Source organism: Bos taurus, chromosome 8 (assembly GCF_002263795.3).
Source record: "Bos taurus isolate L1 Dominette 01449 registration number 42190680 breed Hereford chromosome 8, ARS-UCD2.0, whole genome shotgun sequence".
In the NCBI taxonomy this organism is placed as follows: Eukaryota; Metazoa; Chordata; class Mammalia; order Artiodactyla; family Bovidae; genus Bos; species Bos taurus.
In genome coordinates, this window is record NC_037335.1 from 109,117,958 (window position 1) to 109,190,046 (window position 72,089).

Consider the following 72,089-nt stretch of genomic DNA (forward strand, 5'->3'; position numbering starts at 1 on the left):
TCACCTGAAGAGTGAAAGCAGCTTTCTTAAACACCCCACCGATGAACAAATCCACGCTCTGCCCTAAAACCTGGGAGGGGACCAAGATGCTCGCTGGTCTGAAGACCCAGGTACGAAAAAAAGATGAATGCGGTGGCCAGGAACTGAGCGGGCTCCAACATGCAGGCTCTCGTCTAGCTTAAAATCATCACCAGCAATGCATAAAGAGCCCGCATTTGGAAACGACTGAATTTCTCAGCGGCAGCCGCTGCCTGCCTGCCGCCCCTGCCCGTGCACATGCTCAGTACCCGCCTCTGCATATGCCCAGGGATAGGTACAGCACGTGTGCATTCTTTTCAGTTCTGCAGAAGCAGCAGATGGGTAATTGCAGCCCCTAAGTGCCTAATCTGCTCTCCGGGACACGGGCAGATTTCTGAGCCAACAAACTTAATTGAACTTTCTATTCCAGCTGGAAAAGGTTACGGAGCTGCTGCGCACACAGCACAGGCAGAATGAAAAGGTCAGCAGCTCGGTCCTCTCTGTAACGGATTGACCAAAGGCACACTGTTTTGTTTTCCTTTCCTCACTCTTTCTCTACCTCCCTCCTTTCTTCTTTTCCTCCCTTCCTCTCTCTCTGTCTCTCTTATTCCCCCTAAATCTTCGCCTACAACCACTGGATTGTAAAGTTTAATTAGCCTAGTTGAGGTTCCCTCCCCAAGCATTTAAAGACAAGCAATTATGCTGACACAGTTCATGGTCTTCAGAAAGGTTGCGTAAGCCCCCATGTGAGAGAGGGAGAAGAATTTTGTTTCAAGATAAGTGCCTGGGTTTTCTTTTAAAGCTCCTTAGATGCATAGTCAAAGACCCTCTACAAAAGTGCATCTCAAAATTTAGCATGTGTAAGACTCACTTTGAAAACTTGCGAATACTGATTCCCAGGCCCACGCTCTGGAGATTCTCAGTCGGATTAAAGTGTGCTAGGTGAGCTTAGTCGCTTAGTCATGTCTGACTCTTTGCGACCCCACGGACTGTAGCTCGCAGGGCTCCTCTGTCCATGGGGATTCTCTGGCAAGAATACTGGAGTGGGTTGGCACGCCCTCCTCCAGGGGATCTTTCTGACCCAGGGATCGAAGCCAGGTCTCCTGCACTGCGGGCGATTCTTTACCATCTGAGCCACCAGGGCCTGAGAGTCTGCATTTTATAAGTTCTCAGATTATGTTGGTCCTGGTCTCAGGACAAGACTTGGAGTGTTCCTGCTTTCCAATCCTGTCCTTCTGACCTTTTCTCATAGGGAAGTGCATCCGGAATGTCACTGCATCCCCAAATGCAAAAGACAAAGAGAAGGAAACCTTGCTCAAATCCGTGTCAGTCAGCTTGCTCTGAAGTCTGAAATTCTGAGTGTTATATTTTAAGAAATCCACTGGAATTGGAGTCTGTCCACAGACACACAGCCTGAGGCATGGTGGTGGCACTGAAGCTGGATCTTTAACCGTGGGTGAACTTGAACGTGCTATGTGCTGGAGCCAGGTGGAGAATGCCGACTCTTGCAGAGAACTGAGGGATATTCTTTTTAGCTGAAAATAGATTTTTGAGAAACACGATTCCTGTCATCACATACCTGAAATGCTGTTGTGCAGAATAGGGATTAAGCTTTGTCACTGTGGCTCCAGAGGACAGAACCAGAAGCTGTAGGAGGACAATTTGGACTCAATCTAAGGAAACAATATAAGGAAGTGGTTTCTAATAATTAAAGTGGGAATTGGATCATTTGGTAGTGACCAATCAGAGACTGGAGGACCGTTTACTGGAGAGGCAGTAAAACAGGCTGAAACATTACAAAGAAAGTTGGACTAGATAGCTAATTTCTCCCATCGCATTCTGCACACTATTAGTGCTCAATAAATGTCAAAATAACATATCTCTCGATTTCCTGGTCTTACATCCTACAGGATTTCTCAAATGAATCCCCCATGACTTCTTACTTGGAATCTCGAAGTAGCTTCTAATACGGTTTCCCTGCTTCAAGGTTTGCCTGCCATTAAATCCATCCTTTCTATGACTGCCAGATAATCTAGTTAAAATGTACATATTACCAATCAGCCTGTGGTGAAATTCTTTGCTGCTTAATACACTTAACCATTTCCTCACTGTCCATAAAATTTTTGACACTCTCTCTCGCATGGCATACAGAGCCTCTAGGACACAGACACCACTTATGTCAGAGGCCTTAATTCTTGCTCCTTTTTTCCTCCTGCAAAAGTAGCTGGTTTGAATTTCCTCTTATATGACAGCCTTGTAAGCACTGCTTAGTACAGATGGTCTACCTGGAATTTTTTTACCTTTTTTTCCTCAACCCACCTAACTCTTACCTACTTCTCAAGACCCAATTCAAGGGTTAACTTCTAGAGGTAGCCCTCCTTGATACCTCAGTTAGGATCAAAATGAAAAAAAACAACAACACATAACCCATTATTTACAGATGAGTGAATTTCCCCGACAGCTTCATATTACAATGAAAGATTCACAACTACAGAATGAGGTAGTATATTCTCACGAAGATACAGTGAAAACTCAGGATGTGATTGTGCTTTTCAAGTCATTTGTACAAGAAGCTGTAAAGTAAAAGTCTGTGGGAGGCAGACGGGCACCTCACGGGTACACCTGGCCAGGGGGAGGCTGCAGAGCATGGGTCACGGATGGCCGTCCCAGGGGCTGCCTCTTTGGCATCTGACATGCTGTTACCATGTACACAGGACTGTGAGCCCAGGGTTTATAGATCTTATAAGAAAACACAGGTTTCTGTAGGGAGCCTCCTAATTTTAAAATATTTTTAAAATTATATGGCATAAATACAGTATCTTCAGGGAAGATGTGACTCATAGATTGCTATTTTGCAACCACTGTTCAAAACCTTTTTTATGCTGGCACTTCAGCCTGCTATTTACCAGGCTGCCTCCATACAAGAACAAACGAGAATGGGTCACTCATCCATTAGGGGATGTGGGGCAGAAAGGAAACCACCAATTAGGGCGTAAGATCACAAGTTTCCTTGGTTCAGATCATCTTTAATGGTCCCAGGTGAAGTGTACCCTTTCATTTGCCCACGCCTCAGTTTCCTTAGCTGTCATGCAAGAATCTTCATTTCTAATTCTGTGTATCTCAAGAGTGTTTGTGAGGTTTAAATGACATAATGAAAGTGAAACTGCCTTGAGAAGAACGCTTGCAGACGGAGGTGCTGAAACCTAGCTTCCTATGGCAGAGGCATCTGGCGCTTCCTGATGGCCTGGTTCCACAGAAGTAAAAATGAGGTCGTTTTCCAGCAACAGTTTCTTGTGTTTCCCGTAAACACTCTAGTTCAAGGCAGACCAGTTCAGCAGGTGACGTTTAAGACTGATGATTGGTTTCTCAATCCAGAGAGGAACGAAAGGACACGCGCACCTCCTCTTCCCACACGGAGGCCTGAACCTTGATTTTATGTATCAGACATCCTCCCACACAGAGCTCCGCTGGAAAACAGGGGTTCTGGTCTATTGTTTTGTTTCTGTTTTTTTCTTACTTTGGAGAAATAAAGACATAGAGGAGAATCTGTCAGTGCAAGCAGGTGGCTTATACTGGAATAGCTGGAGCTGACAGTTAACCCTCTCTGTGCTATGCTTTAAGCAAAAGCCTAAGATCAAGCCTTTCCAGAAGGAAAGACACTTGCCAGGAATTCAAGTACTAACTGCAAATGGGTTAAATCTACACAGCAGAATGGTTAAAAGCACAGGCTTTGACATGACTCTTAGTTTGGGATGAACTCTTATTTTCTTTATAAGGCCTTATAGTTGATAGATTAAAAAAAAAAAGGCTGCAATATTTTGCTTCCCCCCATATCCAAGCCCTCTGCCATATCCAAGCCCTCTGCCATGTGACTCTGTAGCCTAACCCAACAATAGAAAGAGTTTGTTCACCCACTCCCTGAATCTGGGCTCTCCTTGTGACTGGACTCACCAATAGAATGTTGAGGGAGTTGCATTGCCAGTTCCAAGCAGAGACCTCAAAAGACCTTGAAGCTGATTCCTCTCCCTCCACCTCCTCCTCCTCCTCTTCTTCCTCTTCTCCCCCTCCCCCTCCCTCCTTCTCTCCTCATTTAATTCACAGAAAATTCTAGGATGAGAAAACTGACGCTCAGAGGGATTAAGAAATGTGCCCAGGTCACAGAGCTAGAAGAGGGAGGAGTAGAGATTGTGATCTGGTTCTGGCTGACTCCAAACCTCCTGGGTTTAACCACCATGCAACTCTGGATGACAAGGTTATGGCTGTCACTGAAATCATGCTATTGCTTCTGATTGAGAGGAAACCAGAGATTTGTTTATAAATTCTTCCATCACTGCTGGTACCCTAGGAAGTCTGAGGTTTCACCCCAGTGAACTTCCCAGAAAGGAAGAGAATGCAGTTCAAAACCTTGAAGAAGGTAATGTCATGGGGAGGAAACATTTGGAGAGATGTATCAATTGCAGGCCTCAAAAATAACTGCTTGAGATAGGGCAGGAGAATTTCCAGGCAATCCAGAAATCTGGAAGTAGATTCTTAAATGAAATAAAACCCTGAATGCCTTTTCAATCCACAGGCAGAAATCAATAGGCAGAAGTGTTCCTGGAAAATTAAAGTGTCAACTCTTTGAGGTCAAGAGTCTTATTTTTAATGTCTGTTTTCTGCCCTCCTATCAGACTACAGGAACACTGTAGGTGCTTACTAGAATTACTTTGATTTATTTCAGAAATCAAAGGACTGCAATAATATGTAAGCCAATACCCTCAATCTATAGATATAAAAATGAGGCTTAGAAAGATGACCTGACTTTCCAAATAAAATTCTCCTAATTCTAAGCCCTGCTCACACTGCATATAATATACAACCAATTGAACTGAAGATGAAATAAAAGAGGAAACAGTAATTATTTCCAATCATAATCCTTGGGTCTGAGTGTGGTATAGAGTACTGGAGTGGGGTGCCATTGCCTTCTCCGATAAGGAGAATAGGAGGTCACCTAATCCAGCTCTCCAATGGGTACTTAATCCTTTGTCATAATTTCAGCTAAAGCTACCCAAACTCAAGCAAGCACTATGAATGGGGGATTCCAGGTAATTTCAGGTGAAGGTAAACGGTCAGTAGCAATACCTCCCAAAAGCATTATTTTTTTCTTTTAACTATGGCTTTCTATTCCACTTTTAGAATCAATTAAAATACACACCTTACAACATTAGTCTGAGGTGTAAAAAGCTTTAGTTTCTGGTAAGAAGCCTAGTTTTAAAGTTCATGTCCTTATACATAGATGGTTCAGTATCTCCCAACTAATGCGCTTTCCCTAGTCAAAGGCCACTATTCTTGGTGTCTGGAAGGAAAGCTTAAACGGAGAAGTTCATTCCAGATCCCATAGACCATCAAGCCCTTGGCTTCTGCCACAAGCCTGCTAGTTTGGGAGCTAAGAATCGCTCAGGAGGCAGTGAGCCGTGGCCAGCTAGCTTCTTCAGACTCACAGGACCATACCCAGTTAGCACTGGGAGAGACCTTGGTGATAATTTCGTTCTGGCCTCTCAGTTTGCAGATGGAGAGACAGAGGGTTAAGTGCCTTGGCCAAGGTCACACAGCTGGTTAACGGCAGCTGTGTTAGAGCCCAGTGCACCGAACTCCTGGTCCCACTGTCCGTCCACACCCCTGCTTCTGCTCAGGCTGCTCCCCTGCCGCCAAAGCAGCACAGTGTCCAACCCCTCGGGAGGCAGAGAGTAAAGCCTCTCCTGTCCTTCCCAGCCCTCCTCTGCCATTCCCTTCCATCTAACGAATGGGGTGTTTCTGGTCCGACCGTACAGACTAAATAAATAAAGCGTGGTTCTGACTTTCCCCTGAAACGCTTGTGCCTGATGAAGTCTACTGCATGAGGCAGTGGGCAGTTCTCTCCTATTTATGAACAATTTTGCCAAAGATAAAATCATGATTCTCATACAAATATGAAACAGATGCATGCCAAATATTTTATTTAACTCATGAATTAATGAGAGAACCAGTAAGATGCTACAACCCATTCAAAGGAGAGTCTGAAGAGCACACTTAGGGAACCAGGAACGCTGACAGAGATGACACATAGAGGCAAAGCTGGTCAGTATCCACACGGCAATTGTCAACTCCTCTCCACTGAACACAATCTGCATTGCTACGGATACTAAGCATTTGTATTAGTACCAGTTTTCTTTTTACCAAGTAGTAAAATAGTTGACTCATTGGAAAAGACTGATGCTCGGAGGGATTGAAGGCAGGAGGAGAAGGGGACGACAGAGGATGAGATGGCTGGATGGCATCACTGACTCGATGGACGTGAGTCTGAGTGAACTCCAGGAGTTGGTGTTGGATAGGGAGGCCTGGCGTGCTGCGATTCATGGGGTCGCAAAGAGTCGGACACGACTGAGCGACTGAACTGAACTGAACTGAACTGAAAATAGTTCAAAGACAGTAAGAGGCAGATCATACCCCAGAAGGGTGGGCTAGACAGAATCCTCAATAATTTGTTTTGCCTATTCTGAAGTCTTTCACGATTTTTCTGACAGCGCCAAGTGGCAATAACTGTCTCCTTGAGGATGGCATCTCTGAATGTCAGTGGGCAGGAGGTGAAGCGTGCCCCTGTCCTCCTCACACTCATTTCCTCACCTGCCCCTGCCTCGGGACACACACCCCATGGCCAGACATCCCGGTCTCCCAGGTTTCTCTTGGCAAGATGTCAAGACTATAAAAGGTCGGCACAGTCTGATCATGTCTTCCTTTTCATTCTTTCCTGCTGTGCACCCTTTGAAAAGTCCCTTGACCTCTCGGAGCCTTAGAGTCGTGGGTAAAACAGGGTTCATGGTTTCTGACTCACAGAGCTTTTGTCTGTAAGATTCACATGGAGTTACGGCTTGTTGGACCACGTTTTCTTGCTTGGGTTTGTCAGGGACATGGGCTAGAGGTACACTTAGATTATTTATTAGAAGGAGTATAAGGGCATATGTAAATACTGAATAAAAAGAGGAAATATCCTATCAGCAGCACAGTCACCTTGATCCTAGTCATCTCAATAATCAACATTGTGAAGTATTGATATTTATTACTATGTGCCAAGCACTGTGCCAAGTATTTTATTTGTATTGTTCTTTCATCTTTACCATTATCTTTTGAAGTAGGTATTCAATTATCTCCGCTTCATGTATGAGGACACTGGACTGCAGACAGAATAACTCTCCCCAAATCCTACAGCTAATGAATGGTCATTCCAATATTCAAAAACAGCATTCTTTTGTCCAAATAATGCATACCCTTAACCATAAGCAACACGGCCTTACTGGAATGTGGTTGAAAATCACTTGGAATAGTAACTTACTTGCACATTCTTTCTCTCTGTAGTAAACTTTGTATTTATACTTCCTCTAGAAAATTTCACTAGATTATTTCTCAGAATTAAATATAAAGCTTTCTTATTGGACTGTTTGGACCAGTCACTTCCAACTGAAATCTCACTTGTTACTAACATTTTTTCCCCCCAAATAAAGGATATCAGGCCATTCTACATAGTCAAAGCATTCAATAGGTAGAGACATTAAAAACACCAACCCTGGGGTCTGGCCGAATTTGTCTCAGCACCCCACTCCCAGACCACACGTTAAATGTGAGCTTTTAGGCAATTCATTTAACCAGTCTCAGTCTCAGCCTGCTAATCTGCAAACTGGAAAAATAATAGTGCTGCCTCACTGGGTGATTCTGAGGGATAAATAAACTAATTCATATAAGTACTTGGCCACTCACTGAAAAACAGCAAATATTCAGTAAATAACAGACATCGTTATTAACACAGAATTTTCTATTACTATTAACAGAGAACATCGCACAAGGCATAACCACTAAAGTAAAAACAAGTCGGTTGCAGCTACATGGCCCAAATGATAATTGTGTAAAAATAAGGCACCGGATCCTATTAAATCTATTTCTCTGTGAGTCATGAAATGTCATGCATATTAATGGTGCCTCATTTCTGGCCTCAGATGACTTGTATTTTGAGGATCTGTAACATTTCAAGAGACAAAAACCAGTATCTCAAACTGGCACACAAACAATGAAAAGAGTTGGAAAGCTTTGGAAGATGCCTGTCTTCACCAGAAACAAGAACCGCCTCTTCTTGCTCCGCAGAGAGGAGGACGTGTGCTTTGTCTGTCTTCCTCTTCAAGGCCACATGGCTTCGCGTGCCTTTTCCCTCCTGCCTGTTCACTCCGTTCCCTTCTCTTCGAGTCCATCTTCCTTGGCCAGCTCTTCCAACTTGTGCCAGCATCCTCATGACCTCAGCACACGACGACAGCCTCAGCCTTTCCTGAAGACAACCCTTCTGTGAACAGAACTCTTAGCTCACTGACTCAGTCTGGACCCAGATCCTGAATTTCCAGGAGGAAGAATCAGAGTGACTCAGGCCTCCCTCTGGGATATGGTTCCGCAGTGATATTCCTAAGCGGTCCAGTCATCTCCGGCCACAGGGAGCCAGACTATACAAAAGTATCCAGGCAGAGGAGCCCACTTCTGTGTGAAAGAAGAAGGTTTCAGAACCCCCAAAAGGTAAAGAACTCTATACATCAACTCAGACCCACTTGATTAAATTTTTCAAATCATCATAAAGGAAGTGGCGTTTCAGGCAGGGAACAAAGGGTGCAATCCTGACGAGGTGGATAGATTCTCACTTTAATTGATTAATGCTCTGATTATTTACAGTGTGTCCACTTTAGAGCCCAGGGAAATTTTTCCAGACGAATGATTACGTTTCTTCATCCAGGAAACAGAACTTACACGTGCTGCTGCCGACAGTTCTGTCGCTGAGACGCTCTCCTCAGCCGCTGCCCTGGGTGCTTTTGGTGATGTTTCAGAGCTCAGGACTTGACTATGTCTTGACCATATCCTCTGACAGCACTGTGAACCAGTGGGGAAACTTGGCTTAACAGCATCTGACCGGAGGGTGAACACAGGGAGATTTGTGATATAAATATCTAGGGGCATTACTATTAATGCCATCCATTCAGTGGTGCAGAAAGAAATGTGCTATAACTCTCTTTCCAGAGCATACATATTGAAGAGAAGCATTCTGTACGAACTCATTTAGAGGGCCTTTATTTTGCTTATGCAAAGATAACTTGAAGAGATGGTGCTATATGCTGATTTTAAAAGGGTCAGTGAGGGTTTAGAAAATAATTTGAGATAATTTAAGACTCAGAGATTTGAAAAAACTAGTTGAATGGGCTAGGTTAATCATGGCAAACACTTGGGTCTGGGAATAGCTTCCGTCTGGAGTGGTGCAGGAAGCACTGAGCTAGCCGGCAGAAGACCCGTGCTCACCTGGCCCTGATATTTCCTGGCTGCAGGGGGCTAGAAAAAGACACTTCTCTAAGCCTGAATTCTGTCGTGTGTGAAATGGGGCAATGTCCTTGTCATGGATACTTGTTAGGGTCAAAGCTAATAAATTATGAAAGAACAGACAGCTAAGTTGTCTATAAATATGAAAAGTTTTAGATCCATCATCTCATTTTACTAACGAAGAGAGTGAGGACCTGGGGCAGCCAAGTGACTTGGAACTTGGTGTCACCTGCTCGTACAGCTCACGTCTCAGCGTCAACAAAATGCTACCTCCAAGGCCCTAACAACCTGTCTCTTACTTGACTCCATTCATGGGCAGGCAGAAGAGCACTTGAGGAGTCTGAAAACAGACCTTGCCTCAAGGGTTTACTGCTACTAGCTGACTTAGTGGTAGACTAGATATTTAGTCATTATAAACATAAATTTTCTCATCCGAAAAATGGGTACAATAAGAGTAGGAAGTTCATAGACTTGCTATGAGTTAAAGTATGTAAATAGTTAAGTACAGCGTTTGAAATACAGTAAATGCTAAATAAGCAGTTATTAAGATGGAGAAAAAGAAAGTATATTTCATCATTTTAAAATTTAGCTTCAATCTTTTTCTTGGGAGAATGGGGAAAGGGAGGCTGCCCCAGCTTCCAGAGTTGAGGCTGCTGATGTGGAGACAGCATTAGAGAATGATAACATCTATAGTCTTGAACAGAAGTCAACCAGAAGCACACACGTTAGTTATAGTCACATCACGGGCTGGTCCTCCAAAACACTCAGCTTCCTACAAAGTGATGTTAAAGCTTCTTCACCTGCCTTCATGAATGAAAATGATTTGACTTTGACCTTTGCACAATTTTCCATGTTACAGTCCCTCCCTAGACAGGAAACAGTATACTATGCTACAATCACAATAGATTTCTCCCATTCTCCCTTCATTCTCTGTACTTTGCTAAATCTGAACTTGGTCCAGATGATCTTTTTGGAGTCCCTTCCCAACATTCTCTGCATATAAAATTCTTATTTGTCCCCAAGGTTCGGTTCAAATGTCACTCCGTCATTAAAATGCTCCCTAATCGAGGTAAACAACTTCTTACCTTGCATTACTACTTCCTGTGTTCCTTTTTTCAGACTGTCTTACTCTGCACGCCTGCCTTTACAGACTGAGAGGCAAGATCCTTGAAGACAGATCCAACATATGCTTCATGTTGGTATTACTTGAAATGCTTAGTGAAAGATCTTTTACAAAATAGGTGTTAAATATTGGTTAAAATGAATCAAAATTTGCTTTTGAATTTTTCAAATAAGTGCAAGTTTAGGGGAGATACATGTGTAATAACTTGGTTTTGGCCAATCTTCAGATGATGCCATTTGGGAAAAACAGAGCTCCAAACTAGCTGGTCAAGGGCTAGTTATCTGTCCAGTAACTGAGTCATCTAGTACCTGTGGAGCACGTACCATATACCAGCCACTCTTCCAAGTTTCGTGTATAACATTTCACTCACAAAAATTCACTGAAGCAGTTTCTACTATCACCCCATGTTACAGATCAATAAACTGAGACCGACTTAGAGAAGCTGAATGACTTGTCTGTGGTCCCTCAGCTGAGATATAATGGATTCTGGATTTGTCCCCAGAATTCACACTTTTAACCACTGTTACTCCTCTTTCCGAGTCAGAGCAGCTCTCACCACACCGGAAATGTCAAGAGGGATTCAGAACCAAGAACAACACCACCTCCTGGGCTTGCTTTCCTTCTTCTTGAAATGCAGCCATCCCCGCTGGCTCTCTAAACTTTGTTCTGACCATCACACAACCTCAAATGAGAATCAGCCAGGAACTGCGTAGGCCAGCCTGAGGGCTTAGTCAGGAGGGCTAGGGCAAGAACAATAAAAATGGTGATGCTCTGATGAAACTTCCCCACTATTTTGTCCCCTCAGTAAAACATTAAGATGGGCTGCAGGGACAGTAAAACAGTTGCCATTGCCCAGTTTCTCTATCTCTCTGTAATGTAGCCAGAGACTTAAATACGATTGAGTTAATCTTTGAGGAAAACAGAAAATACTGTAACAATAAAGGCCGTAACATGGTTACAAATGAGAGCTACTGCTCCCTTCTGCATTCTAAATTCCAAGGATAATTCTGCAGAGCTTCATTACCAGAGTATAATTGTGTTATAGAACTCTAAATCACCCTGCTACACTTAACTGGCAATAACATTAAGATAGCGCAGATATTCATTTTAATTAAAACATAGCCTCAAACTATTTCCTTGCTATAAGAGGCAAAACTTTCTCCCCCCCTCCACCACACACACAGAAACTTTCATTTGTTAGCACATCTATGGCCAGCAGTAGATAGGAGATTTAAACACAATTAGGAAATCCCACCTTATAAGCCAGCAGCAGTTAAAGCTTTGCTGAGGAAGATGAATACCAGGGAAGCTGGTTCAGGTTTTAATCTTTTTCTCATATGGGAGGCCCTGAAAGCAGTTGTTTCAGAAAGGATGGGGTTTCCAGATAATCAGTTCAAGAGTTATGCAAATAGGAATTGAGATATAGTCGTCCAGACATTAACAAAAGCCTTGGTAGCCCAGCAGTCTTCAAGAGCTTCTCACTGCCTCCAGCACAGACATTCATTCAATTAACAAGTATTAGCTGAACATCTATTTCATGCTGCACACTAGGGATACACACATAAATAGAACTTGGCTCCTTCCCTCAAACATATGGCAACCTAGTGAAGGAAACTGACATGGAAATAAGAAATGGCATTACAAAATGCTCTCTAGGAGACGTGGCCCAATATCTCTGTCTTTCCCCAGGTTTAAAACATCTGGGATGAATTTTGGGGTGTATGACATCATTTTCCAGACACACAAGTGAATAACAAGAGCAGAGGAATGGTAGCTCCAAAACAGAACGGCATTGACCAGTATAAACTATTCGGGAGATTCCACATGATTCAGTGTGGCTAGATTGTAATGTGTCAAGAGTTAGGGGAAAATTATGTTGTCGGGGCCTTGGTGCACTGACAGGGAGCATGGGCTTCCGAGCACAGGTGAGGAAGAGTTTCTGAAGGGTTTGCTCAGGGGAGCAATGAGGACAGGTAAGCATTGGCAGCAGCATGGTCATGGAGCCTACGGTACGGTGTGTTGGTCTGGGATTCAAGGCTGCAGGCCCCTCTCCATCTAACGCAGAGACAATGAACAAAATGCGACAATGGCAGTTAGATCACCCACACTGAGCAAGACTTCTGAAAGACACTTCATGTCTGAGGATTTGCATGTAGTATCTTCTTTAATCCTTAAATGTGTAAGGATGAACATCCTCCATCTCACGGATGAGGAAACTCAGGCACAGAACAACTGAATAAGCTGCCCACCAACATTGCCCAGACAGAACTGGGATTCAAATCGAGTCTGTCTGGTCACCAAAACCCCGTTCAGAATCACAGTAGCTCAGCAGACTTTTCAGTGTTGATTATCAGTAGTCACTTTATTCATCATTCTGCCTGTACATCTCCTCACAGAAAGATGATTCTGAGAATTGTTCTCTGTATAAAAATCAAGGCATTTGTTATTAATCGTGCCCATGACCCTTGAACTCCCAGATCTGTCTTCACTCCTCTCTGTGCAGGTCTAAATCCAACTCACGCTTCAAAATCAGACTCAAAGCTTACCTCTTCCACCATGCTGTCCATGAATATTTGCCATAATCAATATCCTCTATCACATGCCATACTCTGCCATAGGTGCTGATTACAGAGATTATAGAGAGAATAATGACCCTTTTCTAACAATTTTTAATTTCTAGGTTAAACAGCTAAGGATGGAACCCAGGCAGATTTACCCTATGGCTGGATTCATGTGAATGCCATGGGTACATTTGGTTATGGAGAACTTGACATGTGGCTAGTTCAAACTGCTATGTGCTATAAGTATAAAACCAAAACAAAAAAAAAAAAAATTGAAGACAGTACAAATAATGTAAACCATCTTCTTGCTTATGTGTGTATCTTCATTATACATTGAAATGATCATAATTTATATAAAACAGGTTATATAAAATGTATTATTAAAAATTAATTTTACCTGTTTTTTTGCCTTTTTTAGATGTGGGTACAGTGATGCCAGTGGTAAAGAGCCCGCCTGCCAGTGCAGGAGACACAAGAGATGTGGTTTCGATCCCTGGGTCGAGGAGATCCCCTGGAGTAGGAAATGGCAATGTGCTTCAGTATTCTTGCCTGGAAAATTTCCATGGGGGTCACAAAAAGCCAGACAGGACTGACTGACTGAGCACCAGCACCGATCGGAAGTTTAAAATTGTATGTGACTTGGATTATCTGTCTATTGGAGAGCACGGGTCTACACTACATACTTCTAACCATAATGCTATACTATCCTCCTAATCAATCAATAAAGAAAGAAAACTGACGAGAAAGGTGAGCATTATGGTATTAATACCATGGTGGGGCTTCCCTGGTGGCTCAGTGGTAAAGAATCCAATCTCCTGCCAATGCAGGAGACACAAGAGATGCAGGTTCGATCCCTGGGTTGGGAAGTCCCTTCGAAAGGGAAATGGCAGCCCACTCCATTATCCTTGCCTGGGAAATCCCAAGGACAGAAGAGCCTGGCAGGCCACAGTCAATGGGGTCGCAAAAGAGTCAGTCATGACTTAGTGACGGAGAACAAAGATAGAACAGAACATAGATGGGATGGGTGAGAGTGACCCGTCATTAGATGAGGTGGGCAGGAAAGTCTGTCTGAAAATGTGCTATTTGAGCAGAAACCTAGACAACAGCCATGCAAGAGACTGGGGAGGTGCAGGAGATTCAGGAAGCTTGCTGTTTATACAACTAACTTTACAGTCAGTATCTATTTAACAATATTTTTGTTTATGACTCAAACTTAACAGAAGGGGACTGAATACAATGGAAAGTACATGACTTAAAAAAAAATTTTTTTTTTAGTTTTTCAATCTGAACTTCCAAACCCTAACCTCAGACACCCATTTAGCATCTGTCAACCTTTTCAGCACCAATAAAGTGGAAAAAAAAAAATCTCCCTAATTTACTACAACACATATGTGAAAAGCATCTCCTGCAATAGGAGCATTTAAAATTTGCTTTCCCTTCCCGTCTCTTCCAATCTGGTTTGGAACTCACAGAGGATGGTTCATCAACATCCCGTGTCTCACTATCCCTGTGGACCCACTCAGGGAGCCTTGCACATGAGGAGATGTGCAATAACAGAGTTGAGTCAACATCCTTTTTTAAGTAGCCGAAAGAAACAGAACAAGTACATTTATAAAACTAGAGACTTTGGGGATATTTTTGAGCCAATTTTCATAAATTGGACATTGTCCTCAGACATTCTGCTACCAGATTACTTCTACTTGTTTAATTATGGTTATGAAGTGCTTTTCCAATCATCCCCCTTCGTTACGTTTGCAAAGCCTGTAATAGTTGAAAAAGTGCTCCCACATTCATTTGATCTTCACAATTGCACCACGAGGTCAGGAGAGCAGAAATCACTAGAAAACGGAAGCAAGAGATCAAGGGGCCTGCCCAGTGCAGACCTGCTCATAAACAGCGGGAGCTGATCCTCCAAGTTTGGGGCCCAGGCATTTTTTTTTTTAACCACATGATGTTAATCCCTCTAAGTAAGAGTTCTTTACTAATATTTTGAAAACTTTTTTATAATTCCCCTGTGGCCTCAATTACCCTTATATTAGTTTCCCTAAATCTAAATGTTTTCTTGTGGGCAAGAGTTTGTAATAAAGCACTCAAAATGTGTTCAGTGACTGGGTACATTTATCCTGGTTGGCAGCTCAGGGTTTGGTTTTGTGTGTGTGTGTGCTTTTCTTTATTTCTTCTTGATTGCTTTGCAAAATCCAAGTTCAGAAGTGCTGATAGGGTGTGAAACTCTTCAACTTGCAAGCAAGGTACTCACCATCTACCTAAAGTTAACTACAAATACACTGAGATGAAAATAGACGAGGTTGCAATGCCTCCAGGCTTCCAACTAGAGATTTCAAATATTTCTAATTTCTTCAATTTAGCTTCATTTAAATTTTACTGAGAGGTAATTGCACTGAATTAATATAGTTACAATTATGCTGAAATCAATCCATTAAGATCTTGAAAATTCTTATTAATCTGGCAGCAATGTTATGGATAAAAACAGAAATACATCCTTTATTTGGAGTGTAGATTAATATAATAAGAATGCTGCAGTTAATTTCTCCAGGATATGAGTCCCTTGAGACAAGAGACCATGACTTATATTCCTGTTTTCTGGTTTTCAGGTGCCGCTTTGAGCACATAAAGATAACATTTGCATGTAAAAGTACCTGGAACCGCTTGTCTTCATTCCTCTGTCGTCAAAGGGAACTTGACGCAAAGTCCTAATCACAGAGCCTTTTCTGAATTTACTGTCCCCCTTTTAATGTCTCTTTCTTTCCCATAAACAACGTATCGTCTCTTTTTTTAACTTTGTGCCTAGCACAATTCTCGGAATTCAATAAATATGCTTAATAAACTGCTAATGATCGTGACGGCAATCCCGACACGACAGTGGTGACGATTGCATCAAACCACCAACATGTTTAATATGGTACACGTCGCAGAGACCTCAGAATTCACTTGAGATGTAGTTTAAGGTACAATCTAAATACTGATTCATTAAACCATATATGGCATTTATCTACAATAGATCTATACCTTGTAATTACTGCCCATCAACACTCATTCATTCAGTGGTTACGCATAAGGTATACACTGTCCGCCTGCTGGTATGTGCTAGTGACCCATCAACACTCATTCATTCAGTGGTTACGCATAAGGTATACACTGTCCACCTGCTGGTATGTGCTAGTGACTAAAGCAGACACAGACGCTGGTCACGGAGCTCACACTTGAGCGAAAGAAGGGCGTGATAAGGACGCAAACACACGTCCGACTTAAAATCACGACATAAATACTAATGAGAGCGGACGAGGTTTAAGAAGAGGAGTAACAGGATTCGCACCGGGGCCCGACTCTTCCTTTGCGGTCCTTAAGCAAGAGAAGGGCAGAGAATAACGCTGGCTACGTCAACAGGGGCCAGATTATAGCACCTGCAGGCTCGGAAGGCGCTGAGTTTTAAGTGTAAAGGGAAACCACGGGCGCATTAAAGGCGAAAGACTGACTTCGCGTGATTTACGTGTCTAAAGCATCCACTGGCTCTTCTGTGAGGAAGAGATTTGCTGAAAGCATGAGATTCAGTGAAGGCCACATCTTCAGTGGCCATTGCAGTAGTCCAGGAGAGAGGTGATGAAGCCTTTGGGAGGGTGTGGAACAGAGAAAGATCAGTAGAAGCCTATGGATCTGAAACACTTCTCACAAATAGGAATGACAAAACTTTTGATAAGCATTTGCACGTTAAAGAGAGAACAAAGACTCAAGCTTAATTTTAAGGGTGTTGCTTTGAGCAACTGAATAATGGCAGTGTCATTTAACGAGATGGAAGGGCAGAGAAAGAACACAATTCTTTGCGATTTGGGGCATGTTAAAAAAGAGACGGCAGGTAGGTAAGCAGGTACACAAATCTGGAGATCTAAGAGCAATCTGTGCTAGAGACTGACATTTAGAGGTTATCAGCACATACACAGCATTTAAAGCAATGAAAACAGAAAGGGTCTTCTAATAGAAGTTTACAGACAAAGGAGAATGGGCCTGGGGTGTACCTATACCTAGAGATCAGGTAAAGGAAGGAAAATACAAAGAAGGCTGAGAAAAAGCAGCTGGAGAGAAGAAGAATTACTAAAAGTGACTTGGGAAGAAAGAAAAATAACTTTGATTAAAGCTAGGAGATTTAATAAGATGTGGGTAGAAAAACTGCCATTGGACTTAATATTGAAATGATTGAGGTGGTTACAATTGACCTTGACAAGAGCATTTTCTTTGGATTGTTGGGGAAAATCCTGATGGGAGTAAACTGAGGCGTGCTCAGGGATTGAAGTACAGTCAGTGTTGAGCAGGCAGCAGTGTTTGAAGTTGGCTGTGCGAATATAGCAAGAAGTGTGGTGGTAACTTACAGGAGATGCGGAATCCAGGAGAAAGTTACCCGAGGAAAGGGGATGGCAGAGTGCATTTGTGAGGGGCGGAGATGGAGCCCGAGGGGACAGGCTGATGAGACAGGAAGTAGGTGGATGAATTGCAGCAGAAAAAGGAAATGCATGAAGACTGCGAGAGGGCTTTGTGAAAGAACTGACCTCTAATGTGAAAAGAAGCCCTTCTCAGATGTAACAGGAGGGAAGGAGAAGACAAGCACAGGGAGCGATGGGTTTACAGATGTGGTGCTTTTTCTGCTTCATTGGTGAAGTATCAGTGAAGACTAGATGGGCTGGAAGGTGACTCAGTCACAAGGAGCGGGCAGTCTGAATGCAGTTATCCCCTTATCTGAAGAAGCAAGCTGTCTGGAAAATCACAGCAAAGACTGGGGCACAGGGTTAGAAGTACATTTGAAGTCTGAGGTTCTGCTTTTCCTTAGATGTGTTCTGATGCCTGTGTCCAGGCACTGAGGAGAAATTCTGGATCAGTTTCATCTAGATAGCAGATAATGTGAGGTGGTGAGCAACAAAGATACTGAGAGCTTTTGTGATGTGGTGATTAGAATGATGGCCCACCGAATCCAAGCTGTATAAAAAAAGAAGCAAACTTAAGGAAGCGTTACAGAGGTGGGCTCCATGGACTGAAAGATACGAAGACTCGAGAATGGATGTTTGCATCAGCTATTCTGAAAATGATGTGGTTTCAAGTAATGTGGATCTAGGATGTGGTCACAGGAATAAGTGGCTGAACTGGAGTGGAAATAAAATTCATTGGAGGTAATTAACATCAAGAAATTGAAAGGTTAGAATGCTGGATGAGTTGGCCATCAGGATTTTTTCATTTCCAGGAATGAGAATACATCACAATATAGAGAGAAACTATGACCCAGGAACCTAATTGGACAGTGATGAGTGCTGGTAGGCAACCGCAGTGAAAAAACAGGAAGCAATTAGTGTATGTCAAAGAACATAAACTTCTGCATACAAAGAGCTGACTGGTTGGAAAAGACCCCGATGCTGGGAAAAACTGAAGGCAGGAGAAGAAGGGGAAAACAGAGAATGAGATGGTTGGATGGCATCATCGACTCAATGGACATGAGTCTGAGCAAACTCTGGGAGAAAGTGAAGGACAGGGAAGCCTGGAACCCTGCAATCCATGGGATCACAAAGAGTCCGACATGACTAAGAGACTGAACAACAACAAACTTTTGAAAACTGTTGCAAAACTGTTGCAAACTTTTGCAACAACAAACTTTTCCAGGAGAACTCCCGGAGTTGGTGATGGACAGGGAGGCCTGGCCTGCTGCGATTCATGGGGTCGCAAAGAGTCGGACACGACTGAGCGACTGATCTGATCTGATCTGAGCAATGGAGAGAAGAAATCTAGTTATTTCAACAGCTGGTCTGGAAGAATGTGACATATGACAAGAGCCCTATCAGTAAGGCTGTTCTTTTTGGAACTGCAAAGAGCTCAAGCCAGTCAATCCTGAAGGAAATCAACCCTGAATATTCATTGGAAGGACTGATGCTGAAGCTGAAGCTCCAATATTTTGGCCACCTGATGAAAAGAGTCAACTCATTGGAAAAGACCCTCGTGCTGGGGAAGATTGAGGGCAGGAGAAGGGGATGTCAGAGGACAGGATGGTTGGAGGCGATCACTGACTCAAAGGACACAAGTTTCAGCAGACTCCGGGAGACGGTGAAGGGCAGGGAAACCTGGGGTACTGCAGTCCATGGCGTCGCAAAGAGTCGGACACAACTGAGTGGATGAACAACAGCTCAGTGAGGCTGTGGAGGATACAACACCCTCAGGCAACAGACGTATTTTAGGTAAAACAGGAGAGTGAAAGGAACATTCCAACAAGAAACTGGCTATCAAGGAGATGGTAGTAAGGAATACTGAATGACCCAGGGGAGGAGTTTGAGAACGTGGTTTTAGGGGTGAGATGATTAGACACAGAACTAAGAGTGTACATCACATAGAGAAGATCCTGTCTGTGTCAGCTCTTATTGTTTCCACTAATGCACATGAAATTGAAGGTAATGTATTACCAGGTAGCTTGGAATTTTGGCAGCTGTGTCCAGACCATGCATAATGTGACTTCATAAAGCATCTACTTTTAATCTATTAACTCCATTTCCCTAGGCAAAAGCAGATCAGAAATAGAGATTATAACATTAAAAAATGATTATCTTCACAAATTAAGCATGGACAAAACGTTCTGTGCTACTAGTTCTCACAAACCAATGCATCTAAAACTGAAATAGCGATGTCACCACACGTTTGTATGACTATTGGCGTCATCCACCAATTTTTTGAGTTTTGAAGCTTCTTAGGATAGCATTTATTATTCTCAACATTTTCATGACTTGAATAATCTCTGAACCTTGGTTTCTTCATGTGGAAAACAAAAATGCCACCTGTCTATATCACAAAGTTATCATGAGAGACAGGAAGTGATTTAAAAAAAAAACACTTAAAATACTACTATAAAGAATAACTGATGAATATCAGTATCAATCTCCCCTGTATTCAGAGTATGGCCTGAGGAGGGAGGTCTGTCTTTTTATTGTTATTTGTAGATAAATTATCCGTATCTGTATTTCTAGCAGCAGCTGGCAGTAAGCTAAATGTCAGCTGTCTTCCATTTCTGCTCTCATATGAGGGGGACAGTCACCACGAGACATCCCCAGTCCAAAGTCCCTTGTCAGAGAAATGGCCCCTTCCCTAATCCACTGTAGAGGGCTCTGGCTGCCAATTTTGTCCCAAGAAACCCTACTGTTTAGAATTGGGAATGTTTCAGATGAGTTGGTAAACCTTTTTAGAAAAAAGAGGAAGCAACAGAAGCTACAAAGAGACATTCAACTAGGTCTTGCAAACAAGTGAACCCACAGAGGGAAAAGCCGTCAGAAGTCAGGCGCTGTGCTCCGTGGGTCCTGGCTTGGAGCTAAGCCGTCAGAAGTCAGGCGCTGCGCTCCGTGGGTCCTGGCTTGGGGCTAAGCCGTCAGAAGTCAGGCGCTGTGCTCCGTGGGTCCTGGCTTGGGGCTAAGCCGTCAGAAGTCAGGCGCTGCGCTCCGTGGGTCCTGGCTTGGGGCTAAGCCGTCAGAAGTCAGGCGCTGCGCTCCGTGGGTCCTGGCTTGGGGCTAAGCCGTCAGAAGTCAGGCGCTGCGCTCCGTGGGTCCTGGCTTGGGGCTAGCTTCACCGCGTCTTTCACTGCACACTGTCTTCACCTTCTTGGCTTGTATATGACATGGGCACAGCCACCCCAACCCCAGCTTAGTAAAATCTCCCATTTATGACTGTGGGCTCACAGACGTCAAGAAAACTATTCCAATGATGGAAACACTGGGAATAATAGACACTACCCTAATGAGCCTCAAAAGTCAACAAACTGACAAATGTTAATAAAAACGTATGATCAGATGACAGCGGCACTTCAGTTTTTAATGTTTTCTTCAATCCGAATGCTCTGCATCATAACAGTTAGGAGCACAACTGTGCGGTGGTTAAGGCTCCATCGTCCAAACATCTAGCTTCAAAGCCTAGCACCATCACTTAGTCACGATTTGACATGGGTCAGCTGATAACGCCTCAGTTTCCATATCTATAAAGTAAGTAAGTAATATTACTAGTACCTACATCGTAGGGTTGTTGTAAAAATTATATATGTTAATAAAAGCTAAAAGCACCTAAGTCAGTGACTGGAACATTTAGTGCCCCACTAAATGTTAATGATAATTGTTATTCTTCAACAGTGTTTCCCATACTTCCCCAGAAGGGCTCCATCACCCATTTAAAATTCCTCCATCACAAGAAAATAGAGCACAGCTTGCAAGCTGAGTATTTTGAGCAGAAAAGTGGAAACAAAGTACAGTGGAAGAGAACTGCCCAGAGGAATTCAGCCAGAATTACTCCTTGGTCCGAGATAACTGGGGAGGGGGTGGACAGCTGTCCCAGGTGAGACCTAGCGTGTAGGGCACTGTCGTTCCCAGGAATCGTGGCTGAAGAAAGACTCAAGTGAGTCTTTCCTGGGCTGAAAATAGTTGCATTTGCCTGGACCAATCATTTTACCCACCTGAGCTCCAACCATAAAACGAAGAGATTGAACTAGATTGTTCCCAGAGATCACCTCCAGCTCCGACGCTCTGTAATCCCACACTGAGTGCTCTGTTGTGCAGTGATACAGTATGGAAATTGCCAGTGCGAGTACGTGAGACCTCAACATGAACTGCGCAGAGAGCTGGCGATTACACAATGGGAAACGCCAAAAAAATAGCCTCATGGAGTGGAAAGTATCGGACTGTCTGATTATGACTTACTCTCCAATATGAAGATAGAACCATGCTTGGCCGCTCAAGGGTGAAAATGTGGTAATGTGTTAAAATGCTAATGAAATTGGAATCCTATAATAGATGTTTAGAACAGTTTAGGTTACCAAGACATGGGAAGTTAGAGAGCAGAGCTCGTAAATCCTGATGATAAGGCCAAACTCCTCAGAACAGTCAAGGCCTTTTACAATCTGATTCCAACTCGCCTGTTCGAGCTCCTCTCTCCTCGCACACATGCATGCACCCTGTGTTCAGTCTATAATGAGCCGCTTGACATTCTCCGCACACAGCAGGCTCTTCTGTTTCATATGCACACAAATTCTGTTCCTCCCACCTCCATATTTCACGTCTCTCCATCCCACTGTTAGCAACTATTCCAGATCATCATCAGTCACCTCCCAGGATTACTCAGAGGCTTGGTTAACTGGCCAACTAGTCCCCAGTCTAATCCATTGTCCTTTACAGCTACCTGAGTATTTTTCTTAATCGAGTAAGCAATCATGTCTCTCTCGCCTAAAATTCTTCAGTGATATGCCACTGTCTTAAGACAAAAATCTCAATGATTTGATATGACTTGCATGACCTTTCATGCTCCATCATTCAGCTACGGCTCCCAGCTCATCCTGCATCATCTGCTTCCTTCCATGGCATACTCCAGACTTGCCAACAGAAATTCACTCTCCCTAGCAAGATAAATTCTCTCTCACCCCTGGATCTCCACTTCCTGGTCCTTCTGGCTGCAGTCACACTTGCTCACCACCACTTGCCTAATTTAATTCTTCACAGGGAGACCTTCCTTCATAACCAAGGCTAGATTAAGTCCCTTGGCTGTGTGCGCTCACGGCTCTTGTATTTTTTCTAATGTAAGGCTTTCACATTATTGCAACTATCTGTTCAATGGATTAATTCTATTTCTGTTACTTAACTTCCCCTTAGTCTTCCTTCCCAGGCATTTTTTTTCCACTTCCTGTCAAAGCCCAGATCAAATGTTAAGCCTTAGGAAAAGCCTGTCTGGTCCCACAAGGCTATTTCTTACTCTTTTTTGAACGCTTTCATGGAAATCCACGCAGAAACCTGTTTGTCACAACAAATCCTGCGAATTAGAAACTTGACCAAAGAACTTTTCATAGTGTACCTCAGAAAGACACGCTTTTTGGTGGCGGTGCAGAGAATGATAGAAACACTCCAGTTCTCAAAGAACCTAGGGACTAAACTCAACGCCAAGACCTAGCTCAGCTCCAGGGCAGAATGCGACTGGGTGTTTCACACGTGTCTGCACACGAGCACACACCCTTCTGAGATTCTAGATGACCACTCTTGGAGGTGATCATTTAGTCCTCTAAAACTCACATGAGTATTTGAACTAGCATTTTTCTTGCCAAGCGGCAATAATTCCACACCTTCCATGTTTAAAGCTCTCAGTAAAATGGGCCCAGAGCATAAACGTTATCTCCCTTTCTTTTGCAACATAATGATTTTCCTGTTGCAATATTAGTCCGTAACTAATTTCATAGCTGGACAGCTGTTTTTATTTTTCTATAATTATATTTATTTTGTGTTTGCTTTTGGGTGCTGCACGAGCTTCTCCTCAGCTACAGTGAGTGGAGGTCATTCTCCAGCTGCAGTGTTTGGGCTCCTCGCTGCAGTGGCTTCTCCTGTTGAAGCGCTTGGGCTTCAGCAGTTGTGGCTTGTGGGCTCTAGGGCACAGCTCAGCAGCTGTGGCACATACGGGACCTTCTGGGACCAGAAACCAAACCTGTGTCTCCTGCACTGGCCGGTGGATTCTTTACCACTGAGCCACCAGGGAAGCCGCTGGACAACTGTTTGTAATGACCTAGCATGTTAGAGGCATTGTTACACAAGTCTTCAGATCATTCCCTGAAGCAACCAGTCACCAAAATGGCAAATTCATTTACTTGTCATAAAGCAGGAGCCAAAAGTCTCATTACAGTAATTGAGGAAAGACGCATTTGGGTCTTCGTTGGTTAAAAGCTAAAAGGTCTCACATCTGGACCTGAAAGAAGAAGAAAATGCAGTCTTTCAGTCAAAGACAGTTTGAAATAAAGCTAAAAGGGCCCTAGACAAGTTAATTATAAATCCATGGGCTCCTAAGCAGGGCTCCTGCTTAGGTTTGGTTATATCTAAATATATATAACCATATCTATAAAGACTACTCAGTCTTGTTGAAATAGGCAGAACCAAGGGGTTTTCCATCCTACGTTTCCCAGGAGTTTACTTACATCCAGGAGCCCTATCTTCCTTTAGGCAGGCTCCTCATAGAGTATCTTCTTACATCCAGGAGCCCTGTCTTCCTTTAGGCAGGCTTCTCATAGAGAATCTTGAGTCTCTGAAGAACTGAACTCAATGCCCACTTTGTCTTCAGTTAGTTTGCCAAGAATGGATGGAATGAATTGGATGGTAAATAATTGTTGTGTAACTCTTACTAATGCTGAAATTTCTGATCTATAAGATTTAAGCATCTGATGTTTAGACTAGGATAAAGAAAAAAACATATTAATTATCTATTATGTTCTGGGTGTCATTCTCTAATATATGCCAAAATTCTCAAAATAATCCTGAAAAAATTTTAATCTTTATCTACTAATGAAGAAAACAAACCTTACGAAGTTAAAGCGAGCTGAGATTTAAAGATGAATCTGCTAAAAATCACTCTTTTTGCTACACTGCAGCAGCCTGCCCCCTTTCTCAGTATCCCACAGCCCTGTGTTGTGATGTAATACCTCTCCTTCTTGGATGGATAGATAGGTAGAAAGATAGACAGACAGACAAAGATAGACAGATATATAAACCTTGACTCTACTCATGGAAACCCTCCTACACTGATGTTGGGAATATACATTTGTGAAGCCACTATGAAAAAACAGTTCCTCAAAAGGAACTCCAAGGTTCCTCAAAAACTATTAATAAAAATAAGAGTTACCATATGATGCAACAATCCCACTCTTGGGCATATAAGCAGGGAAAAACTATCATTTAAAAAGATACATGCACCCCAGTATTCACAACAGCACTATTCACAACAGTCAAGATGTGGAATTATATATCTGTATTGAATGAATGGATATAAGGAAGACATATACAATGGAATATTACTCAGCCATAAAAAATGAAATAATGCTATTTGCAGCAACACAGATGGGCCTAGAGATTATCATCCTAACTGAAGAAAGAAAGAAAGGACAAACACTATATATCACATGTGGAGGCTAAAATACAGCACAAATAAACTTATCCATGAAACAGAGACAGACTCCAGATACACAGAGCAGTCTTGTGGTTGCCCAGCGGGAGAGGGTAGGGAATGGGTGAGTCGGGAATCTGTGGTTAGCAGAGGCAGTTATATATATATGATGGATAAACAATAAGGTCCTTCTGGGAACTCTAGTCAGTATCCTACAGTAAACCATAATAAAAAGAGATAGATAGATGGAACATATGAATACTGAATCACCTGATAATTACAAGTCATAACCTTGGATTCATTTTGGTTTCCAGAGTCACAACTTGGGTAGACTTAAGATACCGACTAAGACGTAGTTCTCACCTGTTCACTCCACTGAGGGTAAGCCATTCAGAATAGCTGCTCATTCAACATGTATTGTATGCACAAAGCAAAGTCATCATTATGAATGTTTTCACATTTTATACTTTCCAAACTTCATGCATCAGTTCATTCTCCACTTAGAATGCTCTTTTCACCAACTGTCAATCAGTGGAATTCCTTTTATTCTTCTAAGTCCAATTAAAATGCATTTACCCTTAATCTCACGTTCCACCCTTCAGAAATGTGAGATCCTACCTCTCCTTCTCTGGATCACCTTTGTACATTATTTGGATTTACATTATGAACTGTAACTCTTCTTACCTTGAATTATGTGTATGCCTGGCTACTTTCCCTACTAAACATGAAACTTTAAATACAAATCCAGCTTCCAACTTTCCCGTCTATGCACTGTCAGATACCTGGATTCTTTCTCCTTTATCTCCATTATTAATGACTCAAAAAGTGATTCCTGCCCATTGGAAACTCCAGGGAAGTGTGGCATTCCCATGCCCCATAGCCAACCCTGCAAAGCAAACAGATTAGCCAGTCTCCACAGGACTGGGTGTGCTTCTCAATCTCCATTCAGTAGCCCCACTTTCAGGTCTGCATGGGAGGGGACGCACTGCCAACGTGAAAATGAGATATCTGGATCAGTCAATGTTAGGCAAGGGCTATGATGTTGAAAATATTATTTGTGAAAGAAACATTGCCTTGAAACAGAACTAAAAGCACCAAGATTCTGAGAGGAATACCAAAGTTCTGGCTCTGAGTGTATACACACACACACACACACACATATGTATGTATGTATGTATATATATATATATGTATGTGTATATATATTTCCCCTACTGCAGATTTCAGTGTTTTCCAAAATCAGACCTAGCTTGGTATCTGTTAGAAGACCGCACTCCCCCCCCACCATTATTCCAGCCTGTTCATTAGCTCACTGATGACGGACAGAGAGCCGCCTTCTTCTGCCGGTCATCCTTCCTTCCTTTCAGCTGTCCTTTCTTCCTTCTTTTCTTTCTTTAATAATCTGTGTTAGAAACTGGCATGAGATTTGGGTGCTATTAAGCCAGTATTAAACTGGAATGTTGATTGGGGAGCTTGGGACTCTTCAAATAGTGCCCCAAATCTCTCATCATTAAAGTGAAAGTGAAAGTCGCTCAGTCATGTCCAACTCTTTGCCACCCCATAGTCTATACAGTCCATGGAATTCTCCAGGCCAGAGTACTGGAGTGGGTAGCCGTCCCCTTCTCCAAGGGACCTTCCCAACCCAGGGATCGAATCCAGGTCTCCCACACTGCAGGCAGATTCTTTACCAGCTGGGCCACCAGGGAAGCCCAAGAATACTGGAATGGGTAAGCTATCCCTTTTCCAGCTGATCTTCCCAACCCAGGAATTGAACCAGGGTCTTGTGTATTACAGGCAGAGATGGTGAAGAATGTGCCTGCAATGCAGGAGACCCGGGTTTGGTCCCTGGGTTGGGAAGATCCCCTGGTGAAGGGAATGGCAGCCCACTCCATACTGCGGCCTGAAGAATTCCCTGGACAGAGGAGCCTGGCAGGCTATGGTCCACGGGGTCTCATCACTAAGTTCCTGACAAAACATGAAACAAAGTGACACTGTTATTAGCTCTGCCTTTAGCCCCAAACCCCAACATTGAAAAGTCTAGTAATGTGGGCCCAGTCATTTCTTCTTCCTCATCTTGTTTGTTCTAAATAGTTTTAGATTAAAGCCAACTATGGGGTCTGCTGTGTCTATATCAATACCTATAAGAACCAAAGGTAACCTCTGAATCTTACCACTAAGAGCTGAAGAAAAGTTGATCTGGCTCACCCCTCCCATGACTAGGGGAGTAGCCTGCAGTATATTCTACAAAGAAAGAAATGAAACAGTGAGCTACAACCAAAGTCATTTTTTTTTTTAAAAGCACAGTAGGAAAAAAATGCCCACTCAAAGCAAAATGAAGGAAAACAAAAATCTGAAACAGCTCAATAGGTAAATTTACATATGACCAATCCAATCCAGGGCTCCACCTTGGAGATGGAGGGAAATGCTTTCATCTTGATTCATTAGGGACAGCCTGTAAGTTCCTCCCAGAATCAATAGGCCTGCTCCACACCAGGTGCCATGCTAGGTTCTGGAGACAGAAAGATAAACAAGACCCAAGGTCTCTGTCCTGGAAGGATTTTCAGGCTAATGGGCAAGTCAGACAAGGAAATAACTCCACATCTATGTGATGAGAAACAATGCCATCGAGCTGGTGGGCACTGGGATGACCACGCGGGTTGATAAAAGATTAAAAAGGGCCTGAGCCCTGTTGTAAATATCTGCTTTCCTGAGCCCATGAGGAAGCACTAACCTCCTCCTTAAGGCCCTTGTCAACCTTGGACTCTCTAAACCGCCTCAGACTTCACAGACCCATGGGCTCTTCAAGACCCTAACCCAGATGAAGGGTTGGTGACCATTCTGTTGGTCAGTGCTTGAGATGATGTCAGAATAAAGATAAATGTGAAGAGCTTTTGTAGGACGGATGAGCAAAAAAAAAAAAAAAAAAATCCCTCTGGCTGAAAAGGTCACATATAGTGTCACAGAGCAGAGGACACTTGGGCCAAGTCTTGAAGACTGAAGAGAAGTTCACCAGAAGGGTTTTCCAGGCAAAGCGTACACCATGTCAAGGCAAAGACGGAACTGTTTCAATGGGTCTTGAATGCAAAATAAGAAAAGACAGCTGCAAAAAGAAGAGGATGGTATCAAGACACGATTCCGGGAATTAAGTCAAGGGTCTTATATGCCTTCCATTTGTGGGTAATAGGAAGTTCTAATGAGGGTGTGCCATGATAATTGCTTCTATTGTAAGATGAATAATGAGAGCAGCATCAGCCTTGTTCCATGTTTTCTTCATTCTGGGAATCTTGATGGGCCACAAAGAAGAGGTAATGTGTAAGTTCTCTCTGAAATAATTCAAAGAACTGAGAAACCTTTCCCCAAATCCCCTTCATTATCTACTATGAAGTTTTCAGAGCAAATCTCCTTTCTTCCCACTCTAATTATTGAGAATATAATGTCAATATCTATATTAAAAATTATGGCAGCTCTGATTAGTTTTTTTACATCGAAGCTTTGGTTGCAAGCAAATTCATGCAGGTAACATGATAACAAGATTTGGAGCGTGGGCATCTGTTCACCTTGGCAATCTTAGAGACACGAGGCAGCATGCAGGATGCAGAACCGAGGAACTCAATCATTCATCGAGATTTCCCTCCCAGTGCCTCGACAGACCAGGTGCTCAGTGTCCCCCAAATTTATTGATCTCTATTCTGTATCAATTTTCATCTTTCTGAAACCAAGTTTTTTCTCTCCAGAAGATGTAATTAAAGCCCTCCTTCCCTTTGGCCATTTCAAACCTGTTCTCTAAAATAAAATAAATCCATCTTACCATCATTTCAAGGAGCAAAGCCAGAATTCCAGAGACACACCAGGCCCCAGAGCAGAGAGAAACACCGGGGGATAGACCTGTATCATGACCAACACTTACCAAATGCACATCAAGCTGGACTGAGGATCCACTGTGAATCAAGCACTGTGGGATCCCTGCTGAAATTCCCAACATAAAGCTCATACAGGCCCAGCCCTGACTCTCCGAGGTGTCTGCACATGAAGTATACAGATGAATCAGCAAGACTGCAGCTTTTCCAGCACAAGTGGTCTTTTACCAAGGATATTAACTTAGATCTGTGTCTCAAGGATGTAGTTTGTTTCCCCAAGTCTATTTGGTGGACCAGTTCTGCAGCATGTTAACAGGTTGATATAGAAGCAAAAGGTTTCACTGATACAAATTACACTTGAAAATCACTTGGTAAACAAGACTCTATACTGTGGGACTTTTTAAGAGCCTTTATTAAGCATATGCACATATTAAGCTTATGTGCATCCCAACGAGGGAAGAGATTCCCAAATTTAATCAACCAGAAAGCCTTTTGCTGCAGATCGTCTCAAGGAGGTTAAGGTGCTCCCAAGAATACTCTGAAACTATGCTCATCAGCTCTGTTCTAGGTCAGGACTGAGCCCATCATCTCAAGAGCATCCCTTGAAGCACTTCTAATCTCATTTTCTTCCATTTACTCACCCAGGAGCCCATCTGAATTCATGCCCTCACCCCTCCCATCCCATGAGGACTTCCTTCAGTGGGTCTCAAAAATCTTGGCATTTCACTAGCTAGAAAGGCTTGATGGCATCACAGCTGGCGATGCCACTGTGAATGTGTATGATTTCTAGAATGTTCAACAATACCATTCCCGCCAACCATCTCTTCTTTAGAAAAGGGTTTTGTGTGTGTGTGCTTGTGTGTGGGTGGGTGGATGTGTGTACGTGTGGTGGCGGATGCCTTCTTTACCTCTCAAGCTAGGAACGTTCCTATTTATTCCAACCACTTGCTTCCTATTTCTAAAGTATGACAGATTATACTTGCTAAATTATTTTGCTCTTAGAGAACCTAAGGAAACATGTTTTTATGATAATGGAATCTGCAATTCCTTGCTAAATTCTTAGTTATGATAAAATTCCACCTTATCAGAATACAGGTACAATAAGTTATATAAATCAACGTTCGGCAAATGATATTCTATGCTGACATTTCTGTTCAGGAGTTGGTATTTTATTTGGGTGATAGGCATCTACTGAATTTATTAAAAGTGGTTGACTTATCTTAAGAGGTCAGCTACTAGGGATAAAGCCCTTTCTTCTCAAAACAATTTAGCTGCTTCTTGATATTCTACTAGTCGTTTCTCAAAACTCACAGTTAAAAAAAATATATATATAGTGTAGTTCATTTATTCACAGGTATTCCCTGAGTACCTACTATGTGTCTGAAATCACGGTAGAAGCTTGGGGCCTAATGGTAATCAAGAAAGACAATGCTTGACTGTCTTTGTGGGATGAGGCAGATACTTCCAGTAAGACGTAGCTGAAGAACGTGGAGAAGCTTGAGCAGCAACACAAAATTTGGCTGAATAGCAAAACGGTGCCATCACACCTGCTCCTCGCCGTCAACCACCACCCCAAGCCAAGCATGCAGTATTAGAACCATAACTCGTATTTTTGTGAAGCCAGGAGAGCTAATGAAAACACGTGGGGTCGTCATCTGAACGATGAATGTCTTCTTGACAGACTGAAGGACAGAAAGAACAAAGGGTTGAGTGGTGACTCAGAGCTCCATGAATATCTCCCTTCAATGTGATTATGGAGAAGCAAGCTTCATGACCCAGAAACCTTCTGTTATCTTTTGGAAGGCACATGAATGCGACTGCCAAAAAAAAAAAAAAAACTCTTAATTTTTAAAGGATCAAAGTAGTTGAGAGATGGGAGGGAATGAGAAGATCTCTTTTAGGAACGGATGGGCTTCTTCTTAATACAAGTCTGAGTTTGTTTAACTCGAACCTGCATCAGAACCACCTGGAAGGCTTGTGAGAGCAGAGGACTTCCTCTCCGGGCTAGTGGTTGAGAACCCACCGGCCAGTGCCGGCGACACTGTTCAGCCCCTGGCCTGGGGAGACTGCTGAGCGACTGCTAAGCCCCGTGCCGAACGACTGAAACCCCCGCGCCCTGGAGCCCCGTGCTCCGCAAGAAGAGTCGCCACTGCATCGAGAAGCCCATGCCCTGCAACAGACGGCAGCCCCGGTCACTGCAACCAGAGACAGCACACAGGCAGCAGGCAGGACCCAGTGCAGCCAAATAAAACCTGGTTACATAATTACAGTTGTTTAAAACCCCCAACACAGAGCAGAGTTCTTGATTTAGTAGATCTAGGGTAGAACCCCAGCATCTACATTTTAAATAAGATCCCAGATGCTGCTGGTCCAAGGACCACTATTCTCCACTGATGCGGACATTCTCAGTTCCGTAAGTTGTTCCAACCGAAGAGCAACTAGTAAGTGAAAACAGTTAGGGCACCAATTTCAGGGTAGGAGCGTGGAGGAGTTGGCTAGATTGAATGGAACTGATATTTTTAAGAACTTAGTAGTAGAGCCAGGATCTTTCCAGGAGCTTGAGATCTTATTAATAATGTTACTGTCACATTTAAGCCCATCACACACCTGGTAGATTGGCACATGTCAAAGTGAAAATCAACTTATTAACCAAGGAACCAAAAAGATCTGTTTTCCTCACTGAAGACTTAAATACCATATGCTCACAATTCATCTGCATCAGAATTTTGTTTTTAATACAAATATGTATTACATGCTTCCCGAGATTCAATTTTAAGTAATTAGAGGAGGCTGGGTCACCCCTCTTGTAAGATAAGAATAATAATGTTACCACTTACAACTTGGCCAAATAAGAATGATAGTTAATACACTTGAACTGTAGAGGAGGGGTAATTTTTCCCTTTCTCTCTTGAGTTCCTGTGGCCGGACTAATAATAAAATTGACACAAGACAGATTAACAGGTGAAAAGAAACAAATTTAATTCATGTGAGTGGCGGTATCAAAAATGGAACCTAAGAAGTGGTCAAAGCAGGCAGCTTTTATACTTTTTAGACAACAAAACAAATCTGTGAGGAATTAACAGGACAAAGAAATTTAGGTTTTAGATGATTAATTAGTGGAGAATCTAAACAGAGTTTGAACTCAGACAATAAATTAGTGGGAGAAGGGGGCGACAGAGGATGAAATGGTTGGATGGCATTACCGAATCAATGGACATGAGCTTGAGCAAACTCCAGGAGATAGTGAAGGACGGGGAAGCCTGGTGTGCTGCAGTCCATGGGGTCACAAAGTCGGACACAAGTTAGCGACTTAACAGCAATACATGAGTGAAGAAGTAACAAGGCTTGTTTTCCTGAATTTCCTGTCTCTGGTGATAATGATATCTAACTTCCAGTACAAGGAAGACACCTTTCACTTAGGAGGTTTATTTCCCACTTTTTAGGGAGACAGAAAGAAGGGTTAAAGTGCCTCTCTTGCACAGGCTGTTTCTTACGCAACTTTAATTCAAATTAATCAATATGTCACTGAGGCATGTGTTAGGGCAGCCTACCCTCAGCCCCTCTAGTTTCTCTGAAGTTCTACTTACAGTGAGTGGCATGATTATTACCACGTAAGAGTCCATAACTGTTTGAGTATTTTCTTTCCCCTTAAGACTTCATGAAGGTTAGGCTCAGTCTTCACTTCTCACTACTGTTAGCTCAGTACTTAGCACAGTAGCTTCTTGCACATAGTAGGTGCTCAATAAACTGTTAAATTGACTTGTCAAACAGAGCAAATAGCCACATGTGATTAAGGCAGCCTAAAGGCGTCCTTTCCCAATGAGTTCCTTTATGCTTGAGGATGCCTGTCAAAAACCCAATATAGTACTTGGAAGGGACTGGGTTACTTTATTAACATCTTTGCATCAGTTACTCAAAAGTCAATTGGGCTTCAGGGTTCAGACTCCACCTCTGTCCAAGAGGGCTCCTCCTTCTTAGGTATGGGGCCAGAGAGATAGATCCCTGGAAGAATGCTGGGGGGTGGGTGTGGGTGGGCAGGGGATTGAGCTGGTTGGGGAAGGGAGAAGAGAGTCATGGGTCAAAAAAAAGGGCAACTTAAATGCTTGAGTAGCTGGGTGGGAGAAGAAGAACGGACAAGGCTCTCATACCAAACTGCCTCCCTGGAGGACCATTTCTGCTGGAGGCCATCCAAGATAAAATAGCTTAAACTATTTTACTTTTTGAGTGTTTCATTCTTAGAAGCACAGGACTATAGAGGCCTGGGGGAACTTAAATTTCTTCTGATTAACACTTTAATGTCTTTAACCAAACTCTAAACAACTACTGTGATCATTTGCTGTATGGCTCAGGAAACTCAAACAGGGGCTCTGTATCAACCTAGAGGGGTGGGATGGGGAGGGAGAAGGGAAAGAGGTTCAAAAGAGAGGGGATAGATGTATATCTATGGCTGATTCATGTTGAGGGTTGACAGAAAACAGCAAAATTCCATAAAGCAATTATCCTTCAATAAAAAATAAATAAATAAATTTTTTTAAAAAAGTAAAGACCCTCTTGGAACAAATCCAAAGTTCAGGAATCCATTTCATCAAGGGACAACTCATTCAGCACTGGGACGACCCAGAGGGATGGTATGGGGAGGGAGGAGGGAGGAGGGTTCAGGATGGGGAACACATGTATACATGTGGTGGATTCATTTTGATATTTGGCAAAACTAATACAATTACGTAAAGTTTAAAAATTAAATAAAATTAAAAAAAAATCCCATCATTCATGCCCCCAAATCCATGCCCTGAATACCCACATTATCCTCTTTCCCAACACACATCGTGCAGTGCACACCCCACTCTTACACACTCAACAGAGGACTTTGAGCAGATCTTCTTTCCCCATGTAATCCATGAAGGTTTGATAAAGGAAGGGACAGCTGGAAAAGGAGGTGATATAAAGATTGAGTCCTCAAATTGGAATGGTGACTTCTGGCCCATCCTAGTCCTTGCAGGGACCCACCCAGAGGGCTTCCTTCAAGAGAAACCCTGTTTTCCCTGTAAAGCCCATCATCAGATGAGTCCATATTTTATTCTGACATGGGCCCACTCCCCCTCACAGAAACAGCCCTGTGGATTCTTGCTTTGAGTTCTGTCCTTAAATCCCATAGAAAACAGTGTGTATTTAGACCATAAACATCATTTAAACAGAAACTTCTCTTCCAGACTTCCCCACAAAACACCAGAGATGGCAAATCACAGTCTGCCTGTTCCCAAACCCCACTGTGGAGGAGAAAATCATCTGCGCTTGGTAACAGGACCTACAGATGGCCAGAACAACCAGGCAGAAAGGACCGCTAGGGCAGGGAGTAAAACGGCTTCGTGAAGGACAGTCTTATGGGGATAGGACAGAGAAGGAAAAATAGAAGCTGCCTAGGAGAAACTCATGGATTGCAGGCTTAATTACCAGCCTGTTCCTGGAGAAGCAAATTCACATTGTCTGATACAGGCTCACAAGCTGATAAATATTTAATGGCCAAATAATGAATCTTGGCATAAATATTTAATGGAGCAGCATCAAGGTATACAAGGGTAGGGAGTGTGCTGAGGGAAGGATGCTCCGGTAAGACAACTGAGTTGGAACAGGAGTAGAGACAGGTCCAAACAGAACCAGGCTCTCTGAGGGGATGCTGGGTCTCCTTTGAAACTAGGTTGGTTCTTTTAAATAAAAAAATAGATGAGCTGCTTTGCAAAATGTAAGCTGCTGTGGAAATAAGACATAGTGTTTTTATTATCACTTTTAAATTTTATTTTAAAGACATCCTTAGACTACATACCAAGAAGATGGTAATCATTGACGGAGTTAGCACAGCAAAAAAAAAAAAAATCCAGGTGGGATGAGATGAGCATTCCCTTGAGAGGTTACAATTGTTTTCACAAGCAGATGGTGCAGCTCTCGGGAGAGTTCTAAGAACAGCTTCTGTTTATCTTGAACCCATCATATGGTCAAGATTATATGAGTGCTAGGATCACAAAGAGAATAAAGATAGATCTGTCCCTATGATTATATACCTTACCACTGGCCAGTGAGGTTGCAAGTTAGAAATTGCCACATAGTATAATGAGTAACAGAACAAGGAAATAGCTACAGGAGCACCAGGCTAACCAAGGACTAAATCAGGGAAGACTTCCTGGAGGGAGCAGCTCCCAGGTCCCATCCTGATGGGTGATCTGCTCACTTTGTAAACACTCGTTTACTGAGCTGGCTTTTCCCATGCAATAAGAAAAAGAGAGAGACCTGGGGCCGTGAAAGGGGAATCCACAATGTGGCAGTTAAAAGGGTCTTGAATGCCAAGATAAGGAATTTTAATTTGAATTAGTAAATGATAATTAAAGCCAATATACACTTGCTGATGAAAAGTGTCTGTGTGCATCTGTGTTTGCACACTTATTTCCAATCCTTGGAAAAGTATATCCTCACAGCTGTGTGAAGTATGGAGCATGTAGAAAGCAGAGGGGAGAATGACTCTTCCTGAAGTTCCTTGGAGAACTTTAAAACAGGAACCAAAAATAGACTGAAGCCCCCCTTACTCCCTGCTTCGTTCCACCATCTGTCAGCCCGCTCCCCTGGGGAGACGCTGAGGCTGACAGTAGCAGAGTGAGGGAACAGGGGTGTGGGTGGGGAAGTTTTCTTATTTTTTCTGCCAGGCTGAGTTATTAATTAGCTTCTCGGATGGTAGAGGAACAGTGAGCTTTAGTCTTCTCACTTGACAAATATTGCACCAGAGAGGCCACCCAAGCCACCCAACACCTTCTTCATGGGGCAGAGCCAGAGTCCTCGGGCCATCTGGGGTTCTCTGCCGCTGCTGCTGCTCAGTCACTTCAGTCGTGTCCGACTCTTCATGACCACATGGACTGCAGCCTACCACACTCCTCCGTCCATGGGATTTTCTAGGCAAGAGTACTGGAGTGGGCTGCAATTGCCTTCTCCGGGGATTCTCTGCACCAAGTTCTAACTGTACCACTCTACATGACCCATGCCTCCTATTTTAAGGGGATAGGATGGGGTATGTTTGGGAAAGATGAACCAGGGAGATCTTTGTGGTAGGTTTACCCAGCTTTTTGGTAAGCCAAGAAGCTGAGTTACCTAACCTCCTTCCCAGGAATGAGCCACAGTCCTCACATGAACTTGGCAACAGATGATGTTTACTTCAAGCAACACAATCCTTCCAAATCCTGATACAGGATAGGCAATTGAGTCTTTCACCTCATAGACCAAAGACCCCTAGGGAGGTAGGCGGATGGATGGATGCTCTGTCTCTTTCTCTGCAGGCCTGTTCTCATCTTTCTAATTTCTTCCACCCAGCCTTGAGTTGGACCTAGAATATGGTAAGAGGAGGTGGAGATCAGCTTTTGGAGCACCCAGAACTTAGTCCTCCCTGAGCCAGTACTCTGACCTCTCTCACTCCACCCCCCAGAGAACTAACAGCATCACCACAGGGGCTGCCTCTGGGTTCCATCCTCTTCCTTTGCCTGGTGAGAACCGAATAGGGGCCCCAGCTTCTCCCTCAGTGTTGTTTAGGCTTCTCCCCAACCTCACCGTCACCAAATACTCATCCCAAGACTTATCCATACTCAGTAGAGCCCAAACCTTCTCCAGGAGGATGAGATTCTGAGAAGGACCACCTGCATCATGACACAACCCTTCCTTTGACATGAGTACCCAACAAATACCTATGTGTTACCTAAGTATGAGTGCTGCACTGAGTTCCAGGACAGCCAGAGAGACTTTCCTCATGGGACTTCAGAGTTTAGGCAGGGAGAGATGCATTCAATGAAATTACTGTAAATAATAATTAAGTATAATGCAACTGAAACCCAGAGAGACAACATGATGACCTTAGAGTTCTAGAGTAAATCTGTAATAGCGTCAAGATTCAGACCTGTTGGCTGTAACTATCCCACGCAGACTCAGAGAAAGCACATCGGTGATCATTTAGACAAATGCCTGGAGGAAGACTCCCACCCCCACCCCAGGAATCCCCTGAGTCTGGTCCTCCTCTGCCTGCAGTGGCATACCAGGAAAAAGTTCAGAATCCACTCTTCTATTTGCCTGCCACTTATTTAATGGTGAAACCACAGACAGTTGCCCATCCTTCCCTGCTGCTTCTCAGGATGGGACAAGGACCCAGGAGTCTGTTCTAACGGACAGGTCTAAGAAATGACTGTAGACTCAGTGGTCAGGAGCATGAAGGGACCTTCATCTTCTGCGGTATCCACGCTTGTCCCTCTTTTATTTGTTTCAAATATAAGTCATAAACAAAACCCCAAACGTAAAATTGACCAAAACTGAGCTTCCCTGACTTAATTCAGGGGGGAAACCTTCAAGGATCATATGTACCCAGCCCCCTTTTCCTGGGCAATGCTCTCTAGGGAACTTCAGGAACTGGGGATCAGAGTTTGAAAATTGTTGATCTGACTTCACCCCTCATTTTGCAGAAGCAGCTATGCCTCGTGCTTTGTGTCTGTGCCAGTTGTCTAGTCGTGTTCCACTGTGATCCCATGGACGGTAGCCCACCAGGCACCTCTGCCCATGGGACTTCCCAGACAAGGATACTGGAGTGAGTTGTCATTTCCTTCTCCAGGGGATCTTTCCTGGATCTTCCAGACCCAGGGATCGAACCTGTGTCTCCTGCGTCTCCTGCTTTCCAGGCAGACTCTTTACCGCTTGAGCCACTAGTGAGGCCTAGTGTGTGTGTATCATCTCTTGTGAATGTTTTAACCTCCTGGCTTGTAGTTCCATCTGTGAAATGAGGATGGATACACTTCTATCCAGGGCTTCCTAGGTGATGCTAGTGGTAAAGAACCTGCCTGCCAATGTAGGAGACATGAGAAACCTGGGTTCAATTCCTGCGTCAGGAAGATCCCTTGGAGGAGGGCGTGGCAACCCACTCCAGTATTCTTGCCTGGAGAATCCCATGGACAGAGGAGCCTGGCGGGCTACAGTCCATAGGGTCACAAATAGTCAGACATGACTGAAGTGACTTAGCATGCATGCATACTTATATCGACTCTACAGGATTCTTGTCGAGGCTCTGACGGGGTCCCAAAGATCACTAAGATCTATCTATAAGCTGCTATGCATAACCGCAAGGGTGGTGTTCGAACACCATCACTTTGTAGCTGTGAATGAATCTCCATAGACTAGTTTCTCCATCTGCAAAATAGGAATAATAATGGTACCTGTCTCACAGTCTCATTGTAAGGTTTAAGTAAGATTATGCTTATATGGTTCACCTAATTTCCTGAACTGTAGCAAGCGCTCAGAAAATGTTTCCAGTCTCAGCTTCCCAGCATCAGCACCAGCGTCACCATCCTTATTTCAATTGTTATTCACTTTGACAAAACTGATCCGGCTCCTCCAGGACATGCACTGGAATGATGTAACCCTAGAATGTGATAGAAGCCATATGTGACTCTAAGGCGACATTGAATCTATATGTGAGGTCAGCACAGAGTAAGCCTAGTTGAGAGATGAAGAGAGAGATTCTGATGACATTCTCTGGGTGCCTTTAATAAGCCACGTGAGTAAATGTTTATCTTCTGAACTTTTCAATTAGTGACCTCTCCATCTTTAACACACACACACACACACACACACAAACACACGTGCACAGGTAAGAGGTCCAGAGAGGGAAGGCATCTTGCCTGCAGCCCTATGGCCTCTGGAAGGAGAACTCGGGTAGCCTGCCTCTCATGCTTTTTCTTCTTTGTCTCACAGACTGCATTTTCCAAACAGTCTTTGCCTTCCTTAGTCTCTCTGAGAAGTCAGGGATCGCTTATACGCCCATTTGTTCTTCTTCCAAACCCAAAGCTTGCAAACAATTCCACGGGAATGTGCCTTGGCGGGGGAAACAGCCCAATTACTGATCTAATGAGCCAGTTTCCCTCTCATTCCCCCGTAAAGGCGTGTGCGGCCACAGTGCTCCCCAGGCCCTGCTCAGAGGACTACAGAGAAATGGAGAAAGAACCCTGTTTGGCAGTTCAAACTCACTTACTGCACAGGCTGGAAAATGAAATGACTGATACCATGTAATTAGACCTTAATTATTTATCATTTTTGGTTAATTACTGCCACTTACAAGTTAACAGGTTGTAAAACTCTTGGGCTGTGTTTATTAAATGTTAGGCGATCATTAGCAAAAAGTGCCATCTTCCAGTGTTAATGAAATATCCGTAAAAATCTGCGACCACGAGCAGTGTAGGACTTGAGGCCACTAGGGAGACAGTTACATGGATTTATGGCTAATTATATATATTTTTTGGAATCTGTATTTCCAGGTTAGAGAAGAAGGCTTGAATTAAAGGCTGCAATGTCTTCTGGGCTCTCCTATTATTCCACAGGAGCACAGGGAATACAAAACGGAGGTGGGATGGGGTGAAAGGGAGAATAAGTCGGAGAAAGCGTGGTAAAGGACAACTCTCGTCTCAAAATGTTCACCTCTCCTAAGGGGTCTATGTCTAAACATCTGCTATAGAAAGCCGTTCCTTGGAGTGTGATGGTATACAAACTATGCAGATGTCCCTCAAAAAGTAAATATCCCTGGGAGAATTCCTTTATAATTAAGTGGAAAATGTGTCTCTGCAGTAGCCCTTATGAAAAAGAACTGGTAGCTTTCACAAATAATTAGCACAACATGAGCCCAAGACAAACAAGCTCAGTGAGCATTCAGTTCAGTTCAGTCTCTCAGTCGTGTCCAACTATGTGCGAACCCATGAACCGCAGCACACCAGGCCTCCCTGTCCATCATCAACTCCCAGGGCCTATCCAAACTTACGTCCATGGAGTCAGTGATGCCATCCAACCATCTCATCCTCTGTCATCCTCCTCTCCTCCTGCCCTCAACCTTTCCCAGCATCAGGGTCTTTTCCAATGAGTCAGCTCTTTGCATGAGGTGGCCAAAGTATTGGAGTTTCAGCTTCAACATCAGTCCTTCCAATGAACACCCAGGACTGATCTCCTTTAGGATGGACTGGTTGGATCTCCTTGCAGTCCAAGGGACTCTCAAGAGTCTTCTCCAACACCACAGTTCAAAAGTCTCAATTCTTTGGCGCTCAGCTTTTTTATAGTCCAACTCTCACATCCATTCATGACTACTGGAAAAACCATACCCTTGACTAGACAGAACTTTGTTAACAAAGTATTGTCTCTGCCTTTTAATATGCTATCTAGGTTGGTCATAACTTTCCTTCCAAGGAGTAAGCATCTTTTAATTTCGTGGCTGCAATCACCATCTGCAGTGATTTTGGAGCCCCTAAAAAAATAAAGTCAGCCACTGTTTCCCCATCTATCTGCCATGAAGTGATGGGACCAGATGCCATGATCTTAGTTTTCTGAATGTTGAGCTTTAACCCAACTTTTTCACTCTCCTCCTTCACTTTCATCAAGAGGCTCTTTAATTCTTCTTCACTTTCTGCCATAAGGGTGGTGTCATCTGCATATCTGAGATGATTGATATTTCTCCTTCCAATTTTGATTCCAGCCTGTGCTTCCTCCAGCCCAGCATTTCTCATGATGTACTCTGCATATAAGTTAAATAAGCAGGGTGACAGTATACAGACTTGATGTACTCCTTTTCCTATTTGGAACCAGTCTGTTGTTTCATGTCCAGTTCTAACTGTTGCTTCCTGATCTGCATACAGGTTTCTCAAGAGACAAGTCAGGTGGTCTGGTATTTCCATCTCTTTCAGAATTTTCCACAGTTTATTGTGATCCACACAGTCAAAGGCTTTGGCATAGTCAATGAAGCAGAAATAGATGCTTTTCTGGAACTCTCTTGCTTTTTTGATGATCCAGCAGATGTTGGCAATTTGATCTCTGGTTCCTCTGCCTCTTCCAAAACCAGCTTGAACATCTGGAAGTTCACGGTTCACATATTGCTGAAGCCTAGCTTGGAAATTTTGAGCATTACTTTACTAGCGTGTGAGATGAGTGCAATTGTGCGGTAGTTTGAGCATTCTTTGGCATTGCCTTTCTTTGGGATTGGAATGAAAACTGACCTTTTCCAGTCCTGTGGCCACTGCTGAGTTTTCCCATTTGCCGATACATCGAGTGCAGCACTTTCACAGCATCATCTTTCAGGATTTGAAATAGTTCAACTGGGATTCCATCACCTCCACTAGCTTTGTTCTTAGTGATGCTTCCTTAGGCCCACTTGACTTCACATTGCAGGATGTCTGGCTCTAGGTGAGTGATCATACCATCATGATTGTCTGGGTTGTGAAGATCATTTTTGTATAGTTTTTCTGTGTATTCTTGCCACCTCTTCTTAATATCTTCTGCTTCTGTTAGGTCCCTACCATTTCTGTCCTTTATTTAGCCCATCTTTGCATAAAATGTTCCCTTGGTATCTCTAATTTTTTTGAAGAGATCTCTAGTTTTTCCCATTTTATTGTTTTCCTCTATTTCTTTGCACTGATCGCTGAGGAATATCGCTGAAGAATAGCTCCTTGCTATTCTTTGGAACTCTGCATTCACATGGGTCTATCTTTACTTTTCTCCTTTGCTTTGCGATTCTCTTCTTTTCACAGCTATTTGTAAGGCCTTCGCAGACAGCCATTTTGCCTTTTTGCATTTCTTTTTCTTGGGGATGGTCTTGATCCCTGTCTCCTATACAATGCCATGAACCTCTGTCCATAGTTCATCAGGCATTCTGTCTATCAGATCTAGTCCCTTAAATCTATTTCTCACTTCTACTGTATAATCATAAGGGATTTGATTAGCCACAGTGATATGGGCACAGGACTGGACAAAAGAGATAAAACCACAGGCACACCTAGGCAGGAGTCACAGATTCAGCCCTGGAGCCCACATTGCAAAAGGCCAGAATGATTTCTTGGCAATGAACTAGATAACGAGAGGACAGAACCCATTTCCCAGAAGACTCTCTTAAAATAACTGAGAATGTTTAGCCTGGAAAAGCAAAGGCTGGTTGTTGTTCAGTTGCTAAGTCACGTCCAACTCTTTGTGAGCCCATGGACTGCAGAACGCCAGGCTCCCCAGTCCTTCACTAACTCCCGGAAGTGAAGAGAAGTGAAGTGAAAATCACTCAGTGGTGTCCGATTCTTTGCGACCCCATGGACTGTAGCCTGCTAGGTTCCTCTGTCCATGGAATTCTCCAGGCAAGAATACTGGAGCGGGTAACCATTCCTTTCTCCAGGGGATCTTCCCTACCCAGGGACTGAAGCTGTGTCTTCTGCATTGTCGGCAGTTTCCTTACCATCTGAGCCAGCAGGGAAGCCCCAGGACAGCACAGTGATGCACTAACATGGCTTAACTGACCTGTGTGTTTCTTCCTCTCTGTCTACCTGAGGTGACACCTGGACAGTGCATTAAACACTATAATTTTACAAAGATACCCAGATTTTGCTCAAATTCATGTTCATTGAATTGCTGATATCATCCAACCATTTCATCCTCTGTCATTCCCTTCTCCTCCTGCCTTCAATCTTTCCCAGCATTGGTATCTTTTCCAATGAGTCTACTCTTTGTATCACACAGCCAGAGTACTGGAGCTTCAGCGTCATCATCAGTCCTTCCAATGAACAGTCAGGGTTGATTTCCTTTAGGATTAACTGGTTTGATTTCAAGAAACCCATGAACAGTATGAACCAGGCAAAAAGTTTGGTTAGCTTGAAAATTGTCTTCAAATACCTTAAAAGCTTCAAAGAAGATTGGAATCAAACATATTCTTATGTGTTCTGAGAAAGCAGGTTCAATGGATAAAAGCTGTTAAGGGGCAAGCTTCATCTTGGAAATGTTTCAGAAAGTAAGAGTCATCCACCAATGGAATGAGTTCATACAAATGCAGTGTATTCATCTTCTTAGAGGAAAGTAAGCAGGACCCTGATGATCACCTAAGGTAATAATCGCGTAAAAATATTGGAGGAATTCTCTCACTAGATGGATGGATGAAAAAAAGCGTTTTAAATGTTTAAAGTTTTATGACTTGAACTCATTAATACTTTAATATCAATTATTTGATTTCATGTCTTTCTCTGACACTGGGAACTGGGAGCAGTAAGTGATCCCCAGGGAGCTGAGAGTGGGCATTGAAAGATAAAAACATATGGAACACAGCAGTTCACACTAAGGCCAGTGCAATTTTGGGCTTTGCTGGTGGCTCAGACGGTAAAGAGTCTGCCTGCAGTGCAGGAGACCCCGGTTCAATCCCTGGGTCAGGAAGATCCCCTGGAGAAGGGAACGGCAACCCACTCCAGTATCCTTGCCTGGAGAATTCCGTGGAGAGAGGAGCCGGGTGGGGTCCGTCCGTGGGGTCTCAAAGAGTTAGACACGACTGAGTGACTAACACTACAGTGCAATTTTGGACAACTTGCATTCTTTGTGAGGAAATGAAGCTATTTCCTTGGAGTACAGAACAAAGCAGAGCAAAAGCTAATACAGTTTTGCAAGAGAACGCACTGGTCATAGCAAACACCCTCTTCAAACAACACAAGAGAAGACTCTACACATGGACATCACCACATGGTCAACACTGAAATCAGATTGATTATATTCTTTGCAGCCAAAGATGGAGAAGCTCTATACAGTCAAAAAAAACAAGACCAGGAGCTGACTGTGGCTCAGATCATGAACTCCTTATTGCCAAATTCAGACTGAAATTGAAGAAAGTGGAGAAAACCACTAGACCATTCAGGTATGACCTAAATCAAATCCCTTATGATTATACAGTGGAAGTGATAAATAGATTTAAGGGACTAGATCTGATAGACAGAGTGCCTGATGAACTATGGATGGAGGTTCGTGACATTGTACAGGGACAGGAATCAAGACCACCCCCATGGAAAAGAAATGCAAAAAAGCAAAATGGCTGACTGAGGAGGCCTTACAAATAGCTGTGAAAAGAAGAGAATCACAAAGCAAAGGAGAAAAGGAAATATATACCCATTTGAATGCACAGTTCCAAAGAATAGCAAGGAGAGATAAGAAAGCCTTCCTCAGTGATCAATGCAATGAAATAGAGGAAAACAATAGAACGGGAAAGACTAGAGATCTCTTCAAGAAAATTAGAGATACCAGGGGAACATTTCATGCAAAGATGGGCTCAATAAAGGACAGAAATGGTGTGGACCTAACAGAAGCAGAAGATACTAAGAAGAGGTGGCAAGAATACACAGAAAAACTGTCAAAAAAGTTCTTCAAGACCCTGATAATCACGATGGTGTGATCACTCACCCAGAGCCAGACATCCTGGAATGTGAAGTCAAGTGGGCCTTGAGAAGCATCACTACAAACAAAGCTAGTGGAGGAGATGGAATTCCAGTTAAGCCATTTCAAATCGTGAAAGATTATGCTGTGAAAGTGCTGCATTCAATATGATGGCAAATTTGGAAAACTCAGCAGTGGCCACAGGACTGGAAAAGGTCAGTTTTCATTCCAATCCCTAAGAATCAATGCCAAAGAATGCTCAAACTACCACAAAACTGCACTCATCTCACACGCTAGTAAAGTGATGCTGAAAATTCTCCAAGCCAGGCTTCAGCAATATGTGAACCATGAACGTCCGGATTCAAGCTGGATTTAGAAAAGGCAGAGGAACCAGAGATCAAATTGCCAACATCTGCTGGATCATTGAAAAAGCAAGAGAGTTCCATAAAAATATCGATTTCTGCTTTATTGACTATGCCAAAGCCTTTGACTCTGTGGATCACAATAAACTGTGGAAAATTCTGAAAGAGATGGGAATACCAGACCACCTGACCTGCCTCTTGAGAAACCTGTATGCAGGTCAGGAAGCAACAGTTAGAACTGGACATGGAACAACAGACTGGTTCCAAATAGGAAAAGGAGTACATCAAGGCTGTATATTGTCACCCTGCTTATTTAACTTATATGCAGAGTACATCATGAGAAATGCTGGGCTGGAGGAAGCACAAGCTGGAATCAAGATTGCCAGGAGAAATATCAATCACCTCAGATATGCAGATGACACCATCCTTATGGCAGAAAGTGAAGAGGAACTAAAGAGCCTCTTGATGAAAGTGAAAGAGGAGAGTGAAAAATTTGGCTTAAAGGTCAACATTCAGAAAACTAAGATCATGGCATCTGGTCCCACCACTTCATGTCAGATAGACGGGGAAACAGTGGAAACAGTGGCTGACTTTATTTTGGGGGGCTCTAAAATCACTGCAGATTGTGACTTCAGCAATGAAATTAAAAGATGCTTACTCCTTGGAAGGAAAAGTTATGACCAACCTAGACAGCATATTAAAAAGCAAAGACATTACTTTGCCAACAAAGGTCTGTCTAGTCAAGGCTATGGTTTTTCCAGTGGTCATGTATGGATGTGAGAGTTGGACTATGAAGAAAGCTGAGCACCAAAGAATTGAGACTTTTGAACTGTGGTGTTGGAGAAGACTCTTGAGAGTCCCTTGGACCGCAAGGAGATCCAACCAGTCCATCCTAAAGGAGATCAGTCCTGGGTGTTCATTGGAAGGACTGATGTTGAAGCTGAAACTCCAATACTTTGGCCACCTCATGTAAAGAGCTGACTCATTGGAAAAGACCCTGATGCTGGGAAAGATTGCAGGCAGGAGGAGAAGGGGACGACAGAGGATGAGATGGTTGGATGGCATCATCGACTCGATGGACATGGGTTTGGTTGGACTCCGGGAGTTGGTGATGGACAGGGAGGCCTGGTGTGCTGTAGTTCATGGGGTCGCAAAGAGTCGGACACGACTGAGCGACTGAAGTGAACTGAAGTTATTATTTTCTGACTGTTGAAAGGCGAGAGTGTGCAGTGAGATTTTATCATTGCTAATGAAAGAGAATAGCTTCTGTCCCAAGGTATCTGATAACTCACTCTGGAGGCTGGGTTATGCCCTTGTCTGGGCCTTAGTTTCTCCATCGGTAAACAGGGTGTGAAGGCTGATGTCCTTCAGGACCTTCCTATGTCTGCCATGAAATAGTTCTGGGTTCTAATGTGGAAATAGCTCTGTATGCCCAGCCCCTCCACCAGACCCACCTGGGCCCCTGTTTCTTCACTTAGAAAGCATAGAAAAGGATGCCTGTCTCTCAGCTGCCTCTCCAAGATGCTGTAAGGAATAATGAGGCCATTTGCCACTCCTCCAAGTTCAGTGTTGAATGTTCAGTCACCATTGAGAGATACTCGTATGCAGACATTTCAGGTATATAATATTAAAGGCACAGAAAAGCATAAAAAGATTTGTAATTAAGATAAAAAATCAAGGAACCTACCCTTCTGTTTTAAAAGTTCAGCCCAAGCAAGGGACAAGGGGCTGCATTCAAGGTCACAGAGTGTATATTTGTAGATTTATAGGTTTAATGTGAAATAAAGCACTTGAAGGAAACAAAAAAGAGTTGCTACCAGTCATGGGTTTGGCCAACATATAAGAAGCTGCCACTGTGTGCCCGGGGCATCGTGAGGCACAGAGGGTAGGGCTGGGTTGGTCTCTCTCCCCAGAGATCTTCTAGTCTAGTGGGTGAAGTTGAAATTGCAAAAGATGAGCTGCTAGCCACCAACGAGACTGGCCGCTTGACTCTTGAGCCCCACCGCCTAGTAAGGTGTCTGGCATGTGAGGGGCATTCACTGATGGTTTAATGAATAAATCCTTCAACCAAAGCGTCCTGCCCCTATGAAGACTGGTACACTGAAGGACAAGAGGAGTTCAGAGGAGGAAGAAGTTCCTTCCAGATGAGAAACAGAGACTCTTTCATGGAGAAGCCTGACTCATGGAGTCTCAGCAAAAGAAGAGAACACAGGGATAGAACTTTCCAGATGGTCAGCAATACTGGTGTCACGAGGCAGGAAAGCGTAGGTCACGCTCACAGAACTCACTCTGATAGCTCTATCCTTCCTTATCTTACCCGTTTACCTGGGCTCCGCTGACTCCTAATTGATGTCTTTGCCTTCAGTTTCCCCAGAGCTGATCTATCCTACCCAGGTCTGCTGGCCTTATCTTTCCAAAGCACAGTTACAATCATGGCACTGCCCTTGTCAGAAGCATAAGCTGACTCCCCACTCTCAGTTCAGTGAAGTTCAAGCCCCCAAGCCAGCACCTGAGCCTTTGTGATCTGGCCATAGTGTTTCCGAATGAACTTAGTTACCACAGCTCTGTCTCACTCAGGGCTGAGATGGACTTCCCTGCCCTCCATTATGGATAATCCTTTGTTGCTTCCAAGTCTCAGCTTGTGCTCTTCTTTATAAATGAAAACCTTTCCCTTAATATCATCAGGCCCAGATTTTATCCACACCTCAAGGTCTAAATCTAGTACCTCTCTTTGTGAAACTTTGACCTGAACTCCTAAGGAAGTCGTCTGTGAACTCCTGTCCCTATGCCCACATCACTAACAGCTCATACCTCCCTTTTTAGCTAAATGGGCACACACTTTGTCTTTCCCCCAGACAAAGTAAAATTGTCTTGAATACAATTTCTTGACAATAATTTAAATTTCACCAGAACTTAGCCCAAGACAGGGACCAGAGGAGTCCTCAGTGTAAATGCAGTAATAGAGCTCTACATTTTTTGTCAGATTCTCTGAGATTCTCCCCTGGCTATGTGTGTGCCACTCCATACTCTGTTGACCAGGGCTAACTGATAGAAAGGCAGAGACCCCTGATAAAGGTGGGCCAGTTAGATTGCTGCTGTGGGAATCAGAATGAAGAGAGTGATGGAAGACAGTTGGAGCTGAGTCTTCTCACGGCAAGACCCAAGGAAAACCACAGACATCTAGCTGCTCAAGTCTTTGGAACTCCCCTACTTTCTTTCCGGGTGTTTCTTTTTTCTGGGGGTTGATTTTTGCTGGCTCTCCCATCTATCACTGTATTGGTTTGCCAGGGCTGCCAGAATGAAGCACCACAAACTGAGCGGCTTAGCCAACAGAAACACTGTCTCGTGGTCTAAGAGGCACAGAGTCCAAGATCCAGGTGTCAATAGCGCTGGTTCCTTCCGAGGTCTCTTAAGGGAGGATTTGCTCCAGGCCTCTCTTGTCGGCACGTAGATTCTGACTTTTCCCTGTGTCTTTTCACGTTGTATTATCTCTGTGCATGTCTGTCTGTCCAAATGTCTCCTTTTGATAAGGACATCAGTCGTATCAGAATAGGGAACCACTGAACTCCAGTATTGACCTCATCTTCGCTTAACTAACAACAGCTTCAAAGATCCTGTTTCCAAATAAGATCATGTTCTGAGGTCCTACAATAAGAATTTGGAGGGGACATGATTCAACTCCTAACAGTCTTTTTCGCTCTTACAAACTGAGTTGTGGCATCATTCCAATACCCTCTCCTTTGTTTTCTTGAAAATATTCAGAAGCGGGTTGTTTGTAAGCAAAGAACCTTGACAGATAATGTGAGTGAACAAACAAATGAATATATGAGTCAGTATTAATTTTAAAAAGTAAGTATAGAAATAGATGGGTGGATCGGTGGGTAGACACACGCATGGGTGAGTGAGTGAACATGGCTACACCTGGCTTCCCTTCCCGTGTATCCTCTGTTTCCTTCATGTCTCCTCTGTAGGTAGAAGTTATCAGCGCCATGGGTCAGGGTTGGGCAAACAAAAGGCTCACCAGGGTCCCATCACCATCACCCTCCTTTTAGTAAGTTGTCAACCAGAGGATTTCATTAGAACCAGTAACAAGGAAGATGAGATACTGTCTTTCACTAAGTCTATACTGCTTCAGGAAATGAGACAGAACATCAATTACCTAGGAGAAGAGTCACGTTTTATTCAGCCAGGGAACATGATGGCAGGGGTTTGTTGGGAGGGGCAGGGTGAGAGGGATGAATGTGGATGTGAGCTTTTCATGGTCACTATTGGGACAAAGAAGCCCGCCCATCAGTTAATTTTAACAAATACCACCAAGAAGTGGCAGCTCCCCCAGAGGCCTGTGTCTGATCTCTCTTCCTGCCATGTTAATTGGAAACTGGAGTTGGTGTTAGAGGAAGTTAAGAGTCTCCACTTCCACGACTCTGCCCATGGAATACAGAATCCCAGGCAATTTGGAGGGCTTAGAAAACGACCTTGACCTCTCGCCATCCCTTTCAGCGGGACCCTTGGGCATTCCGTCAGAGGCTGGCTGCGGCCCCACGGTGTGCAGGAGGGCCCCGTCTGTGGGGACATGATGAAAGCCTGCCCCACAGCCCCGTGCACAGGTGCTCACTCTGCATCCCACCGTCACTCTGCTGCAGAGACACGCCTCGAAACAGCAGAAACAGGACCCGCTTGCTTGACAATATGTCCTCTCCCAGATACCTCTGGCACTGAGGCAGGCACTTTTCTCCCTCTCTCTTTCCTCCTTTTCTTTCCTCTATTTCCACCAGTTCCTCTTTCCTCCTCCACCCAGACCCTAATAACACTGACCAGCTGTGCACTAGATATGGGGAATGTGGCTGGGACCTTCAGCATGGCATCCCCATCAGTACAGCCTTGCGTCTGTTATTTTCCCTAAACAGATAAGGAATCTGGTGCAGAAACAGACCTTCCCGAAAAGTATTTTTCCAGTACTTTCTATCACGATACACTCCTTATTCCTTATATATCACTGTCTGATAGTATCTGGCTTATTTATTTGCACATTAATTATCAGTATTACTATAAGAAGGAAAATTCCATGAAGATACCAGGACTGTGCCTGTATTGGGTTCTATCAGGTGACTGAGCAGCGCCTAGAACCTGATACTGAGCAGGTACTCAATACATAAAGATAAGACTGTGGTCTCTGATGATTGGAAAAGGCCTCCCTAAAGATGCAGAACACATTCTGTCTGTGCTTTGAAGGACTGGCAGGATTAGAAACAGCATTCTGAACAGAAGAAATAGCTTGAGAAAAAGTTTAAAGGTAAGAACCACAGCGCTTTCCTTTGTTCATGTGCGAACTTTTCAGACACACACACGAGGGCTCCAGAACATGCCCATGGATTGTTTTCTAAAACACTGAGTTGAAGCTTGGTAACAAGAAACTCTTAATGGCTTTGGATAGGTCGGAGAGCAAAAATCACTCGTTTGAACTAAAGCTGGTAGGATGAAAGAGAGAGTACATTCGAACACAACTTGAAATCCTCACTTGGCCACACACAGCCTACAGCATGACGGGGAAATTTTGGGCTTGAAAGGACTACAGTCCTCACCGTTTATGAAGCCTAGTGCAACCGCCTCTGAAGGCTGTGTTGCCATTCTTGTCCTCATTCCTATGAATATACCATTATCCAACAGCTGCTAGAGTGGGGTTTTTAAAAGGCTGAGTCGGATCATGTCACTCTCTTCTCATATCCCTCCAATGGGATCCCGTCACCCCAGAACAAAATCCTAAGTTTCACCCTAGCCTGCAAGACCTTACTGTTCTTAGAACATGTCAAGCACATACCCACTCAGGACCTTTGGACATGCTGTTTGCTCAGCCTGGAAAGCTTTCTGCCAAATGTGTGCATGTCTCACTCTTTGCCTTCAATCAGTTCTTTGTTTAAAAGTTACCCCTTCAGAGAGGCAAACTCTGATTGTTCTACATGAAACAGCACAATCTGGCACAATGCCCCATCAGACGCTGTGTGGCTTCTATTGTATTTATATGTCTGATACTGCATTTTCACTTATTCACCTGTTTACCGTCTAACTCCCTAGGTAACATGTATGTTCCACGGGGATAGTTCTGTTCGGTTTACTTCTGTTTAGAACAATTCCTGGCACAAAGTGGGTATTTAATAAATAAATGTTGCATGAATGAATAGAACCCACACTCCTTTATTCTGCAGTCTTAGAAAAAATGTATACTCTCATTTTGCCAGTATTTCAGAGCCAGGTGATGACTGAGCCAGAACTTAGGTACCCTACTTCCCAATTCAGTCTGCTTTCTACTGCCACAGTGATCTTGAATGTATCTTTTCTTTATCCATTAGATCTCTACTCTTCCTTCCCCGAGAAGCAGTATTATATGGATAATGAGAAAGTTTCCTGCAAAGTAAACCAACACAAGTGGCCGCGTGAGGCCTTAAAGAGGCAATGGTGAGGACAGTTTTAATTGATTAGCTGGAAGGATGACTGCACTCCACTCCTCAGGGCCAGTGATCCCATGCACTTCGCCATCCAATGCACCCCAAGCCCCCAAGGACCCCGATGGAACAGCTAACTAGGGCACTGATTGTGGAAGCCAGAATAAATCCAGTTGGAATGAGACATCCAGCACATTTTGGGAAACATCTCAAGAATAGTCTGCAAGTGGGATGGTGACCAGCTGTTCTGCCTCTCTGCTCAGGAAGGGCGAAACTACCATGGGATTCAGAGACTAGGTGGAGGAGAGATTATACTGATTTGAGGGAGTCGTGGTTTTTAAGAGGCAGAGAAGGAAGAGCGGGTTGTGGACTCAGCACGAGGCTCACCCTCTAGCTACCTTTTAAAAGCAAATCTGGCCGCAACATCCCTGTGCTTGCAACTCTTCAGTGGCTCCTCGCTATCCCTGGGATAAACTGCAAACTAACTGGCTTGATACCAAAAAGCCTCCATTAACTGACTGCTAGCATCCTTTTCAGCCTCATTTCTTGCCATGCCTTGAGTCACACTATACTGTCCAATATCACAGACGTTGTATTTCGCACACAAGTCCCAGTGCTTTCTCCCTCTGTGCTTTTCCTTTCGTATTACTTGCTTCACAGAGAAACATTTACCTCCTCTTAGCCAGAATAACTTACTCTTATCCTTTCAGACTTAGCCCTGCCTTTATTTCCCAGCAAGACTTTCCTATAAGTACACTCTACAAACAAAAAAGACATGTGCTCCCCAACTTCCCATGCACAGCTCATAACTGTCATAAATACATTACATTTTAATCATCTATTTTAATATTCCACCTCTGTAGAATATATGGCAGAAACTACCTTTGGCTTTGAAACTTTCTGCATGTTCCTAGAATGAGAAATGGCCTGGGGGTGATGAATGTGTATTAGCACCCCAAATACTTATTATTTCAGTAACAATTAAAAAGCAGAGCTCTGATTACTGTCAGGTAGATCCGTTTTCTCACAGTCACTGAGGTATGTGGTACCTTTGGGGCCCTCACATCGACCAAGAGCTGTACATTCCATCAGGCAGTTTCAGGGCCATTGTATCAAACCATGGTTCAGAATCCTTGACTGTCACTTTAGAGATTGCTCTCTTTTCGCACGCCTTCTCCTACGGCCATTCAGTTGCTGGGAGAACCGATGCCAACAGTGGAGTTCCAACTACATGTGGGCATCACACGATGCCCAGATGTCACGACAGTATCTGAAGCCAGAGTAAAGGGGACGGACTCATTGTGTATATCCTGACACACTGTGAGAGAGAGGGAGATACTCAGAATAGAAGTAAGCAGCCAGGAAGCAGAAGGCCCATGCACGAGAGGACCAGGTCCTAGCACTTACACTGGAGTTCAGGGGAAAGCATTTCAGCCCGTGGGTGTATAATCATGATATAAAAGCTGTATATGACCTGATAAGAGATGTGGGTTACAGAATAAAAACGGTGGACGTGAACCAATACATAAACCACTATGGGAACCAGGGCTCTGCGCAGACATCCGTTACAGACCTGAGTTGCTGTTCGTGGGGCTGTATCCTCACTCTGAGCTGGAAGGAGCCCACCCACCACTCTCCAGCCTGTCCCTGAGAAGTTGTCAGATACATGCTAGCTGCCCCCCCCCATTCATTTAGGCTTCACAGTAGCAATTACCACAATGTATCACAATTGCTCTGTTCACGTTCTGCCTTTCTCACTAGATATGAACCCCCTGAAGTAGGGGATATTACCATATTTACCTTATTTGTTTTGCTAGAATAGCACTAAAACCATCCATCCATCTGGCACATAAATATTTTAAGCATCTACTATTTACAGGTATGGTACTCAATTCTAAGGGTTCTAGAAAAACAAACAAAAACAAAATATGATCACTAGCCTCAGGAATCTTACAATCTAATGGGAGAGAAAAACAAGTAAGCAGAACGTATAATACCATGTGGTTAAGCGTTATTATTTTTAGAAAGTGTCTTTTCTTTATTACAACTTCTTGTATACAATCACTCCTCTCTCATTTCTCTGTCTTTCTCATGGAGCCTGATGTGGGACCTTGAATATCTGAGGGGTTTAGAAACACACAGGAGGTACCATTAATCCAGTCTTTAGACTCAGAAAAGGCTTTTTGGAAGACCTGTCATATAAGTTTAAACAATAGCATATAATAACCTACAGGAACAGTGAAGCTGTGGACAGATGGGTTGGGGATACATTTCGAGAGTGGGGAATGTCATGTGAACTGGCTCATAGGCAAGAGAATATGGACACAGAGAGTAGCCCAGGGTGTACTGCAGAGGAGCCGATGTATCTGTGATTGGAGAGATGGTAAGGAAAAAAATTTAACTTTATTCTATGTATGACTAAAAGACATGAAATAGTTTTTTGCAGGAGACTAGATATTTAATAATCAAATAACATGTGTTCATATTTACTGAACGTAAAAATTCAACAAATGAACAATGGATTTGTTAAAATGGGATTCTGGGAATATTTTTCCTAAGAAAACATGTTTGACATTATCATATGGTTTCTGGAACAGGATGGAAAGTGGAGGATGAGCGGTGCAGCTCAGCTCTGGAGGGTGAATGTGGGTCATCTTCCGGGCTCAGCTGCTGCTTAGGGTAGAGGGCAGAGGACAAATTAAAGGGCCTCACATGCTGCCCTCCAGTTCAGTCATTCGGCAGCAGTATACTAAGTACAGAACACACAAAGATGCCGAAAAATGAAATGTGAATCCCCTGCAATACAGTTCAGTTTGGATCTACCGAAAAGCTCAAGGCACTTTGGTGATCCATACTGAATTATTCAGTGGAAATTAGAAAGGTCATAAACCTATTCCAAAACTCAGAGGTGGTGACCCTGAGGAAAACATATAGAATGACTCCTTGGAGTAGTCCTGGGATGGTACATCATACAGAATAACAGGTCCTGAGAATAGCAGAAGCTGACATTCAAGTGAAACATTTCCCAAGTCCCTCAGATATTCAAGATTCCATATTAGGTGCCATGGAGGACAGAGATTAATAAAATAGGAGTGACTCTGTGCAAGCAGGCCACAATCCCATAGTGGGAGATCTTTAGGAAACATAATTATACAACTCCAAGTCTGGCTTGAATAGAGTAAGAGGGAAAATAACAACGGGAAACTTACTTTCTATTAGAGGAAGTAAGAATGTTGTGTAGTGAGGACACGGCATTCTCCTGGGTCTTTAATGTAGGCTTTTGATAGACTGAAATGCTGAGGTCAAGGGAGGGCACTCTGGGTTGAGGAAATTAGGTTTGCAAAGGCACACGGTTGGAAACACATAGGTCGTGTACTAGCGGAGGAAAGGAGTCTGGTTCGACTGTGAGGTAGGGAGTGAGATTGGAAGTTAAAGGCAATTGAGGTTGGGAAGACAGTTTGCAGTCAGACATGAAGGTTCTCACAACTCTGGCTTGGTAGTTCCGAGTCTACTCTCCGGCTGGTGGGGAAAGCCAACAGATGTACCTGAGTAAGAAACAAACATGGCTAAAGGATAGTTGGTGAAAATATTCTTGTCTTTCTCGCTGGAAGTTTGATGTTCATGATTCTGAGAAAGGAGGCATTTGGACCCCTGGTTCCAGTTCTCTTTCAAGGAGAGCTAAGGTTCAGAGGTGTGGGGAGTGCTATCCGCTCCCCGTTCTTCATCCAGGCAGCAATGGGTCCCCATGAATTCTCGTTTCATTACAGAGGGACTGAAGCACCAAATGAACCATCCGGTCCTAATGGGTCTGGCTGCATCTGGAGTCAGCCCATCAAGCAAATTAATGAGCAGCTACAGTCGGGGCTTCTGGCCCTGCTGCTGCACACATTTGGACAACAAATCGGCATCAGTGGCAGCCAGAAGCCCCAGGGGCCAGTGTGAAGATGGAGGTGGCAGGAGAAGAAAAGACCCCAAGGGAGACATCCTGTAGAGTTTGCGACATGGTGAATTTTCTGAAAAATGAGAAGCGAAGGAAAGGAAAAGAGAACATCTGATGTACTTCCACCTTTCAGTCTCCATCTGGGAGAAGCCACACACATTATGGGTGGAACCATGAAGTCTTTATTGGACTAGAGTGGCCTGAACATTCAGCTGGGAACAATTTTCTCCAGAATGGCGAAACCGGCCAGGTGCTGTTTATCATTCTTACTTCTCTGACTCCACTTCTTTCTCCAAAGACCAAGGCAGGGCAAAATACAAATGGGTGACAAATGATCCCTTTCTCTAGGAACAGTTCAGAGTTTGGCCACCATTGCCCACACAGAGAGTGTTTCTTTGAGGCCTCAAGATAGGATCCAAATTAGGAATGCAAAGCAGCCCTAACCTTTAAGGGAAGAGCGTCCAGTCCTGCTGGAGCCCCACTCATCCTCAACTAATGGTCTATATTTGAGTACCTATTACATGTCAGGGACCGAGACAGATGTCAGCACATATCGTTTTCAAGGCGTGGTCTAGCACAAAGAAACCGAAGCAAGATCTGGAGATCTCAATGAATCCCAAGCTGAGCTCAAAAAGAATAAACCAATTGTCCAAATAAGATTCCAATTCTAGAATAGATTGATAGGAAGTCATAGAGTAGACTGAAAAAATTTTATATACTAATAGACCTTGTAAAAGTTTTGGAATCTGGTTTAGCCTTTTTATTTTAGTCCAGAACATGGGCCTGTTTCTATTCACAGAGTACAAGACTAGGCATTTTTATTCTAAAGATGCAAAGAGTTAACAGGAAGAGGAAAACCAAGACATGATACTGTTTCCCAACATGTGATGACATGTTTTTCCAGCTACAGGATAGAGAGTATGTAATGAAAACCAGGACTTTCTAATGTTTCACTCCTTCTATAACAATCTCTAATGGAGCACTACCGGACGACCACCCTATGTCCCTATGGACTCCATTATGCCCTCAACCCATGTCAGAGTGCCTCATGCATGGGAGTGAGGTGAGGCTGGGGGCCTGATCTTCCTCTCAAGGGGACACTCAACTGTGTTTAAGAATAATCTGAGGACCTTATAAAATGCATATTACAGATACAGCTCCAGAAGTCATACGGGATATGGACAACTGACGGCAGAGTCACCCAGGATTCCAGATACAACTCCAGAAGTCATACGGGATATGGACAATTGAGGGATATGGACAATTGATGGCACAGTCACCCAGGATTCTTGATTCCCGGCCCACTGCCCTTCCAGCCACCTCCTGCTGCCCAGACCTGGCCACCCTGCAGCTCTGTTCCCTGGGGTGCATTCCAATGTCTCTTCTCTCCTTTTCCTTCTTCGTTTTCTAAACGAGCCAGCTCCAAACGTGAAACTGGCTCCTAGAAATCAAGCCAGGGAATAACCTATTTCTCGCAGAGAAGTAATAATTATGGCCTTGGAAGGATGCAATCTGCATACATTATTGCAAGTTATGCCAACAGAATGTCAACATTTGTGTCAGGAGGAATCTTGAGCAGCAATTACTCCAGGTCCTGGCTTGGCATTCTGAGGCGGGGTTGGCGGTACTAATTGCGGAGGAGGTGAACTGGCAAATGGCGGATGGCGGGTTACACAGAGGGGAGACAGACAGGCAGCCACAACCCTGAAGGTCGGCGTGTGGTGGCGACAGAAATGAACTTGGGACTGGATGTGTCGCAGGAACAGTGGCAAGGGAGCCGTTCTCTACTAAGACGGCAGGGAAGCTAGTCATAGGCACATTTACTTACTGGCTCCACGTTTTTCCCTACTGTCATAGGTCCACTTTCTCTTAGACACTGAGGACGTAAGACTGATTTCTTCTTCGGAGGGAACGGGGGCAAGGTGATACATCCCATCGATGCATCCATTCATGCAGCCATCTGCTTACTGAACACCTACACACACCTGTCACTGTGTTAGGAGCTGGATTCAGAACGGAAACAGGTTCAGCCTTCACTCATAGTCCAGTGGGGAGACAGACTCATAAACAAACCATTATAACACAGTATGCTAAGTCTTAAAACAGATAAACTTACAAGATGTTCTGAGAGGGTGATGACAATAAGGAATCGGGGCCACAGGGGAAAAGTGGGCACATTTGGTGAAGGCATTGGAATTTGCGAGGCAAGGATGAACAACTGGAAATCTACCAGTGGCAGAATTCTCAGGAGGAGGGAGTGGACTGGTTTACACAGTAAATAAAACTGCGAACTCTACCACTTTTAATAACCAAAGAGAACTAAATGTAAGAATGAGCTGCTACTGCTGCTAAGTCACTTCAGTCGTGTCCAACTCTGTGCGACCCCATAGACAGCAGCCCACCAGGCTCCCCCGGCCCTGGGATTCTCCAGGCAAGAACACTGGAGTGGGTTGCCATTTCCTTCTCCAATGCATGAAAGTAAAAAGGGAAAGTGAAGTCGCTCAGTTGTGTCCGACTCTTAGCGACCCCATGGACTGCAGCCTAACAGGCTCCTCCGTCCGTGGGATTTTCCAGGCAAGAGTACTGGAGTGGGGTGCCATTGCCTTCTCCGTAAGGATGAGCAGTGTGATATAAAAACATACATGTGTATCCAGAGACATGGCTTCGTGGACGGAAAAAGGAGTTGACCAGTTTACCTGTACCCTGCCTCTGCCACACGGGAAAGGTGGCTGGCATTATACAGAGTAACTACCAAACACTGGATATTTCACAGGCGATTCATGGGGTCGAAAAGTGTCGGACACGACTGAGCAACTGAACTGAACTGAACCTTACTCAAGAGCCACATAATCTTCTCCTAGGCCATTTTACCAGAGAAGGCAATGGCACCCCACTCCAGTACTCTTGCCTGGAAAATCCCATGGACGGAGGGGCCTGGTGGGCTGCAGTCCATGGGGTCGCTAGGAGTCGGACACGACTGAGCGACTTCACTTTATTTTTTCACTTTCATGCATTGGAGAAGGAGATGGCAGCCCACTCCAGTGTTCTTGCCTGGAGAATCCCAGGGACGGGGGAGCCTGGTGGGCTGCCATCTATGGGGTCACACAGAGTTGGTCACGACTGAAGCGACTTAGCAGCAGCAGCAGCAGCAGCAGGCCATTTTACAATTGGAGAAACTGTTTGGAAGAAGTTAAAATTTTTGCCCAAAGTAACATGGCTGAAAAAGACACAAATAAGAGCAATTTCTGGATTTCAAGCCCATGCTTTTCCCACTATCCCACACAGCCAAGGGCTTCCCTTGTGGCTCAGCTGGTAAAGAATCTGCCTGCAATGTGGGAGACCTGGGTTTGATCCCTGGGTTGGGAAGATCCCTTGGAGAAGGGAAAGGCTACCCAATTCAGTATTCTGGACTGGAGAATTCCCTGACTGTATAGTCTGTGGGGTCGCAAAGAGTTGGACAAGACTGAGCGACTTTCACTCACACTCACTCACATGGCCAAGACAAGCCACCTAAATGCTGTAACTCCTTTTCTTCATTTGCAAACAAAACGATTACATCAGTTCAAGGTTTATCATATTTCTATTAAAGTGCCACTGAACTGCAGAGAATAAGTGAAAGCTTCTCCTGGGGACCTAGGAAGAGGTCAGAAAACAAAGTGGCCTGCCACTAGCACATGCTTCTTTGAAGTCTCCTGCTCTACTTACATTAAAAATACCCAAAAATTCCGCCATTTCCCCTATACTATATACTCGTTTGAATGTACATAGCCTAGATTGTATATAAGTCAGTATTTTGGGGCCAAAGCACTGAGCAAAACTAATGCCTCAGGAGGTAGTGCCCAGACCTACAAACGTGGTGGAGGAGGGACCAGTAGGACCATCTGGCCTGGGGCTCAAGTTCCAGGGAACCACAAAGTTTGGTTTCTGTGTAGCAGCAAATTTGTGCAGGGAAATAAAGTGAGATGGCATCAAAAGAGCAGCTGCCAAACAAAGTCGTCAGTCCCTGGAACTCCCTGAATCAGAGGGTGAGAGACGAGGATCACCTCAGCGATGAGGGCCTTAAAAACAGAAAACCTTGGCAGGTCTCCCTGTGGCTCTCAGGAGCCCAGGCATAAGAAGCTCACCCTGTGACTCCTCCCCTGCCCTACCTGTGACTCCTCCCCTGCCCTACCTGTGACTCCTCCCCTGCCCTACCTGTGACTCCTCCCCTGCCCTACCTGTGACTCCTCCCCTGCCCTACCTGTGACTCCTCCCCTGCCCTAGGGCGCCATGCAGATCCCTGGTGGAACTCATCTCCCAGCTAGACGAATATGGCCCCCAAAGACCTAAAATGTTCCTGGCAGTGATTTGATTCCCCATCACTGTGAATGTCTCACTCACCAAGATCCCTGGCCTAAAAACAGTCATGGTTCTGGGGGAACAGTTACACTTAAACTCACTGGGAGGAAGAGGCATGAAAAGGGAGACATGAAAACACATGGTTTCGTCACTGACTATACAACCTTACCTCTTGGAGCTTCAGCTTTTTCCCTGTAAAGTACCCAAGCCATGTGATCGTGAAAGTTCCATTCCAGCCGTAGAAGGACATGATCAAACATTAAGTCCACCAACTAAGCTATGATTCTGTTCTGGAAAAGTGGATCTATGTGGGAGGAAAGGGCATTTAGGAAGCTGGAATAATTTCACATGAGGGGCTACCCAGGGCAAAGTTATCTCTGGAGTCAAGGATCAGGGTTTGAACTGGACAGTGCGGCAATCACTCGTCACAGATGCTGGCCCATGCACAGTTGAAGAAAGAGACTGAACCGCAGGACGCCAGGGGGTCCACAGGACTGAACGCTTATATCCTCAAGCCCAGCGTAAAGAACGAAGAAATAAGGCTTAATTGATGACCCCTCAGTACTAGATGAGCAGAGGAGTCACCAGCGGAGCTGCAGAGTCCTGGATGTAACATCCTCGAAGGGGTCGGGCCCAGCAGCGGCGGAGTCAGGCAGTGGACATCTGCGATGCAGCACGCCTGCCACCTTGGCTGACACTTCTCGATTGGTTTCTGTCCCTTGGAGTTGGGTAGTTTTCTCCCCAGGACCTGTGTTTAATTCCTTCAAAGGGAGCAGCAAATGGCAAGGAAAGGCTTTATCATGATCAGTAGCTGACTCGAGTGAGGTCAGAATGTTGACTTAGAAAACTACTGTTTTTCTAGAGTCTGAATAAATCCAGTACCAGACCCAGGGCCTTTCAGGTTTAGAGAATTTAATTTAAAGCAACTGATTTATCCATTGTGGACAGGTGGGGCCTATAAAGTATTTTTTGGACACGATTTACAACAGGCCTTTTCCCCCTACTAACGTGGTTTAAAAAACAAAACAAACCACAGTTGCTGACAAACTCTCCGGATCTGTGCAAGGAGCCATGTTCCATCAAACAGCGCTCATGTCAAGGGATAAAGAACAGAAAATGATGCCCTGCATAAAGAAAGGAGAGGGAAGAGTAGCTGTCTCCAGCCACCCACAAGAGGGAGCCCAGATTTGGTTATGGAGGCAGTTGGCTTTGATTACTCACAAGCTTTCTTTCAATCACAGTCAGTACACCAAAAGAGAAGAAAAATTACAAGTCCAAGAAAAAGTCAAGTTCTTCATTGATTTCTTTCTTTTCAAACTAGGCAGAGCATAAATATGAAAATATAGTTAAGACTGGGAGGATGGGGACAAGGGTGTGGACTGCAGATAAAAAGACACAGTGTCCTAAGGTAGGGAAAAAATTGAGAATATTCCAGAGAAAGCTTGAATGACTAGGGAGGGTCAAGCACTAAGAAAGATCATCAAATTCATGTTGAGGTTTGCCAGAAAACAACAAAATTCTGTAAAGCAATTGGCCTTCAATAAAAAAATTAATTAATTAAAAAAAAAGATAATCAAAAGAGGAAGTCAAAAGACTTTCTCTGTTAAGGTCCAGATAGCAAATATCTTGGTTTTGCAGCCCAAGCAGCCTCTGTTGTGTTTACTCAACTCTGCCACAGTGAAAGCAGCTACAGACACTATATAAATGAACTGGCATGTCCAAGCTGCAATAAAAATTTAGCTAACAAAACAGGTGGCAGTCAGATTTGGCCCACATGCTACAGCTGGCCAATCCATGATGTGAAGTGTGTAATGATTCCATTTTTCTCTCCTACAAAACAGGCTGTTCTAGCAGGTCTAGACAACCACCATATCTAACAGTTAGCCCTCTGAATCCTTAGCCCCACACCACAGATTCGACCAACCATGGACCTTCCACGCAGAATCCAGGAATAGAGAGCCTGCTAGATATTGCTTGTTGGAAGGGATCCCACAGAGGAGGAGCACCAGGAATTTAAGAGACGAAGCTAATAATCATAGCCACTCATTGAGCATTTACTATGTGCTAGATAAGGTATAGGCACTTTGCATGTATTATTTCTAACAGTTGACACCATACGAGCAAGAAATGTTATTATTACCATTATTCACTGAGGTCTGATGCCCTTGGCTGCCAATAAATAAGAAACCTTGCCCTTCTTCTTAAATTTAAGGTGGCCATGGTTAAGAATGGCCATGTGACTTGCTTTATCTAATAAGATGTGAGCACTTGTAATAAGCGATTCCTGAAGGAAACTTTTGAATTATAGTGACCAACTCTCTGCAGCGAGCTGATCTGCATGTACATGAGATGGAAGCCATCTGGAAGGCTGAGCCAGATGGGGTGTATTCTGCTCTGCAGCGCTGTACGAAGTCTTCAGTGGACTTCAAGTGAGAATAAGATCGATTTCTGTTGTACTAAGTCGTTGATGTTGTGGGTAGCTTTTGTTGCTACTACTGCAGCATAACTTAGCCTGACCTCACTGACGAGGAAACTGAGACTCAGAAAATGAGTAACTCACCAAGGATTTACAGCAAATAAGTGGCTGGTGTTGTACTAAACCCGGATCCTTCTGACTCTAAATCCTGGTTTCTGCTCTGCTATAAAATATAAAGAAATTTGTATTCTACCAGAGGAAAGGAGCCACAGTCATCACTTTCCAAAATGGAATTTACATTTGTTTTTTTTTTTTTATTTTATTTTATTTTTAAACTTTACATAATTGTATTAGTTTTGCTAAATATCAAAATGAATCCGCCACAGGTATACATGTGTTCCCCATCCTGAACCCTCCTCCCTCCTCCCTTCCCATACCATCCCTCTGGGTCGTCCCAGTGCACTAGCCCCAAGCATCCAGTATCATGAATCGAACCTGAACTGGCATCTCATTTCATACATGATATTTTACATGTTTCAATGCCATTCTCCCAAATCTTCCCACCCTCTCCCTCTCCCACAGAGTCCATAAGACTGTTCTATACATCAGTGTCTCTTTTGCTGTCTCATACACAGGGTTATTGTTACCATCTTTCTAAATTCCATATATATGTGTTAGTATACTGTATTGGTGTTTTTCCTTCTGGCTTACTTCACTCTGTATAACAGGCTCAAGTTTCATCCACCTCATTAGGACTGATTCAAATGTATTCTTTTTAATGGCTGAGTAATACTCCATTGTGTATATGTACCACAGCTTTTTTATCCATTCATCTGCTGATGGGCATCTAGGTTGCTTCCATGTCCTGGCTATTATAAACAGTGCTGCGATGAACATTGGGGTACACGTGTCTCTTTCCCTTCTGGTTTCCTCAGTGTGTATGCCCAGCAGTGGGATTGCTGGATCATAAGGCAGTTCTATTTCCAGTTTTTTAAGGCATCTCCACACTGTTCTCCATAGTGTTTGAAGTAGAACCCCAAACCCTTGCCGTGCTCTCTGAGCCCTATGTCATTTTCCCTGTATATCCTTCCACCGTCCGTCATGCTGTCTCACTCTGTGCATCTCTTGCTGTGCGGCCACCCTGGTCTCCTTTCAGTTCTTTGAACTTTTCAAAGTCTTCTTCTTAGGGACTTCACATATATGACTCCCTAAATCCAGGGTGTTTTACCTCCGGTCTTCCCAGCTGGCTTCTTGTATCCTTTAAAGTCAACTCAAATGTTCCTTCCTTGGAAACACCTTCTCTAACCACACTCAAGAGCTCCCTCTCCCATAGTCCATATTCTGTTACTGAACTCGCCTTCCTTCCTTCTTAGTCTTTATTCCTTCTTAGATTTGTATACATGTTTGGTTACTTACTTACTGTATCTTGCCCAGGAGGGTCAGAACTCTGCCAAATCCTTTTAGCCCTGTATACCAAACTTTAGCAGAGTATCCAGTGTACAACAGGACCTCATAACTATTTACTGACTGAGTGAAGGTCAGTATCTAATTTAATATTTATTTCAGATATAGATAAGTGGAAAGATTGATTTAGAGATCCAGTTTTTCCATCTGGAGAGCTACATGATTCTGAACATGTAGGTTTATGTCAACTAGTCATGATCCTCTGGTGACAGAGCAAAAATAACTTCTCTGATGAGTAAGAGGTTATCGTGGACTGGCCCCTACCCCCAAAATCAGGGGATAAAGGTTCATGTCCAAAAATGAAACATGTTGGATACAGCCAGTGTTACTTTGAGGGGAATAAATAATTAAAGTATCACTTCTGTGATAAATAACACCAGATCTGTATTCATTCAATATCTATTAAAGGCATCACTAACCAGTCATTGATTTTTTAAAAAGACCATACTAACCAAATAAAAAGTTAGACCAAATGAGGCAACAAGCCTTCGTGGAAAGAAATCCAGATGTGGAAGCAACTTTCTAGAAGTATGGAAATGGAAAAGATGGATCTGAGGGGGGTGTGTATGTGTGCTTGTGTGCAGGCACGTGTGCAAGTATTTAATCTGAAAAAAAGATGACATCTGTCCATAGATAAAGAGTAAGTGGTGGTGAAAGGACCAGGCAATTGGAGAGGTTCTTGAGAGCGGCAGTACGGTACGATGAATTGCTCATTGGGTTTGTAATTTCACAGACTTTGGCAGAAAAGTAAACTGCAACACTTACTAGCTGTATGACACCAATCAAATGATTTCATTTCTCTGAGCCTTGTTTTCCTTATCTTTAAAATGGGAATAAGAACCTCTACTTCCTCTGGCTCTCATAAGAATTAAAGATTTCTGATGGAAGGTCTGTGACAACAACAGGTCACTTGCTACTGTTTGTTGTTGTAAGACATCCATTACACAAGGGTGGCTAAATACCGTGTTAACACATAGCTTCAGAGATGCATGGACTTACTTGTTGGGCCTGGGAGGAGTCACTTTGTAGAGACTCTGGAAGCCTGGCTGATGCTCATCTTCAGCAGCAGAGCCTCCTCCCTCCTTGCATCTGAGGCGGTCCACTCTTATGGAGACATATGCCACTTCCAAGCCCCTGCTCAGGGGTCTCCAGGGAAGCAGCAGCATGGCAATGCAGGAGCTGGCCCTGTGCTCCTTCTGCCTGAGAGGTGTTATATACATAGGAAGCTGTAATTACTATAATTAGCTCAGCTTCTGGCTCCTTAACAAGAGCAGTCGCACCTCACTCTCTAAGGCAACTGACCCTGAATCTGGCCATCTGAGCCATTGGAGGAAAAAAAAAAAAAACAGACAAGGAGGAACGATGGAGAGAACTGGGCTGATCAGAGTGTGGCCAAGTATTCACGGAAGCACAATAGCTGCCTCCAGCTGGGGGCAGCACCATCAGGGTGGAAAGTCAAAGTCTACCACTCAGTCACTGCTGATAATTCTTCACGGCAGGGGACACGTGATGACTGATAAGACATCTGGATGACAGAAGCACAATTTTCATGCTGCAGGAAATGCCCAGATTCAAGCAGTTAAAGGCTTTTGGTTGAGATTTGCATACAAGCCCTGCCGCTTACTAGCCATGTGTCCCTGAGCATACGTCATCGCCTCTCTGAACATTTTCTCCACTGCAAGGGGATGTTATGAAGATCCAATGAGAAAATGGATGCAAAGGGCTGAGCACGGCACCCGGCTTCTGGAAATGATGTTATGCATCACTTTATTTAATCCTCACAGCAGCTCTCTCAGGGGGGACCATCATTCCTATTTTATAGGCTAGAAAACAGGCTCAAAGAAGGCTGTAAGTTCCGTTGGCCATGGCTTGGGTGAGATTTCAGTCTCCATTGGGCACGCCTTCAAGTGATGGGGTCAGAGAGGACAATGACCACAACAGAAACATTACCAGTAATGCTAGTTACAGCCACCATCTGGGGGAACCCTTTCTGTACCAACATCTGTTATAGGTGCTATAATAGCTGTACCATTTACTATTCCCAACTACCCTGTAAGAATTACAGCACTTAAATCAGTACCTTTCAAACTCCAATGTGCAAATGAATTACTGTGTATCTTAAAATAGTGGGTCTGAGAAGGACCTGAGGTTCAAAACCTCTGATAAATTTTCAGGTGATGTTGATACTGCTGGTCTGAGGACCACACTTTGAGTAATAAGGGCTTAGGTGACCAACCCAAACTCACCCAATTATCAACAAACAGAGACAAGATGGGAACCAAGGTCTGACTCCAGAATCTATGTTCTTTTTGCTACCTTAATAATTGTGGTAGATTTTACAGAGGAAGTGGCTCTGGAGAAGGTCCTTGAAAGACTGCCCAAGAAAGTAGGTCCCCAGCCCCCAAGACTGCTTTGATGGATAGACAAGGCTTACTTTTAATGAACAGTATCCATCTACTTTCTAATCCTGTACTCAGTTTCATAGAAGTCACTGGTTTATGTCAGTGGGTGAACTGTCTCCTTTGCCGCTGTCTTTACACATTTGCTTAACAAATCCTTCTACTCATAAGGTAAAGACATTATAAACTCTGAGTTACTAAAGTGAAAATAAGGAACTTTTACCATATTCAACGCAGGTTTGCTGCCACACTGATGTTAGATACCTTGTCCTAACTCAGGATTGTGGGTGAGACCTATAGGTCCAGCCTAAAAGGTGGCATGAGAGCTTATAATTCAGGTGACCACTTTCTTAGTCAAAACCAGGGTGATCTTCACACAGACTGAACCTCAGTCAGCCTTAAGCTCATGTGCTTTTTCACCTTGCACACCTGCTGTGTCAGAACCAAAACAGTCTTTAAACAAGAAAATGTTAAACTAAGACGGGGCTTTTAAAAATATGCCACCTACAAGAGATATACGGCAAGCTCTAGAGCAAATGCAAGGAAAACAAGTAAAGAATATTTTTTTTATTTTTATTTTTTTAGTAAAGAATATTTTTAAAATTAAAATATTACACTAAAAATATTCACCAAGTACTAAAGAAAGTCAGAAAGCAGGCAGAGAGGAACAGAAAAACATGAGACATATAAGAAATGTATTTAACCATGTCAGTGCCCTCATGGACTCATTTTGCAGCGATCGGGCAGAAAACTCTACCGTGGTTTCATTTTGATTTTCTGAGGAAAGTCTTACTATGCACACAACTTCCCACTGGGATAGCAAACATATTATGTTCACCATAATGAAACTTTATAAGAATAACCCTAAAGATTAGCGGCACCTCTAATGCTCAAAATGATCCCAAAAGATATTAGACAATGCAATAATAAGAAAAACAAGAATCAAATGTTGGAAAGAAGGAGACAAAATAATAAGAAGCAAAGTGGCCTACATGGTAGAGAGAATGGATGATGAAGTCACACTTAGATTAAAACCTTGGCTCTCCCACTTACTATCTGAGAAACCCTGGGCATGTTTATTAACCTCAATGCCTCAACTGCTCCACCTGTAAAATTTATATTGTGATAATGTTAATAATAGGACACATGCATAGGATTTGTGTGTGTATAAATAGCTATAAAATGCTTGAAACGTAAGTGCATGCATAAGCATTCGCTCTTATTCAGACAAGATGATTATCTTCACAGTTCACATGAAAAAATCCAAAGGATGCAAGTCTAATCACTAGAACTAATAAAATAGGAGCCCAGTAAAATCTCCTGACAGAACGTCAACATGAAAGGCCTGACTGTGTCTCTTCATGCTTGCAATAATCAGTGCAATAATGCAACCACAATGCAATAACAAAAAGAAGAAGAGACATTGGTCTGTTCAAACTAGAAAGATGCTAAAAGAATCTGATCGTGAATAATCAGGGAATGAGTTAAACTAGGAAGAAAGCAGAGAGAAAGGGTGATCTTCCAGAACTAGGCGTTTTCCATTTACTTAGTAGAGACAGGAAAGGGAGACCCGGAGGGCCTGGATTGCATTTGATTCCTGAGGCTGTTACCAGCGAGCTAAGCTCACGTGACCAGGCAGTGTGTCAGTGACTGGAAACTCTCCGCACCATCCTCAAGGCGGGAATCATAACAGGAAATGCACACATCTGATCTCACTGCTTTCACTGTCCCCATGATCTCTCACCCTATCCATCCCACAAACACACACACATCCTCCTTCTTACCCTGATTGTTTCCGCTTCCCCTTGACCATCTGAAAAATTCTGCCTTATTTCCCAAGATCTCAGAAGACACCTCCTCTGTAAATCCTTCCCTGGTTACCCCATGGAGAGTCCAAAAACTTCTGCCTTGCCCTTTGTCCGCATTATATTTATGTTTGTCTGAAAGAGGAGTCAGAGCCTGGAAAACCTGAACAGACATTTCTATTCACCAACTAATTGCTTGATTTATTCCCTTTCTTTATATTAAACTAGAGAGACTGAGAACACATTGCATATTTCTCCCAGAGAAAGCAGAAGGACTTGTGATGAGGCCAGTCTCTCAATACTTCAGACAGGGGAATTCACCCCTGAATTCCTTCAGCAACCAACTCCTAGATGACGATCTGCAGATGTTCTTAGCTTCATGGGAATACAAGGAGAAAAGTCTTCAGTGAGAAAATGAGGTAAACACAGAAATAGAGACATTGTGTTGTCTCAAATCCTGTTTCCTTAGGAATTTGGACTTGGAGCAGATGTTTGCAAAGTCATGTTCAGCTATGAGAGCAGGAAAATGATGAACTATTCCTGGGCAATCCAAGGAAGACATGAAACGCCAAGGGATGCGCTCAGCTTATTCTCATGCTGCAGACGCTTGGGCCATGTTTAGAAAATCCATAAAAAAACTGCTTTGGCTTCAATAGGGAAAGAGCTGAGAATGGTGCAAGATAATGATGCTTTCAGCACCGAAAACTGAAATCACCTTGCCCTTTGAGTTAAATGATTAATCCACAAAGATTTGGAAACCAATATTCAGCTGTTCAAAAAGTATCTCTTCTCCCTTCATTCACTCATTCAAAAAATATCTAACCACATGTAAGGAGATGGAGATGCAACACTTGACTTGCTCGCTTAGCTTGCTTATGGCTTAGTAGGTTCAAAAACAAATCATCTAAAAATAAGTATGGAATTATAAATATGATCAGTGTGATGAAAGAGAGGTACAGGTGGCAATAAGAGCGTACAGTTAAAGGATGGGCCTAGTTCAGACGTGGGGAGAGACTGTAGAGGGACCGTATCCCTGGGAAATGATATTGAACCTGAGATTGTAGCATAAGAGGATTCATGCAGGTCAAGAGGGGGGTCAAGGTCATTCAAGGCCAAGAGTAGCATGTCGAAAAATCTCTTAAGGTGGGAGCTGCTTGGAAACTTCAAGAAATAAGAGAAAGTCAGCACAGCAATGACGCAGGTGGTACGTAGAGTGCCACAACTGAGGCTGAGATTATACAGAGAGACCATGATGGTGGACGCTATCCTTAGAGATTATATGCATCAGAGCCTTAGAGACCATGATTATGGACGCTATCCTTAGAGCACTTCAAGAAATCGCGTTGGAGGATGACAAAGACAGAACTTGCGGTTCAAAATTTCTTCCTAACAAGTTTCTGTTGCAATGCTCAACTAGAGGTCCCCATCCATACTGAAGCCCTGAACCTATTCCTTCTCACACACATATCTCAGCTTTATCACCTTCCACGGCACCTATTTTTTCTCTTTTTCACCCCTCAACCCAGTTATTTAATAGTCTTGCCTTTTTGTGAGATATGAAATCTCCTTAAGAAGAGGAACAACTGACTCTTCAAGTTAGAAAATACCTAGCAATCATTTAGTCCCCAAACCCAGGCTATTTAAAAATCACCTCGAAACATTTCTGAGAAGACGTATGTCTTCTCTGCTTGAATACTTCCCAGTGACGGGACACTTCCTGCCTCTGATATATGACTTAAATAGTCCTTTTATGGTTTTATTTCACCATATTAGCATTATACATGAGTACTACCCCATAATGCTATCCTTAACCCTTCTCCCACTGGAAACTGAAAAGATCCACTTCATATATGTATATATATTGGAGCACAGTTGAGTCACAATGCTGTGTTAGTTTCAGGTGGACCATAAAGGGATTCGGTTATACATATACATGTATCTATTCTTTTTCAAATTCTTTTCCCATTTATGTTATTACAGAATATTATGTTATTATGTTATTACAGGAATAGATATAAAACGTGAACAGATCAATCACAAGTAATGAAATTTAAACTGTGGTTTAAAAAATCCCACAAACAAATGTCCAGGACCAGATGGCTTCACAGGTGAATTTTATTAAACGTTTAGAGAAGAGCTAATATCTATCTTTATGAAACTATTCCAAAAAATTATGGAAGAAGGAACATTACTAAACTTTTTTTTTATGAGGTAAAAGTTGGCTTAAAGCTCAACATTCAGAAAATGAAGATCATGGCATCCGGTCCCATCACTTCATAGGAAATAGATGGGGAAACAGTGGAAACAGTGTCAGACTTTATTTTTCTGGGCTCCAAAATCACTACAGATGGTGACTGCAGCCATGAAATTAAAAGACGCTTACTCCTTGGAAGGAAAGTTATGACCAACCTAGATAGCATATTCAAAAGCAGAGACATTACTTTGCCAACAAAGGTTCGTCTAGTCAAGGCTATGGTTTTTCCAGTAGTCATGTATGGATGTGAGAGTTGGACTGTGAAGAAGGCTGAGCACGGAAGAATTGATGCTTTTGAACTGTGGTGTTGGAGAAGACTCTTGAGAGTCCCTTGGACTGCAAGCAGATCCAACCAGTCCATTCTGAAGGAGATCAGCCCTGGGATTTCTTTGGAAGGAATGATGCTTAAGCTGAAACTCCAGTACTTTGGCCACCTCATGTGAAGAGTTGAATCATTGGAAAAGACTCTCATGCTGAGAGGGATTGGGGGCAAGAGGAGAAGGGGACAACAGAGGATGAGATGGCTGGATGGCATCATCGACTCGATGGACGTGAGTCTCAGTGAACTCCGGGAGTTGGTGATGGACAGGGAGGCCTGGCGTGCTGCGATTCATGGGGTCGCAAAGAGTCGGACATGACTGAGCGACTGATCTGATCTGATCTGATCTGAACCATCACCCCAATACCAAAACCAGACAAAGATGCCCCCAAAAGAGAGAAAATTACAGGTCAATATCACTGCTGAGCGTAGACACAAAAATTCTCAACAAAAAATACTTCTGATTTCGATTTTCCTGGAATACCTTTTTCCATCCCCTCACTTTCAGTTTGCATGTGTCCCTAGATCTGAAGTGGGTCTCCAGTAGACAGCACATACATGGGTCTTGTTTTTGAATCCATTCAGCCAGTCTCTGTCTTTTGGTTGGAGCTTTTAATCCATCTATATTTAAGGTAATTAACACATGTGTGTTCTTACTGCCATTTTGTTAACTGTTTTGGATTTGTTTTTGTGGGCCTTTTTCCCCCTTCCTCTTTTGTTCACTTCTTTTATGAGTTGATGATTAATTTTAGTGCTGTGTTTAGATTCCTTATTCTCTTCTGTGTGTGCCTCTACTGAGCTTTTCAGTTTGCAGTTACCATGAGGTTTTGATATAGCAGATTATATATAAACAAGATTGTGTTAAGTTTCTGGTCTCTAATTCCAAGTGAATTTCCAATATCCTGCATTCCTGCTCTCCTGTTTTCACAGCTGCTTGTTTTGCTAACATACTTATGTGCAGATGGTTTCCTACCTTTAGTACATTGTACTTCTTTCTGCCTTTACTAGTGTACTCATCCATTCATAATTTTCTTGTTTCTAATTGTGCCCTTTTTTCTTTTTGTTCCACCTAGAGAAGTTCCTTTAGCATTTGTCGCAAAGCTGGTCTGGTGATACTGAATTCTCTGAGCTTTTTTGCTTGTCAGCAAAGCTTTTGATTTTTCCACCAAATCTGAATGAGAGCCTTGCTGGGTAGAATGTTCTTGGTTGTAGGTTCTCCACCTTTGGCCCTTTAAGTATATTGCATCACTCCCTTATGACCTGCAGAGTTTCTGCTGAGAAATCAGTTGACAACTTTATGGAAATTCCCTTGTTATTTGTTGTTCATCTCTTGCTGCTGTTTAATATTTTTTCATTGTCTTTAATTTTTGTTAATTTGATTACTATGTGTCTTACATGTTTCTCCTTCAGTTTATCCTGCCTGGGACTCTCTGCACTTCCTAGACTTGGGTAACTGTTTCCTTTCCCATATTAGGGAAGTTTTCATCTATTATCTCTTCAAATATTTTATCAGGTCCCTTCTCTCTATCTTCTCCTTTTAGGACCCCTATAATGCAAATGGTGGTGTGTTTAATGTTGTCCCAGAGGTCCTAATTTCTCTTCATTCTTTTTTCTTTAATTGGTTCTGCAGCAGTGATTTCTACCATTCTGTCTTCCAACTCACTTATCCATTCTTCTCCCTCAGTTATTCTGCAAGTATTTTCTTGAGTTATAATTCTTCTTTTTTTAATTTAAATTTATTTATTTTAATTAGAGGCTAATTACTTTACAATATTGTATTGGTTTTGCCATACATCAACATGAATCTGCCACGAGTGTACACGTGTTCCCAATCCTGAACCCCCCTCCCACCTCCCTCCCCATACCATCCCTCTGGGTCATCCCAGTGCACCAGCCCCAGGCATCCTGTATCCTGCATCAAACCTGGACTGGCGATTTTTTTCTTATATGCTATTATACATGTTTCAATGCCATTCTCCCAAATCATCCCCCCCTCCTCCCTCTCCCACAGAGTCCAAAAGACTGTTCTATACATCTGTGTCTCTTTTGTTGTTTCGCATACAAGGTTATCATTACCATCTTTCTAAATTCCACATATATGCATTAGTATACTGTATTGGTGTTTTTCTTTCTGGCTTACTTCACTCTGTATAATCGGCTCCAGTCTCATCCACCTCATTAGAACTGATTCAAATGTATTCTTTTTAATGGCTGAGTAATATTCCATTGTGTATATGTACCACAGCTTTCTTATCCATTCATTTCAGTTATTGTATTGTTCATCTGTTTGTTTTT